This window comes from Leopardus geoffroyi, chromosome A1 (assembly GCF_018350155.1).
Source record: "Leopardus geoffroyi isolate Oge1 chromosome A1, O.geoffroyi_Oge1_pat1.0, whole genome shotgun sequence".
Classification (NCBI taxonomy): domain Eukaryota; kingdom Metazoa; phylum Chordata; class Mammalia; order Carnivora; family Felidae; genus Leopardus; species Leopardus geoffroyi.
In genome coordinates this window covers 13,752,871-13,824,959 of record NC_059326.1, presented here as the reverse complement: position 1 = coordinate 13,824,959, position 72,089 = coordinate 13,752,871, and the positions used below count along the sequence as shown (strand labels likewise).

Below are 72,089 nucleotides of genomic sequence, written 5' to 3'. Positions count from 1 at the left end.
AGCTAACCCCCTTCAAAGTAGGTGGGACTCTTCCTGCGTGACTGCCTTGAGTTAGGACACTGGGCTTTTCCTGCTAAGGGACTCAAACTTAAATGTTGGTTCTTCTTGGGTCTTGAGTCTGCTGGCTTTCAGATTGGAACTTACCATCTGCTCTCCTGGTTCCCCAACTTGCTGAGTACAGGTCTTAGGAATTCTTGGCTTCCATAATCATGTGTGCCAATTTTTAATAATAAACATATAACAAATTTGATATATACATTTTTAATTTTTTAATGTTTATTTATTTTTGAGAGAGAGAGAGAGAGAGAAAGAGAGAGAGAGAGAGAAACAGATCATGAGCAGGGGAGGGGCAGAGAGAAGGAGACAGAGAATCTGAAGCAGGCTCCAGGCTCTGAGCTGTCAGTACAGAGCCCGATGCAGGACTCAAACCCATGAACTGTGAGATCATGACCTGAGCCAAAGTCGGATGCTTAACCAACTGAGCCACCCAGGTGCCCCAATATATATATATTTACATACACACACACACACACACACATGCACGCACACACACACAAACACATATATATATATATATATATATATATATATATATATATATATATATATTATATGTACACACTCTCATTGGTTCTTGTTATTTCTCTGAAGAACGCTAATACAGATTTTGGTACTGGGAGATGTGGTACAGCTGTAATAAATAGCTGAAAATGTGCAAGTGTAGCCTTGGAAGTGGGTAGTGGGTAGAGGCTGGAAGAGTGTTGAGGTGCATGCTAAAAAACGCTGACATTCCCATGAACAGACAGTTGGTAGAAACATGAACATTGTCATTCTGAACACCGTGATGACTGTATACTTTTTATCAGTTTTATTGAGATATAAAGATCTCAATTAGTGTTAGGTGTACTAGAGCTATTGTTTAGTGCATCTATTAGTTTAGTACCATTTTTAAGTGTACAACATAATGATTCGATATTGTACAACAGAATGATTCACATATTGTGAAATGGTTGCCACAACAAGCTCAGTCAACATTCATGTCACAGAGTTGCAAAATTTTTTTCTTAAGAAAGCTTTAAGGTCTTCTCTCTTAAATAAGTTTCAAATAGACAGTACAGTATTGTTAAGTATAATCACCATGCTGTACATTACATTCTTAGGACTAATTTACCTTAGGGAAGATAAATTAATGGGAGGTTTGTATCCCCCTTCACCCATTTTGTTCCCCTTCACCCATTTTGCCCACCTCTGCAAGCCCCAAATCTGACAACCACCAATTCTCTATATCTATGAGTTGAATTTTTTCTATATCTATGTTCTCTATATCTATGAGTTCAATTTTTTCAGATTCCCACATTCTGTCTGACTTATTTTACTTAGCATTATGTATTCATGGTCCATCCATGTTGTCACAAATGGCAAGATTTCCTTCAAATTTATGGTGGAATAATTTTCCATTGTATACATATACCACATTGTGTTAATTCATCTGTCCGCTGATGGACATTTAGGTTATTTCCATGTCTTGGCTATTGTAAATAATGCTGTAATGAGCATTGGAGTGCAAATATCTTCTTGGGATAGTGATTTCATTTCCTTCAGGTATATTCCCAGAAGTGGCATTGCTGGGTCATCTGATAATTCTGTTTTTTGGGGTTTTTTGTTTGTTTTTGTTTTTGTTTTTGAGGAGCCTCTATACTCTTTTCCATAGCAGCTGCCCCAATTTACATTCCCACCAAGAGGGAGCAAGGGTTCCTTTTCTCCATATCCTTGCCCATATTGGTTATCTTTTAACTTTTTGATGACTACCATCCTAACAGGTTTGAGGTGATAATGACTACATACTTATATAGATACCATGAGACATTATATTTTGAGATTGCAGTATAATTACTGCTAACTTATATGGTACATTTAATCTTTTCAAGTGTGTTGCTTAAGATAGCTGGTTTTCAAAATATCCCCTCAAGCACAAAAAGGTTGAAAGCCATAGCTTTACATGGTGGACATTCGATAAGCATTTACTCAATGATCTCTCAACTTTGCATTATCTAAGTGGTTGGAGATTACCAGTAAAGCGTCAGTATATTTTTTCTGTTATCTAAAGAATGTTTCCATTTATGCCTTGGTACAATTGACATTATAGTGAACAGTAGTAATAAGTTATGTCACTGTGAAAAATAAAAAGAAATCGAAAATGTTATTAATTACAGCATATCATGGCATCAGAGTGAATAGTTAAAATGTCTGTCTTGAAAGTGGAACTAATGGTCAAAAGGGAGATTTGAATTTAACTTAAAATAGTGCAGTTTTTATTTTTATTGAATGAGCTAAATTGGGCATTATAAACTAATAGAAATTATTTAAAGAAAATTGAAGTTTAAAGCCGAAATAAAAACACCAACTAACTGACAATTATAGTTTTTAGAGTCTATGAATGAATGGTTACAATACAGCAGAAGGTTTCTGGGAAACTGGAGGAAAGGAAATGTAAAAATGCTTTATATAAGCTATTAAAATAGCTGGCTACATAATCCTTCATATTTAGAAAATGTGATTTTATTTGTGGACCCTCTAATAGCAACAATAAATAACTCACAGGTTTTTTTTTTCCGTTGGTAATAATTTTTGGTGCATCACTTTTTTTCTTATACATTTTTATTGGAGTATAATTCACATGCCATAAAATTGACCCATCCAAAGTGGTACAATTCAGTGGCTTTTAGTATATTCACAAGGTTGTGCCCCCATCACCACTACATTTTTATCAGCCCCAAAAGAAACTTGTACTCATTAGAAGTCACTTCCTATTCTTCTAGCTCCTGGCAACCATTAATCTACTTTCTGTATTTGTGGATTCGCCTATTCTGGACATTTCATATAAATAGAATTATATATGACCTTTTGTATCTGGCCTCTTTCACTTAGCATGTTACAGCATATATCAAGATGTTATTTCTTTATACGGTCGTGTTGCTTTTTTATTACTCATATTGCTCAAATATGTCAGCTACTAGCTTAATTATAAAGTTTATTGATGCTTTCCTAGTTTAATTCCTCATAGTGTAGCCCTCAGTCTTCCTTACTTATAGATGCTGGACACCCACTTAATGTTACTTGAAGAGTGCTAAGAAAGTCCCATGTAAATTTGTCTTCCCCACCTTATCATGCTCCACCCCCTCCTACTGCTATACTTCTTTCAGTGTCATCAGTGAAAATTCATTCCATTGTCTTACTGTGTGCTTTGTTTGAAAATACAAATATCCTTTACATATGTATATTGAACTGTAAATATCAGTTGACTAGCTCAGTTTCAGCATTGGCAGTAAGCTAATAGCACTGCTTAGAAATTGGGATTTTTAATAGAGGAAGGAATGAGATAAGAATCATTTCAAAGGTGCTTTTGGGAAGCAAAGTTGGCTTGGCATCTCTGATGAAAAGAAAGTATTAGTAAATCAGTAAATTTCATTTACTGAACCCCTAGTTCAATGGTGTGAAATCTTATTCTTGGAACTGCAGACAGAGAGTTGTATCGTATCATTAAGTATCACATGGTCTTGCATAGGAGGCAGACATATGATCAAGTCTAATGCAAGGTATTAAGTGCTGAGATAAACATATCTATAAAGGGCTATGAAAGCCCAGGCAAGCTGGAGGAGACTGAAGTGGAAACGTCAAGGAAGGCTTCCTGGAAGAAGTGACATGAGAAGGGTTTTTAAACTCAGTGTGTGTTAGCTAGATAAAGAATGGGGGAAAGGCATTACAAGCAGAGGAAGCAACCGTGATAAGAAAGCTAAAAGAATCAAATCACAAGCTGCTTTCACAAATGTCAAGTAGAGCAGTATGTCTAAAGAGAAGGGATGAAAAAGATTAGAAAGAATATAATAATAACACCTACTATAAAAAATGGGCTATTTATTATGTGCTTGGCACTGCCATAGGTATTTCACATGCCTCATCTCACTTAGTCCTCACAACAATCTGATTACATAGGTGCTATTTCTATCTCTATTCTCAGATAGAAGAAACTGAGGTATAGGAAGGTTAAGTAACTTGTCTACATTCTCGCCTCTAGTGAGCAAAGCATGATGCCGAAGTATTAACCTCTCTGCTGTTGGATCACGATGGCCCTTGTTTGTTAGGCTGAGGCATTTGACCTTCATCCTAAAAGTCATTGGAACCTGAAAGGTTCTAAGCAAGAAAGTGACCTGACATGAACAGATTGACAATTTTAGAAAATCGCTGTGGAGCTTGGGTAGGATAAAGGGTTTGTGCAATCTAGAGGTTGAGAGAGCAATAATCAGGCAAAAAAAAAAAAAAAAAAAAAAAAAAAAAAGATGAGGGTCTCAGATCAGCAGAGCAAAAAAGAGAGCCCAACATATATGTAGGAAGTAAAAGCAGACTCTTAGGAGATGGGGACTGAAGGGGGAAAGTCTAGAATGACTGAAACATTAAGTCATTGGGTAAATGCTTATGCCTTCAAATAGAAGCATACAGAGGGAAGAAAGGATCTTAATTCATATTAATTAATTCATGAGTATGAAGTGATTAGGCAACTTTCAGGTAGAAATGTCAAATACAGAGCAGACTTTGTGGGTCCAGAGCCCAGCAGTGATGTCTGAGCTGAAAATAAGAAGTTAGAGGAACTGGGTCATAAATGGTCATTGAAGGAAAACAGACTTAAACATGGCCACCCAGTGAGGACATATATGGCTGGAAGAGCACAGAACAAAGAATCAGGCTCTGAGCAGTGATGGCAGCATCATTGAGGCATCATTGGGAGATCCTGCATGCGAGAGATGGAAAAATGGTCAGAGAAGGAGGTGGACAGGTCGGCAAGGGTGGTGTCACTAACGCTAAGGTGAGTTTTAAGGAGGGAGTGTTACAGCAGTGACAAATGCCACAGGGAGGCCAAATAAGAGCAGGACATAAACTGTCATTGAATTTGACAGTTTGAAGATAAATGTGACTTTACGGAGAGGAGTTTCAGGGCCTGGAATCAGATTGCAACAAGGGGTGAATGTAAGGAAAGGAAGTAAAGAAGGTGAGCACACAACCACAGTTGGCACCATAGTCACTATGAAGCTTTGAGGGGAAGGAAAGCTAAAAGAGGGAATGAAAAGGAGAGATAAAGGAGGCATTTGATTTATTCTGACCACATGTCTACACATGGGGAACATATTCTAAATCATCACTTCCGGTTTTGTAGATAAAGGCAAATAAGTCAGAAACTGACATAAGGTTTCTAGAGTTTTCTGAGCAACAGAATCTGCAGAGCCCTCTGTTGCCTTTGGAGCAAGAAGGGTCCCAATAAGACAACAACGTGAATCAAGAGAAAGCAGAGATCACTTTCAGCTTTCTCTGGAGCCAAGCTCAGCTTAGGGAGATTCAGAGGTTCCCTGTAGGCTTGGAGTCAACTAGGGAAGGCAGCTGAGGTCTCTGCTGGCTGGCCAGCTACCCTGCAACAAGAGGCTTCCCAGGAGAGGGGAGGATAAGGCCCCATGGATTAAGCCTGCCTATGGTTAACACACTGGGTATTGCCCAAGCAGGAAGCCGCCCAAGGCCTTTCTTTCTAAGCTTCTGTAGACCATCTAAAGGACCATTCCAAAGAATTGGGAGTGATAAAACACCAGTGTCAGTGAGCAAAGTGAGGACTCCAGCAGCCAGATCTAACTGAAGAGACCTCCCCATACTCAATGCAGTCAGTCACGGAACTGAATCTCCATTCCTTCCCTGCTGCTGCCGGGTGTTTTAATCACCTCATATGGACCCTGTTGGTGACAGGATTTCTGCTTTAAAGTTATCAGGATGGCCAAACATAGGACACCCAACACTGGACACATGAAATGCTGGTAGTTAATTAGTTACATGTACTCACCACCCAGGGGAGGAGGATACAGTCTGCTATGTAAGGCCACACGGGCTGTATGAGGACTTGAGCAAACAGTCAAGGGTGCTGGGAGGCAGCCTTTATAGCATCAAGAGGTTGAGGTGACTGGTTCCTGTGGGAGGATGTGATTGGCTTATTTGAATTCTTCTGGGGTGGGCAAGGAACAGAAATCCACTGCTCGGGGATAAGCAGTACCTGTGCCTGGTCCCCTCGATGAGGAGGGTTTTTCAACCAGGGGACCTTCTACATGGGGTAGAGTAGGGAGAATTTGGGCATTAGGTTATTTGAGGCCCTACAGATTTTATCAGATGTCAAAGCAGCACATAATATTGGATCTTAATTTTAGGTCTTACACCACATGGGTGATGGGCCAGGAGCCTTCACGGGCTTCCTGAGAGTTAGGTGGATAAAGACTGCCTCCGACCATTTGGCTATTATAACACGTACCACAGACTGGGTGGCTTACGAACAACACACGTTAATTTTTGGCAGTATGGAAGCTGGAGGCCTAAAGTCAGGGTGCCTGCATGGTCAGGTCTGTGTCTGGGGAGGGCCCGCTTCCTGGGTCATAAATGCCCATCTTTTCACTGTGTCCTTATAGGGTGAAAGGGGCTAGGGAGCTTTGGCGAGGAGAGGGGTGTGGAGGGGTCTCTTTTATACGCGCACTAATCCCATTCATGAGATTGCCGCCTAATCACTTCCAAAGACCCCACCTTCTAATACCATCACATCGGGGATTAGAATTTTAACATATGAATTTTGGGGACACACCGACATGCAGTCCATAGCAGAGGAGGATTATTATAGGCAGAGAGAAAACACTGAACTGGACAGTGATAGTTGATAATAATAGTTGCATCTGACTGGATACTCGCTTAAGAGATCTCATTTTAAATCAAAAGCAACTGGAAAATTTACTGGTTTAGGTTAAGCTTTCTGACTGGATCAAATTTAGTTTTTCTGCTATTGGGCAATAACGGGGCTGGTCAAAGAAAAGTATGTGTAGTCATAAAAATAAAATGGGTTTATGTTTCCACAGAGCTGATTGGTGACATCCAATTCATACTTGCCATGCCCATTGTTAAAAACTGCAAAGGGGCTAAAGAGTAGGTTAGGGTCCTTCCATGAGAATGCTAAAAGACTGTCAAAAGCCATTACCTTTCATGAATTTAGCAAGGCCCTTAGTCTGGCCCTCAGCCCTGTCAGTTTCTCTGAGCTGAAAAGCCTAGGAAAGATGATTCATGGGGCAATCTACTCACAAGAGACCTAAGTAATCTGGTGTTGAGATATTCAATTCTAGTTGCTGGAATGCATACATTCTCCATCTGGGGTGTTCCTTTGCTGGAATTTGGGTACTCAGAAAGATAAACTGATAATCAGAATATTGATTAGTGAACACAAGAAAAGATTTCATTAGTCTATGACAAGGCCTGATCAATCATCTCTACTCCACTTACAGAGATGCCTTTCCAGTGACCGGAAAGTTCATTTCAGCCACGTTTGGTACTTCTCTCTGTGTGGTGCTGAATAAACACTGCTCAGGTCTCCTTTAATGCTTTCCTTCTTTATGCTCTGCACTGACCCAGGCCAGGATACATATATCTCTTATAGGCTCCCTTAGCATATATTGATCATGTACAGATAAGGAGCGTATTTTAATTATCTGTTTATTGGTGTGTCTCCTTCATGACTGAAATACCTTTAGGACAGGAGTACTGTCATCTTGCCAATCTTGCTTCCATTGCTAATTCCAGACTGTTCCACTCTCATGCGCTAGCCCCTTTTTCATTTCCTGCATCAACCTTCAAGTTTCTCCCGCATTCATGAGAGCATTCTGGCTTTTGGCTCTAGGGTCATCCTCTCCATCTCTAGTCCTCCTTTATTCTGGGGAATTTTGATTGCTCTGTGGCTTATCTATGGATGGTCTTCACCTCCAGTTTCACTCCTACATTATTTCAACCTGCTTCCTTCACCACGCCATGGAATTCCCCATCATCTGGAATTGCTCTTCCCACTAGAAGGCACGACTGAACCTAGTGAGAGGCTGTTTTGGTAACAGGGCTAATGTTGAAGGGATCAAAGATTAAGCTGAACTGGAAGGTAGGTTTACCAAAGGAAGCATTAGGCATGACAACTTGGGATGCTGGCCTGGTCACCCTGTAACATGGGAGAAACTCTTTGAGGACTTGGAGCATGAGCTTTGACCGGATAACTTTGCCTGGGGTGGTGGATACAATAGAGGTGAATTTGTTCTTGGATAGCCTTGAAGAGAGATCTTCAATAGTGAGACACATACTAGACCCCTTGGTCCAATAGATGAATGTGTTGGTGCTCGAGGGCTGCCGTAACAATATACCACAGGCTGGATGACTTAAACAATAGTATTTTCCACAGTACTGGCTGGAGATGATCAAGGTGCTGTCATGGTTGGTTTCCAGTAAAGGCCATAAGTAAAGGATCAGTTGGCTTTTAGATAACCACTGTCATCTAAATGTTGTGTCTCTGTGTATGCAAAGTACCCCTAATGTTTCTTCTTATGGTGATGATGCCAGTCATATTGGATTAGGGTCCCACCCTAATGGCTTCATTTAACTGAATCATTTCTTTTTATTTTTTATTTATTTATTTAAAAATTTTTTTAATGTTTATTTATTTTTGAGACAGAGGGAGACAGAACATGAGTTGGGGAGGGGCATAGAGAGGAGACACAGAATCTGAAACAGGCTCTGGGCTTTGAGCTGTCAGCACAGAGCCAGACGCGGGGCTCGAACCCACAAACCATGAGATTATGACCTGAGCCGAAGTCAGACGCTCAACCGACTGAGCCACCCAGGCACCCCGAATCATTTCTTTTTAAAGGCCTCAACTCCAAATATGATTACATTCTGAAGTATCGGGGATTGGAATTTAAACATATTAATTGTGGCGGAGGGTAAACAACTAGCCTATAACAATGAATAAGACTGGAACAGAGCAACTCTCAATAATCATTTGAGTGATTTTCCCCCCACAAATTGTTTATAATCTTTGTCACTTTGTCTAAACCATGAAGTGAAATAAGATTTTAAATATAAAAAAGAGTGGAAATCTGCTCAGATAAACTCTTTGGAAACAAATTTATTGATGGAAGTTTTTTTTTCCCCCCCAATGGAAGTATTGAGTATTGATAGTATAATTAAATCACACACACTCACATGCACACACCACACACACACACACACACACACACACACACACACACACAAATACACACAACATTAATCAGGCTTGAAAGCTTATTTTTTTTGGGGGGGGGTAATTTTCAAAAATAGGGAAAATCATGACTTTTTACAAATATAAAGCAAACATGGGTTGAAGATCTTACTTAACTCATTGATCAGTGAAAAACCAGATGTTACAAGCAATTCAAAGAAGAATCCAAAAGAACAGATACATTTCTAGATGAGGACTATTGAAATGAATATACCAATGGAAAAGACTGTCTTTTTCCATAGGTGGGAGGGTGGGTCCCTCCATCAGTCAGCATTACTTGCGTGTCTACAGACAAGAATTATTTTTGCGGTGCTGTCAGCTGCCGACAGCTTACAAAATTGGAAATAAATCTCCCCTAGAGTCAGAACCAAAAAAGTGGAAGAGTATGCTATAGACAAAGCACAATTTTCCATGGAAACCCAAATTTTTCCTTATAGTCTCAAAAACACTGAAATTTTGAAATTTTGATATTCCAGATTAAATAATATTGTAATTCTCACATCTACAAAATAATAATAATAATAATAATAATAATAATAATAATAATAATAAATATTGTAATAAGGAATTGTTAAAATATATTCAGAAAGATTCTGATCAATGAATTTCAGGCCTTGACAGCATGTTGATGGGAAAGAGATTTGGGGGTTGGGAAGGGGATTTGTTACACCCAACTCCTTCATCATATAGGCCATTACCACCTACTCAATTTACTCAAGGAGTTTATTTTGGTACTGAGTACACAATTATTGGAAATGGAATTTGTGGACGTTCTCTTATTTTGAATAGAATTTTGGTAGAGGATGTATTAGAAGGAAAGCTGAGCAAATTAACAGATAAGAACCTATCTGAGAGATTTGCTACTGTTTTTCTATAAAGAAATTCCTTCTGGAGTTGAAAATAAATGGATGTATGTTTAAAAATATATTTCTAGACACTCAAATGCCCTTACCTCCTGGAGGATAACGTTTTTCAATTACTTTGTTGGTTTCAGTCTCCCAGTCAAGGATTAAAGCACTAAAAATAATTGTCTTTATGTTGCTTTCCAGTGTTGGGTTTTATTGTTTCTCTTTAAAATAAAAGTATCTGGACTTTGTATTAAAGACCATTCTAATTCTAAAGAGTAACTCATTTTGGTAAATTAAAATTAGCTAGAAGATCAGCAGGGATTAAAACATTCAATAATTTGACACCTGATTGGTCTAGAGTAGTGAAACTCTGTTCTGATAGTTTTCCATCACAAGGACTCTGAATAAATGATATCTTAGGTGTTCTACTGATAGATCAAATTGATTGCCCTCCTTCTTTAGTGCTGTGTTAGCTTGATTTGTGCATTGTGAATTATGAACAAAGACACCTGATCCTTGGCAGGACTCTCATGTTTGTGTCGGCACTCTGTTTTCCCAGGCTCTGGAGAACTTGAGAGAAAATGCCTAAATTGAAGAGTTAAGGAAGTAGGGCAGCTGAAAACATTTATTCTATCACCATTAACACTGACCGTCATGGGGATAGTCTTCCTCAAGAATGGCAGATATATGTGTTATGCACCATCGTTCAACACTGATAATGTAACACAGTACTTTTCCTGCTGACCCAGAAATGGCCACAACTAATAAATCAGAATTGGCATGCAATTTGGAAATTATTTACTCTCCTTGTTCCACCTCTTGTTTTTGAATTTCAGTCTACCATGAACACCATGAAACAGACAAAAATGGCTGATGGGATCCGAGATTGTCCCGCATTTTATTTTATTTATTTATTTATTTATTTTTATTACCAGTTGCCAACATTAAAGCATGAGAACATTTCATACAAGTCCTGGGATTTCTGTCTTTTCTTTAAAAATCCGAGTTGGCAGCTCTGCGGTTTTTTGCCACAGGGCACCAACCGGCTAGACCTGAGAACTGGCTTTTTCCTAAAGTATGCAAGCTCACAAGTTTGCTGTGGACCCCACTCATCCAATTTGGCCCATGTACACGCTAGACTTTGAGTGTTCACCTCCACCTCGTTCTACTGTGACTCTAAGTCCCCTGGCCTTTCATGCTGATTTGATTTCACAGAATTTCCAGGCTCAGAAGTATGGGGGCAGGCCCCTTCGTGGTGCTAAGCCAACCTCAGAGGTGAGGAAGGAGAGAAAGAGAAACTCCTCTAGGTTAGCTTCTTCCCCTGTGGTTCAGACCATCAAAGTAGGGCACGCATTTCTCAGCCAGAACTGAAGAGTCCAGACGGCCACAGTCCCCTCAGGTGCTGAATGATTTCATTTTGGTGAGATTGGCATGGGGTCTGCAGGCTTGCAGCTGTCAGTGAGATGTCACCTCTAAGCAATTAAGATCACAGCAGGGGAGCAGGGAGAGGGGGGATAAGAAAACCCAAATATATCCAAAAAGTGTTTTATTATAGTCTACACATTTAGAAGAAACAGATCCAAAGTGGATGCTTTTAGAAAAACTGGCCTAAGCTGCAGAAAAAGTTGAAGAAATCTTTTAAGGCCCTCTGTGTGCTAAGGAGTTAAGAGAGCTCAGTGATCTCAGATACAATCAAGAGTCAGGAAAACTTTTTTTAAATTAATTAATTAATTAGGTTTGAGAGAGAGAGAGAGAGAGAAACCATGAGTGGGAGAGGGGCAGAGAGAGAGAGGCCGGAGTGAGGATCCCCAGCAGCGAGGGCAGAGCCCAAGGTGGGGCTCAAACCCAGGAACACGTGAGATCATGACCTGAGCTGAAGTTGGATGCTTAGCCGAGTGAGCCACCCAGGTGCTCCAAGACTCAGGAAAAACGTAAGAACATGTGAAATCTTTTACTGTACTTTAGTCTTACATTTTTCTTGATTTGAAGAAAATATTAGTCACGGGAGATCTAAAGTAGTGTAAATGCTGGGTTCTTTTCTCTGGCCCCCTTGCCAGGCATGCTCTGCCTCAAGGCCTGACCTTGCTGTTCCTTTCACCTGCTGTTCCCTTCTTTCTTCTTTTAAGGCTTTGTGGGATGTCTCAGAACCATCGCCACCTGACCTCCCCATCTCCCTTTCCTCTTTAATATTTCCCCTTAGAGCTTGTACCTATCTATAATATGTATTTAACTTAATCATTTTATTTGGGGTGGGTATTCCTTCCATCACTGGATGAGGGGAGGAGCTTTTGTCTTGGTTGTTCATTGATGGATCCCAGAGACAGCCACATACAGAGAAATCACTCAGCAGACATTTGTTGAATGGGGATGAAAAATACATGGGTGCAGTAGGGCATAGTACCATGTTCCGGGGACTATGAGAAGTTGCATCAGTTTTCCCAGTTCCCATGAATTTTGAAAAAAGCTAAGGGCAAGACAGCAGAGTATAATATCCCTAATCTCTCAAACTTCATTATTTAAAAACCGCAAGAAGATTTTACTAGGTGGAAGATGGAAACTCCAGTACAGCTTCCAAGCAAACTGTTTTTTATGGAGATAGAGACTTTTCAGTTATGGAAATATAAAGACCTCTTGAACTAGAGATATGGGAGTTTACATTACTTTGGGAAGCAGGTGTGGAAGGGCACAATGGTCTGGGGTCTTGGGAAGACTTGTCACTGTATCTGCTTGGAGGGGAAAGAGGCAGAAGTCTTTTTGTGAAAGACAAAATAAACCATTTAAAAACAAATCAAACCATGGGAGTGGCCCATTTTATCCTCCAGAACAGGGTCTATATTTTATAGTTACCCCAATTGTTTGCTATAGTTTGAATGAAGAGGAAACCCAGTCAGTGAGAAAAGACATTTCAGCCACCCTGCTTACATGGCCAGGTGGCTGGGGGTTGAAGATGCACCACTGGCAAAGTTAAAGGTTGAGCTCTGACTGGTTCAGGAATATCACTCACCCTCTGTAACTACAACTCCCAGCATCAAGGCAAGGGAAGGTAGATGTACTGAGCTCCAGCTAAGAAAAATTGCTAGGTTGAAAAAGAATTGCCTCTAATTTACTTGGAAATCCTACCTGAAGAGATCGATAAACATGAATTATCTTATGTTATAGGCCATTATCATTTCATGTCCAAACCTTAAGCACCAGGAAATCCTGTTGGAGGACTAAAAAATACTTTAAAAATAAGGTGTCCATCTATTTTAATATACTGTTCAATGATCATCCTAAGAGGTTAACAAGAAAAAAATCCAGCATGACTATAAAAAGACATTACTGTATTTGGTAATACAAGCCTATGACATTCTAGAAAGATGGTGCTGTGGAGGAAATAACATCATAGCACCAGAAGAAAAAAAAAGTGTCAGATAAAAAGAGAAAATGGCAGAATTCAAGAATCAAAGTTCCAAAAACAATGAGGCATGTTCAAAACTCCATGCCCTGTGAACAAGTAAGCATTACACCATCAAAGGGGAAAAGAGAGGGGCGCCTGGGTGGCGCAGTCGGTTAAGCGTCCGACTTCAGCCAGGTCACGATCTCGCGGTCCGGGAGTTCGAGCCCCGCGTCAGGCTCTGGGCTGATGGTTCGGAGCCTGGAGGCTGTTTCCAATTCTGTGTCTCCCTCTCTCTCTGCACCTCCCCCGTTCATGCTCTGTCTCTCTCTGTCCCAAAAATAAATAAACGTTGAAAAAAAAAATTAAAAAAAAAAAAGGGGGGGGAAAAGAGAGTCAACCTAGAGATGGAACCCATGGTACCTGAAATAATTACTGAAGACTTTACTTGTGCATGTAAATGAGCTAATACTCACTATTCTTGAGAAATAATGAAAGTGAAAACAAGGATTGCAGAAAAGTAATTAGCTATAACAATGTTAGACAAGCTCTAAATTAGTTAATACTACAGATGAACTAAACATACTTCTGGAGGCTGTGAAGAGCAGTAATCAAACAACGAAGAAAAGTGATCCAGACAGAGCAGTGTGTCCCATCATGGATAATAACGTTTAATTACAAGAGCATGGGAGAATATGACAGGCCTAGAAAATAGTGTAAGAAAATTTAGTCTACAAATATTATAGGTAGCCAACGAAATTTAAAAATTCTATCAGGTAGGAAGTCTCATTTGAGGAAAAATTGAAATTTTTCTTGAACTGGGAGGAGGCCTGGAGTACATGAAAATATCACCAAAGACAATGATGATGTATTTGGATATATTACTGAAATAGAGTAAAATAAATATTAAAAGAAGACTAATAAAAGCTTAAGATGTGGTTCATATAACTGATACAAGATTTTACTCAAAAAAATTTTTTTGTCATTTTTGTATGTGAGATTATGAATATTCAGAATCCATGTGAGAAATTGTCAAGAGGAGAAAGAGATTTTAGAATCTTAATTTCCCAAAGAGTAATGGTATGCTCCCTTTCTGTGTGTGGGAAGACACAGAAACCCAGAGTGGAAGGAGAGGAAAAATTTAGGGCAGAAGATTTTTCAAAATATTCCTGGTGTACAGGGAGAGAGCATTTTAAAGGAAATGGGTGGTGTTTGTGCATGGTGTGAGCCAGAAAAAAAAAAAAAAGAAAAGAAAGAAAAAAAGAGAAAGAATATCTGGTTTTCTGGTTTTCAGTCAAGAATAAAACAGGCATGAAAAGTACACCCTTTGAGGGCTGCAGCCGCAGGTCACTTTCTTGCTGTGGCGACCCTGGACAGGTGACTTACTTTATCTCATCTGTAAATTTCATCGTAGCACATAGCAAACATTCCAAAGATGTAAGCCACTGATGTTATCATGCTGGTCAACATCTCTCCCAGTCTGGGGAAGAATAAATAATCGTAATAGTGACTGGCGGTTGAGTGTGTGCAAAGTGCTAGGCTGTGCTGCCACACAGTATGTGAGATATGATCTTGTGTTTGTAAAATTACATACATTCTGGATGTGGAGAAAAGGAAGCCGATTGTTAGCTATTAATATGCAAGTTAACACTTTTAATGTATAAATTGGCAAAATAAATTGAAGTTCATTGTTTCAAAAGCTCATATATATATATATATATATATATATATATATATATATATAGACCAATGATATTCAGAAAATACAGTAACATGAAAGTGTAGTTTAGAGGCACCTGGGCAGCTCAGTCGGTTAAGCATCCAACTTTGGCTCAGGTCATGATCTCGCGGTTTGTGAGTTCGAGCCCTGCATTGGGCTCTGTGCTGACAGCTTGCAGCCTGGAGCTTGCTTCTGATTCTCTGCCTCCCTCTCTCTGCCCCTGCCCTGCTCGTGTTCTGTCTCTCTCAAAAATAAAATAAAAACATTAAAAAATAAAGAAAAGAAAAGAAAAGAAAAGAAAAGAAAAGAAAAGAAAAGAAAAGAAAATAAGAAAGTGTAGTTTAATTACATATAGGTTTTTAGTTCATACGTGTGTATATGTATTCATATGTGCGTCTGTATGTACATATATAGAGAGAAAAAGATGTTTTCTGAGTAGAAAAATAAGTAAGCAACAAGCTTTTGACCACCTTTTTGGTCCTACTCTTTTAATATTTATTTTTCCTTGTCACTTTCCTATTTCATTCTTTATGTATGAAGTATAATCCTGAAAGTGATACTACAGGAAAGGAGGACAAAGCATAGGGATGAAAATATCACAGAGCACTAAAATAACTCCAGGACTATTTGGGTTGTGGCTACTCTGGCTGGACGTCAGAACATGTTTCCCTGAGGCAAGTGTCCCTGAAATGCTCCAGGAAGAATTCTGAAGATGCCTTAAAATCATGCCCTTGATATTTACCCTAATGATGAGTTTGATCTTTTCTAAGGCTTGTGAAGGGATTTAATAGGTGATAGCAGATGTAGAAACCTTTTGATGATAAAGGAATATTCCAAATTTTAGTGTTAGTGAATTCCAAATGGTGACTAATCTAGAGAGTGAGGGATTGAAATGAAAAATTGAACCTAATAGTTTTATATGTTATAATAAAAGTTCATAGAATGGTGCCTGCGGGGCTCAGTCGGTTAAGGGTCCCACTCTTGGTTGCAGCTCAGGTCATGATCTGACAGTTCATGGGTTTGAGTCCCACATCAGGCTCCATGCTGATGGTGTGGAGCCTGCCTGGGATTCTCTCTCTCTCCCTGTCTCTCTCTGCCCCTCCGCTTCTCTCTCTCTGTCTCTCTCAAAAATAAATAAACTTAAAAAAATTGTTAGTGTAGTTCATAGAGAGAACCTACTAAGTGGAAGAGATAAGAACCATTCTGAGGAATTCCTACTCACTGCTCTGTGTTTTCTCAAAGTTTGCAGATTTGAGTTCATCTAAGACTATGTGAATTTAATTATTGCACAATGTCTCCCATAGTTTTAGAGTTTGTCTGATAAAATTAACTACTTGCTTTGACTAACACGTCATTGCAAAAAATATTTATCATTCTTTGTGAATTTGCTTCTGTGTCAGTTATATGGGATACAGCAAAAAGTCCCATTTGTAAAACATAAAGAAAAACAATAGGTCTTGGGCCATAGGAAAAATAGAAAATATGATAATGATGACTTTGTGTTATTAAAAAACGTGAGTGCACAGAATTTCTTTTTTTTAATTTTTATTTTTTAATGTTTATTTATTTTTGAGAGACAGAGAGAGACAGAGTGTGAGTGGGGGAGGGGCAGAGAGAGAGAGAAGACACAGGATCTGAAGAGGCTCCAGGCTCTGAGCTGTCAGCACAGAGCCCGACACGGGGCTCGAACTCACCAGCCGTGAGATCATGACCTGAGCTGAAGTCGGACGCTTAACCAGCTGAGCCACCCAGGTGCCCCTAGAGTGCGCAGAATTTCTAAGCAAACCAAGAATCCATAATGATCCTGAAAATGTACCTGCTATACTTTAATACAACTTTGGTTCTGTTTTGTTTCTTTCCTTGAACTTGAAGATGTTCCTAGGAAGCAGAGATACTTATGGAATGAAAATAAGGACAGGGGCGCCTGGGTGGCGCAGTCGGTTAAGCGTCCGACTTCAGCCAGGTCACGATCTCGCAGTCTGTGAGTTCGAGCCCCGCGTCAGGCTCTGGGCTGTTGGCTCAGAGCCTGGAGCCTGTTTCCGATTCTGTGTCTCCCCCTCTCTCTGCCCCTCCCCCGTTCATGCTCTGTCTCTCTCTGTCCCAAAAATAAATAAACGTTAAAAAAAAATTTAAAAAAAAGAAAATAAGGACAAATAAGACTTTCTCCAAATATCCTGGGATGAAGGACACTGAAGGGAAATTGTAAGTTACCAAGAAACTACAAAGTATGACTATCCTGCTGAAGAAAAGACTTATACTTACAGATTGTATTTTTGAATTTGAAAGAGCTAACCAAACCTTAGTGAAAATAGAGGCATATTGGTCCAGGGAGATTTAGAAAGGAAGTCTTGAGTCATAAAAGACAGAGGAGATTCATAAAGAAAGACATGTAGTAACAAGTAATAAGATGAAATTTGTCTACATTGTCAACACATATGCTCAGTAAAGTCACTTGGGAATTTTATGGAATATGCAAATTATACTGGAATCTGAAAGCTAGACGAGTTAAAATAGGAATAATTTGTAAGACAATAAGGCAAATGTGACCTGTTGTACCCTATGAGGAAGAGTAGAGCTGTAAGTCTTTGTTTCTGAGCCAGAAATAGCTTCAAATTTATCTGTAGAGCTTGCATTGGTAACATTTTGGGCAGAATATAGACTGATGTTGTTCTCACAGAGCAGGGAGTTTGTGCTGGAATCCAAAGGAAAGGCCTCAGCTTTTTGCCATTAGCTGAACTGCCTGATTCTGGCCTGTGCTGAACGGCCTGATTCTGGCCTTTGTGAATTTTAGTTTTAAACCTGTAGAATGAGGGAGTAGGGCTAGATGATTTCTAAGGTTCTTCTTGGGTGTGATTCTATGCGTCTGACACAAACATGTTGGACTTTGTTCATGAAACCACCAAAAAGACCTTCAAAGAAAAGTCCCGTTGTGTTGCCTCCTGGAGTCTATAACGGTTCAAGAAGATTCTTTTTTAGAATCAAATTCTAGGGTTGATATTATAATCACAGAGATAAAATATGGGTACTCTGCATGGCACAGTACTTGACATAACTGCCTAGATTGTTCAGTTGCAAACTTTTTCACCCCCAGCTGGTTAAACCTCTCTAAATCCTTAAGCACACTTAGTCTTTTCCAGGGGGACTCCAAGGTTCAATCCACTGGTATTTAAAAATCAAAACTGTGCACTTTGCAGCCACCTGATTATGAACTGAATTCTTTGCATAGATCCTGAAACCATAACACTGTGCTTGTTTTTATTGCTTGGATCTTTTAAGCTGGGTCAAGTTTCATAAGAAGCTTCTTTCATTTAGCTTGACTCTTAAAGCTCCATCAAACTCTCCTATTCTTGTTGGCTTATTGGAGCTCCTAAATGCATGTTGATTTACTTTTGCCTGTCTTAAGGCTATTTCCACTGATGTCCTCTCCCACACACACATAAAGGAAGTCTGTTAACTTCCATGTCTTCTCCTAACAACCTCAAACTCTTCCTGTTCTGGTGGTGTTATCCTTCTCTGTTCCCAACAGCACGATTTGGTCATTCATGCAAGGATGATGAAAGCAGTTCAAATGCAAATAAATATTAAAGGTTAGGACATTGTAAAAATTGGACTAGAAATTTGACTCTGATCGTAAGGATAGCCATAATGATGTGCTTATCAGTGTACAGAAGGGAGAAACAGATTAGATCTTTAGAGAAACCAATCTTTCTGGTACTAGGTTCTGAGGGAAGTTTCTGGAGTATGACATCACATTTGAAAAATGTCCCCAGGTACAATACAGTTTCGAGTCTATTATCCCCATGATATGAGTTAAGGACATACAGCTCAAGTGGAACTCAGTGAAAGAATTTCTGAGGAATGAGACAAGTACCAGATTATGAAGTTTTGTATGTTCTGACAGAAAGGTTGGACATCTATTCCTCAAGCAGTCTTCTGTATCATTTCTACGGTTTTTATTTAACTTGGGCAGCAAACTGTTTGAGCTTTCTCAGGTTTATACCTGTGATCTGCAAGTATTATGAAGAAGATTCAACACTCCTTTAAAAAAAAAACCTCTATCACCCATCCACTTTCTTCCCTTCTGCAGCACCTGTTAGACCTATCTTTCCAAAAGTCTTCCTGAAAAACTTACTCCCCAGCCTTAGTCTATGTACCTCTTCTCTTTCTATCTTTTCCCTCTTTTCTGATTCTGCACATCAAATTCCAAATAATGAACCTGGCAAAGGCAGAATCCTCCTTGGAAGACAAGGAAGGGAAAGAAAATGTGATAGAAAGACAAGACCCTCTTTAGCAAGGTTAGTGGCAAAGAGCCATCCTCTGTTATTTTTATTCAGTCACATGTACCTTATTTTTGTTAAGCTTGACAATAATTCAGTGTGATTATTTACTGTTTTTCTGCTTACAAACAGGAGACTAAGGATCAGAGGTTATGGGATTTTCTTCGAGTCTTATTGCTAGTAAATGCTTCAGCCATCATTCTGGTTTTGCAAGAGCTTGGAGGACAAGTTCTCTGTGTGACTGGTTAAGGACAGATCACACCCTGTAAAGATAGGATGAGCCAGTAGTAATGTTGATATCCTTTTATAAGAATTCGGGGCCTGGCCTGAGCTCTCACCGGTTTCAATGACCACTTACGTGCGGCTTGGGAACTTTTCACCTACATGTTACACACAAACAAATGTAATGTACAGCACAGCACTGTCAAATTATCGCACATATATATTCTGCAGAGAAGTTACTAATTACAGCCTTCCATTTTCCAATGAGATATATTTGCTTAAAGAGTTATGTCTTCAGGGGTCCCCAAGACCACTCTCATGTTCAATGATTTGTAGAAGGACTCACAAAGCCTGGAAAAGCTGTATACTCATAGTTATGGTTCACTATAGGCAAAGGATACAGATTAAAGTGAACAAAGGCAAACGGCTCATAGAGTGGAGTCGAGGAGAGTCCTGGAATAAACTTCCAGCTGACCTTTGCCAGTAGAGTCATGTAAATAGCGCTTAATTCTCCTTGTAATCATGTATGGCTGTACACACAGGGTATTGGCAAGCAGGGGAGTTCACTAAATTTTCGTGTCCAGGGTTGATCACATAGACATGGAACCCCCATGTGACTGGCCCTGTTCAGTCTCCAGCCCCTCCAGAGGTCATACTGATTCAACAGGGTGCAAGACCCCCACCATAAATCACACCGTTAACATCAATTGTGTAGCAAATGCCAAGGCTGTAGCCATACAGACACTTTTGTCGGACAGGATATTTCAAGGACTTAGACATCATCTCTCAGGAACTGGTCAGGGACCAGTTATTTCTTTGGGAGGTGCGGTGTTTAAATATCCCAAGCCTGCTAGGTTAACTCTTTCTGCACAGTTAAATCAAACAGGTATATGTAGAAACTAGATGAAAAAAAAATTAACTAAAGATAATGTGGTTTCTTAGAAAAAAATTAATCACTTATAGAGTAACTGTTTTTAGGGGCATGAAATTTGATTTTCTGATAGGAAAAGTTTACTGAACACAATTATTGACAGAAAATTTACTCTTCTAGAATATTTTATGTTTCTGAGAAAACTCGTACAAATTCAGAGTTTACATAGGCCAGTGATTTTACAGACTATGATTCAGGCTTTCTGAGGTGCCACTGGAGATGTGAGTTTCAAAAGGGGAACTGGTGGTGAATGGACAGGTTTAGGGGCTGCCTACTGTTTCTTCAACAAGACAGTTCTGTTTTGCTGTTGTTGTTGTTAAATGTTTATTTATTTTTGAGAGAGACAGAGACAGAATGCGAATGGGTTGGGGGCAGAGAGAGAGGGAGACACAGAATCCGAAGCAGGCTCCAGGCTCCCAGCTGTCAGCACAGAGCCTGACGCGGGGCTCGAACTTGAGAGCTGTAAGATCATGACCTGAGCCGAAGTCGGACGCTCAACCGACTGAGCCACCCAGGTGCCCCAGCCATTCTGTTTTAAACTATTTTCTGGTTGATTCTTTTGTATAAAAGGTCAGATGAGGTTCTGCTGCAGTAGTGGACCCTTCATCCTACATGACTGGTGTCCTTCCAAGAAGGGGAGAGAGATCCATGGGAGAAGGCAGCTCCGTGAAGACAGAGGCAGAGATTGAAGCAGCTGTAAGCCAAAAGACCCCAAGAGTGAATCTCTAAGAGTTTCAGAAGGAGCACGGCTCTGCCGACACCTTGATTTTGCACTTCCAAACTTCTGAACTGTGAGACAATCCGTTTTTGTTGTGTTAGGCCACCCAAGTTGTGGTACCACGCTACCCTAGAAAACTTACACACCGACTAGTCTAATTTCATCCTATTCAGCAAAAACTAAGACCAAAAGTGTTAGACAACATTCTGAAGACTGAAAGTACTAGAAAGGTTAAGAATCAACTGTCTATCTGTTCAAAGAATATTTAATAAATCCGTGTGTTTTAAATGGATTGCATTACTCAGTTAACAATAACAAAATACCTCTTTATAGACATTTCTTAAACAGCCCTTATCAAAATCAGCATGCTGGACCCCTTAACTGTATACAGTTTTTGTTTTTCAATTATATATCCATAAAGCTGGCGAAAAAAAGAAAAAGAAACAACCTGGTTGATAACGTGAGATTGGTGAAGAAGTGTAAACTGAAAAGCAAAAAAAAATTAATATATATTTTTTAAGAGAGACAGAGACAGAGCATGAGCACGGGAGGGGCAGAGAGAGAAGGAGACACAGAATCCAAAGCAGGCTCTAGGCTCTGAGCTGTCAGCACAGAGCCCAATGTGGGGCTCAAACTCAAGGACCAAGAGATCATGACCGGAGCCAAAGTCAGATGCTTAATCAACTGAGCCACCCAGGCGCCCCAGGAGGTGTAAACTTTGTAGCTGCCAATATTAAGACTGGGTCTACAGGGCAATTTTGCTCCCTTGAGTTCAAAGAAATCAGGCAAGTAGATTCTTAACCCATTCAAGTGCTCTTTCATTGCTATTTTCCCCGGAGGAGAAAAGGAATGGGTGTGGGGGTGAAGGGGGTGAGCAACGTTTTGAGTTGTTGACTTAAATTTTCCATGGAATCAGCAAAACACAGGTAGGAAAGAAAAGTCATAGTCTTGTATTGGATATTAACAGTCTTATTTGGGAGAATTTATCTAATGTTTAATTTAAACTTTGAATCAATTAACTATGACTCAGTGGCTTAACAAAGATAACTTATCATTGCCTGTATCTGCAGGTCAGCTGGAGGTTGGGCTTGGCTGGAGTGGCTCTGCTTCAAGTGTCTTTCATGCTCCTTATACCAGCAGGACAGCTTCGGAGCATATTTTTCACATATCAGTGGAAGAGCCATGAGAAGGCAAGTGGAAAGATGTGAAGTTTTTTAAAGTCTAAACTGGGGACTGGCTCACACCTACTTGCAGCCATGCGTCCCTGGTCAGAGCAAGTAACATGGTATATTAGTTTGCTAGGGCTTCTGTAACAAAGTATCAGAGACTAGGCATCTTAAAACAATGGCAATTTATTTTCTTGCAGTTCTGGAGGCCAAAAGTGCCAAATCAAGGTGTTGGCTTGGGTTGATTCCTTCTGAAGGCCGTGAGGGAAAAGTTTGTTCCAGGCCTCTGTCCTTGGCTTGCAGAAAACCATCCTTATACTCACAAAGTGTTCTCCTTGTTCACATGTCTGTCTTCAAATTTCCCCTTTTTATAAGGATACTAATCATATTAGATTAGGGCTCACCCAATCATTTTAACTTGATTACCTCTTTAAAGACCCTATCTCCAAATAAAGTCACATTCTGATATATTGGGAGTTAGAACTTCATCACATGAATTTTTTTGTTGGGGCAGGAGAGAGGCCACAGTTTAACCCACAATATACATTCAACCTCAAAGTAAAGGGCTTATAAACCCTCCTACAATGAAGACATGACAAGAGTATGAATGTAGGAAGGGGTGAAGAATGGGAGTGAGTCTTAATAGTCTAAACTTCATTTTTTTAAGTTTATTTATTTATTTTGGAGAGAGAGAGAACATAAGCAGGAAAGGGGCAGAGAGAGAGAGAGAGAGAGGAGAGAGAGAGAGAGAGAGAGAGAGAGAGAGAGAGAGAGAGATTTCCAAGCAGGCTGTGTGCTGTTGGTGCAGAGCAAGATGTGGGGCTTGGACTCACAAACTGTGAGAACATGACCTGAGCTGAAATCAAGAGTGGGATGCTTAACTGACTTAGCTACCCAGGCATCCCAGTAATTTAAACTTTAAATCAGGCACAGGGGTTGACAAACTATGGCCCATGGGCCAAACCTGGCCTGCTGCCTGTTTTGTTTTGTTTTTTTTTTTTTTATAAAGTTTTATTAGGTAACAGGAATGTTCATCTTTTAATGTATTAATTGTACCTACTTTTGGGGCGCCTGGGTGGCGCAGTCGGTTAAGCGTCCGACTTCAGCCAGGTCACGATCTCGCGGTCCGTGAGCTCGAGCCCCGCGTCGGGCTCTGGGCTGATGGCTCAGAGCCTGGAGCGTGTTTCCGATTCTGTGTCTCCCTCTCTCTCTGCCCCTCCCCGTTCATGCTGTGTCTCTCTCTGTCCCAAAAATAAATAAATGTTGAAAAAAAAATTAAAAAAAAAAATTGTACCTACTTTTGTGTCATAACAACAGAATTGGCTAGTTGTGACAAAAGGCTTTATGAAAAGCCTAAAATAATTATTACCTGGCCTTTACAGAAAAAAAAAAAAAAGTGCTGATCCCTGATCTGGCCAGGGCAGCAAGGCTTAAAGATTAACACTAGTATACTTTTCCTGAATCCAAGTTAACTGGGAAAATGTTTTGAAAGTGGCAAGCTTTGTCTTATGGCATCAGTTCAGCCATTAGCTGACTCTGTGACCTTGTGTGAAACCCTTAGCTTCCCTGTTTCTATTTTCTCATATAGAAAATCAGGGAATTGGTCATGTGGCCTACCTCACTTTGCTTCTTCTTAATTATAACCAGATAGTAAACCTTCAGTGAGCAAAAAATACTGCAGTGTATTGTTCCCCCCAAAAGCCCCAAAAAACAAATAGCATAGTTGTAGAAAAATATAATTTTCCCCCATGGGCCTATTTCTTATTTTATTTATTTATTTATTTATTTATTTATTTATTTATTTATTTATTTATTTTTAACGTTTATTTATTTTTGAGACAGAGAGAGACAGAGCATGAACGGGGGAGGGTCAGAGAGAGGGAGACACAGAATCTGAAACAGGCTCCAGGCTCTGAGCTGTCAGCACAGAGCCCGACACGGGGCTCAAACTCACGGACCGCGAGATCATGACCTGAGCCGAAGTCAGCCGCTTAACCGACTGAGCCACCCAGGCGCCCCTCTATCTCTTATTTTAATAGAATAAAAGTTACATTTTTTTTTTCTGAATTGAAATCTTGCTTACTCTGGAATTAAATGAGATCTAAAATCCTTTCTTTTCTTTTAATATTAGGGTTCTACAAAATCAAGTGTGAAGTGGGGGTAATTATATGAGATGCACTCTTAGACAGAAGTCAGCTTCTGTGACAGAATTTTAGTAAGCCAACTTCTTATCCATTTTGGCCACTGTGGGAGTCAGAATCTTTAGATGGTGTCAGAGAGGCCATCTGGGTCTGCTATCCATAATAATTCGAAGAGCTTAACTCAGGGTTTGATGAAGGAACAGACGAATGTATTAAATAAAGCTACAACTCCACCGGGAGTGGCAGATGGAAAAGATATCCTCGATGTTTTGTAGAGCTGCTTCTCAAGAAGTAGAGTCTCTTTTCCTAATCCTTGAATCTTGGTTTGATCAGTAGAATGTGGGTAAAGTGGTTTGCAAAGTCTGGATCTTAGGCCTCAAAAGCCTTGCAGCTTTGGGTTTTGCTGTCTTAGAATATTTCCAAAGACCACCGTGCAAGGAAACTGGTCCAGTATACTGGAGGATGAGAGGCCACATGGAGGAGAACCAAGGTTGCCCAGGGTCCTAGCGCCATGAAAGTCTGGCTGAGGACAAAGTTGTGATCCAATGTGGATCACTTTTTGTTTGCTCCACATTTCTCTAGTCCCCTTCCAGTTGCCCAAAAATCTCTGCTTCAGGCTTTATTTTATATAAATGATAGAAAGGTTTTTACTATTTCCTTTTGCATGAGCCCAAATTATAGTCTTTAATTACAGAATTTGTATCAATTGATTTCTATGGGAATCTTTGCTCTCATCCCATGGCTGTGTGAAATGCCAGCTATATGCTTTGGTTCAGATGTGGCTTGCTGCAGTTCTCTGCATCTCTAACATGACCACGTGGTCCTCTGTCCCCTTTGCAAGATCAGCACACCCTTCACTGTTGTGATGGGAAGGGTGTTCATACCCTTGGAGGGGAGAATAATTTCCTGCTTATTGTCTACGCTGGAAAAAACATCTCCTATTGGGCTAAGAATGTCACATAGATTTCATTTTGTCTACTAACAGTATCAGGAAACATTACCAGCCCACATCTAGTCTTACTATAACTGATAGGCAATGTCCTTCCTGGAAAGGAAAAGGACCCCGTATGTACCACGTATTTCCTACCATTAACCATGATGCTACTTTCTATAGAAACAATTACACAGTTCTTTTCTTCTAGTAGTAGCACTAGGGAATTCCTATTGAATCACTTTGTACCTAGTAGGCATCGTTTACAAAGTTATATTAGCCAGCCTAGATAGAATGTAATGAAATTCACTAATAACTGACATCATAGAGATGGTAGTCTGATAAAAAGTGCAGAGGTTATTATTTTGGTCATTCTTATTTATGCAATTTCTTTAATAATCGTGTATAATAGTTTCTTAGTTATCTAGTCCATGGCAATATTTTTATAATCACAAATAATTTAAATCTATAAAATAAGGCTACAACAGTAAAATTGCAAAAGGCTGCAAGAGTTGAATCGTGAAGTGATATACTGCAGGGTTTGGCAAACTATGGCCAGTAGCCAGCGAGCCAAATCCATCCTGCCACGTGTTTCTGTAAATAAAGTTTTACTGGGATGCAGCCAGGTCCATATGTCTCCTCTGATCTATGGCTGGTTATGCACTAGAGTGCCAGGATCCAGTCGTGGAGGTGGAGACCAGCAGAGTTAAGTAGTCGTGGTAGAGACCTTACAGCCTGCAAAACCTGAGACATTTACTATCTGACCTATTACATAAAAAGTTTTCCAACCCCTGGTGAGTTGAAACAGTTGAGAATCTAACAGTTATTGACCACTTTCATATGCAGGGAACAGTGGTGGACAAAGCCCTTTGAAGGGCTCTTTTCTATCCTAAAAAAAAAAAAAAAAAAAAAGACTGTAGCAGAAGCAGTGTTTTTTAATTCTGTCTGAACATTAAACTCAGCTGGGTAGAGTTGTTAAAATTACTAATACCAGGACATAACCTGTGTGGGACATGGGTATTGTATGTTTTTGAAAGCTACTTAGCTGAATCTATTGTGCAGCAATGTCACAAAGCATTGATCAAGGTTCTTACTTTACACTTCAGCTCCTGTTCTTCTAGGGGTTAGATAGTGTAGCTATCCAGTTTGGTTTTTAGTGACTCAAACGTGGTAGAAAGTAAATCTGAAATAGCTTAACAAAATAAAAAATAAAAATTTCAAGGAATGTTGGGTGTTAATTCAGACTGGGTGAACCTCTAAAAGTTCTAAGCCAAAAGAATTTTTACTGGCCTAAGATCCTGGTTTGTAAGGTATCATCCTGCCACAAATATCCATATTTAAAATATTTTGGCAGACTTCCAAAAAAGTCACTGAAGTCTTTTTTTTTTTTTTTTTTTTTTTTTTTTTGTGCCTTACTTTCTTACCACTCTTGAACCATCTACTTCAGAAAATAGAACTTCGGGTAGCTATATTCTGTTCTGCTGTAAGATTTTTTTTATAAAGATTTTAGTTAAGTTGATTTATTTATTTTGAGAGAGAGAGAGTGAGGGAGGGGCAGAGGGAGAGGGAGAGAGAGAATCCCAAGCAGGTTTCTCACTGTCAGCACAGAGTCCGGCACAGGGCTTGACTTTACAAACCGTGAGATCATGACCTGAGCCAAAATCAAGAGTCAGATGCTTAATCGACTGAGCCACCCAGGTGCCCTTTGTTCTAAGAATGTTTTTTTTTAACATTGGAATACTTAGAAAGTTTGGGGGAAATTGGGTAAAATACAAGAAGAGTAATTCTGGCTAGCTTAGAAGACTTTTTCTAGTTCAACTGGTGGCACATTATAGTGGCTATTCCAGAAATAGTGACTCAGGAAGCTCTGTCACAGCTCTGGGTTTTTTTTTTATTTTTTATTTATTTTTTTATTTTTTTAATTTTTTTTTTTCAACGTTTATTTATTTTTGGGACAGAGAGAGACAGAGCATGAACGGGGGAGGGGCAGAGAGAGAGGGAGACACAGAATCGGAAACAGGCTCCAGGCTCTGAGCCATCAGCCCAGAGCCTGACGCGTGGCTCGAACTCCCAGACCGCGAGATCGTGACCTGGCTGAAGTCGGACGCTTAACCGACTGCGCCACCCAGGCGCCCCTACAGCTCTGGTTTTAAGTATGATGAGGGTGTATAGTCTTATTGTCCTGTCTAGTGCATCACTGATTTTTTATGGGTTTAAATAATAATGTAAGTCACATACCAAGAGTTTCCACAGATATCTGAAAGTAAGACTTGTGTGAATATTTGGAATATATAGGCAGTAGCTATTTATAGATGAAGAAACTCACACGTTAGGATGTTTGTCCAAAATATATCTCTCGAGAACTTCCTAGACAGGTTAGTGCACCAGTAGTAAAAATTATACATTTATAATTTAGTATCTTACCAACCCAACAGCTCGTTTGAGCATATGCAAAGATGACAATTTCCATCCATTTTGCCAAAAATCACACTTTCATCAGTCTGCAAAATATGTCTTGGCCCCACCCACCCTTTTTGGTGCCAATTCTTCTTTGTTACTATCTTCTCAAAGCCTGAAATTTCTTCTCCCAGAAAACTAGGACAAACATGGAAATCTCTCCAGGAGAGATACTCTTACAGATCCTTAAAAAATTGCAATTCAGAGAGAATGTAAGGATGAGAAGACTCCACTGTATTTTTTAAAAATTATTCTTTTATTCTCTTTATACTCTTCTGCTCTCCTTTCCTATAGAATTGGCATTGCCACCACCATAAAAGCCATTCTGACCCTCACGGCCCACGAATTTCTGTTTTTACTGAGACTAGGTTTTCTTTAAATGACACATAATACTTTTTCCCTTTGCTGAATACTTCAAAGCCCTGGGTCTGCTTCCCTGAATTGTCCCTATCTTGGAGCAGGACCCCAGACTACCAGAAGCAATATTCCCCATGGTGAGATAGATATGTATTTTCTGACACACTCTAATTCCCACTTTTAAAGAGAAAGTACTAAGAAGCACAATGCAAATAAGTATGGTATTATACACAGGGAAGAAACGAATATTTATTTAGTATCTAATGTACACAAGACACGATAAGCACTTCACATGGGTTATTTCATAAGAAACCATCATGTAGGTATTATTCCCATTTTTACTGATGAGAGGATGAATTTCTAAAGGTTACGCAGCTAGCAAACAGTCTGCTTTTTATAGTCGTATATGGCTAACAAGTGATCAATTAACATGAAGTATAAATCAGTGGATTCTTAATTAATGAGCTTTTGCTCATTAAATTTGGAAGTCACTTTTTGTTTTCACATATGTGCCTCAGAACGTATCATTGGCTTTTACGGATGGGCAATTTCCACCTCAATATGAGGAATATAGGTGACTTTCCAAAAATACCTATGCACACCGAGCAGCTTCCGACTACTTCCGAAGAGTAAGTTAGGTCTCTTTATGCTGTCAATCCTCTGAACCTCAGCCCTTTTTCTTTAGTTGAAGGGTGCAACTTTGAAAATTACTGCAGTTTGATGTCTTACAACTTATTGCAGTTCTCTGCAAGTTCAGACATTTTCTGAGGTGAACCGAGAGTACAAATGTAGCTAAGTGTTAATTAAAAAGAACATCTTGAGTGTAAACATTAAAAATTGATCACCTTCTGTGAGCAATTTAATTTATGAGCATTAACATATTCTAAGCTGATGTCTTGAATTTTACTAGAACGTCTCTTGCCGCATAATGAGGGGGAAGAAGGAAGAACCCTTAACATGAATACATTGAAGTGTCTCTTTTCTCAGTCATCAGGGGTGTGCCAATTCTAAGGCCAGAGAGGCAGCTCCTCCAGCATGACTCCAACAGCAGCAGCTGCCAACAGCAGCCACAGCCCCGGGAGCCCTGGCCCCCCACAGGCGGGTTCATGCTGTCAGTCCTGCACCACAGTAATCATTTCTGGCAAAGCGGGAGATCTGCGGAGTGACTCTGGCAGCTTTCCTCTCCTTTTGGGTTATACTAAATCATTAATGAATGTATTTATTTCTTGAATTTTTAGCTTGTTCAGTAAGGTGCAGCAGAGTGTGCATATGAGAGAATGGAGAAAAGAATAAATTACATTGCATTGCCGTAGTCAGCCAGCTATCTCCATGAGCTTAATTAAGGGAATAATCTCACCCCCCACCCCCCTTAGTTCCAGGGTCTGTTTTCAATGTCTTCTTGAGCCTGATATACATTTTGAAAATGCCACTAAATAGAATTATATGGTCTAAAATGTGAAGCCGGTGAAATTTCTTGTGGGTTTCTCTTTAGGTCCTTCTAATACTCACTCCTTGGAGCCCATTCCTCCTCACAGAGGTCTAGTGTCACAGAACTTTCCTGAGGCTCTCTGGCTGCCCCAAAGCTCCTGAACTTTCTTCCTGTCTCTTCTACTTTTCTATCGAAACTCATTGATTCTCTGTTCCATTCCTTTAGTGTTCCATGCTAATAGGATATCTGATTTGTTAATCCGTGACCAGATTAGCAGTTGTTATCAGTTGACAGTGATAAGGCAAGGAGGTACAAAAGTGCCTGCTCTCAGCAAGATTAAGTGATTTCAATTTTGAGAGATGGGGAATCTTCAATATCATATTGCATAGACAGTTACTTTGCACACAGAATTGAGTCTACTGTCTCGGTATATTATTTCACGCTTAATCTTTGTGTGAGATAGAAGTTCAGAAAAATTCTTAAATAGATTTATCTTAAAAGAACCAAAAAAATAGGGTTTCTGAATGGCCTTGGAAAAAAAATTCTAGAATTGTTTCTTTCGCTTCCTATACTAATATTTTAATGAAGAAATTCTGGTTCATGAACACAAATGTTAAGACTTGATAAATGATACCAGTCCACCTTCCAGGCAACAAATGGTAATACTTATACTTTAATTTTTTTTAATGTTTATTTATTTTTGAGAGAGACAGAGACAGAACGTGAGTGGGTTGTGGCAGAGAGAGAGGAAGGCACAGAATCCGAAGCAGGCTCCAGGCTCCGAGCTGTCAGCACAGAGCCTGACGTGGGGGTCGAACTCACGAGCTGTGAGATCATGACCTGAGCCAAAGTCGGACGTTCAACCGACTGAGCCACCCAGGCGCCCTGGCAATACTTCTACTTTAAAATAAAGCTTTAGTTAATAGCTCATTGAAGTAAAAATGTATTGAGTGGTGATGGCCTCTGGCTTATTTTAGCAGGTGACTTAGTGGAGGGCTGGCAGGTACAAAACTGTTGGTATCATTCCTCAAAGATGGACACAAAAAAACAAGACTGCATCCCAAATGGAATTCTGAGTGACCAAAAATATAATGGAGTTTAAAAGAGATAGGTTAGTTTTATTAGGTTGTCAAGAAAATAAAGAAAATAAAGTGTGGTGAATGTTAACATAAATTTAATCATCAGTGAAATATTAAAATAAATAGTATTTTAAATGTTCCAATCCGAATTTATTATTTCTTTGGTATATTTTAGGGTATGGAGCACAAAATTATTTCTGTCCCCTGTATCCTATATTTTTTTTTATTTTATTTTTTTTTTCAGCGTTTATTTATTTTTGGGACAGAGAGAGACAGAGCATGAACGGGGGAGGGGCAGAGAGAGAGGGAGACACAGAATCGGAAACAGGCTCCAGGCTCTGAGCCATCAGCCCAGAGCCTGACGCGGGGCTCGAACCCACGGACCGCGAGATCGTGACCTGGCTGAAGTCGGACGCTTAACCGACTGCGCCACCCAGGCGCCCCAGTCCCCTGTATCCTATAGCTTTAAGGACCAATCTCATAGAAGTACAGGATATTTTTAATTTAAAAAATACATAGCTGCAGTTTTCTGTGTTTTATTTTTTGCTGAGGACTCTGGTATATTTAAGAGAAGAAAGAATCTGGATAGAAATGGTATTTCTATCATTTGATGGATACCTATGTGTGTTGTTGCTGTAACTATTTCCAGATATTTTTGCCAAATTTCAAAAAATATGCATTTATCCACTGCATCAAAAAAAAAATTGGCATGATTTAAGGTTCTTGAAAAATCTGATTATGGTATTAACTTATCAAAAATTTGCATGTTAAAATTAAACTCTAGCTGAGCAATAAAATTTATGCCGTGATTCTGATTCTTCAAGAAAGATAATTAAATTCTTAATGTTCCTGTGAGCATTTTCCATTTGGTAACTTGAGGGACTAGGGCTGGAGCTGGAGGCTGATGACGGTGGCACTGGCATGGGGGGACAGGATTCAGAGGGATCAGGAATCAGAGTAGAGGAATGTGGAGTGGTGCCAGAATGACATTGCAGATACTAAACCAGTCACTTTGTAGCTAATCAGCCTTGGAACACCACTACAAAATGGGGATAATAATACCCGCTTCACAGAAATAGCAGGAGGGCCAGAGGAAACCATGTGAGGAACTGTCACATAAAGTATTATACAAATGAGTTATTACAACCTGGGGAACAGCAGGGGAAGATAGGACAAGGACAAGTCAATTTTGTCCTCCCCATCCCCAAACCCACTAAACTATCTTGGTCACGGATGATGTGTGCATGGAACAGAAATTTATTCAGAATATCTGTATTAATGAGGATGCTTTTAGTTATGACGGAAAGCAACTCATTTAATTTTAGAAACAAACGAATTTATTGGCCCATGTAACTAGAAAGACTTAGAGACTCTTAAAAAGATGTCATCAGGAATCTTTGTCTCTTTCAGAGCCTCTTGGCTCTGCTATCCTCTGTGGTGTCTTCATGCTCAGGCGAGCCCTTTCCAAGTGTGGCAAGAATGGTCCCAGCAGCTCCCACCTTATCAGGATTTTTGTGCCTGAGATCCCAAGACAGAGACCCTCTCAATTCTATCAGTCCCCACAAAATGATTCTGTATCACCTGGAGAAGAAAGGACAGTTCCTAAAATGACAGCATTTGAAAGATTATGGGGGGAACAAAATGTATCAGATATTTAGTATGCTGGTTCAAATGAAAATAGATCTTATTCTTGAAGAGATAAAGAGGAATCTCACAGATATCAAAAGGCACGAAATAAGATACAACTGGGCCACAAAAGGACTGGATCTGGAAAGTCTGACCTAGGGCTAGATCAGGTTGGGTTCCCTAGTTTTTTGTTCCCATAGCATCCTGAACTTTGCCTATCATAACATTTGTGAAACTTCATCATAATCACTTTCTATCAGTCCTTTCTGTAGGACTTCAAGCCCCATGAAAGCATAGACTTTAATTGTCTCATTTGCTGTTGAATCCTCCACATCTATGGTAACAGAGATCCTAGTAGGTTCAGCAAATATTTGAATGGATAGATAGATAAATGAGGCTGCTCTCTCCATCTCTATGGTACTAAATAATCTGTCATCCCTGCATGCTTGCGCCATTTATCTGCTTCTTTGTGTTATGCATGGGCACTTCTGTTCTCTCAAGGTATGTTTGTCATTGGCTTCGTCCTGCTATAGCAATGGCTTGGCCATGATTTTGTATGTTCTTTGGCCCCACAGTCTCTCAGATTCCCAAGTTCAAATTTAAGAAAGAGAATAAAATTAGACAGATTTGGGTCCATTGTCCATGACTTATCTAAGCAACTTCAGATGGTGGTGGGGATGGGTTGTCACAGGCTATATAGGGTTGTGTAAACCTGTGTCTTCAGTAATAGCTCTAGTTCTAAGTATATTCATCCCTCAACATTCAAGTGATTTACAGAGGAAAAATGATATAATAAATGTGTCTCAAGTCAGACTTAAGTATGATGCATCCCAGTCCTTACGAGTCCTCCTATTGTTTTATACACCATAAGTGCCTACAACTTGAATATTATCTAAGTCTACTGTAGGTAGTATCTAGATCTTTCTTGTATCATAACTATGATACCTCCTGTCATCTATTCATATACTCACTCAATAAATAGTCCCTGCAATAGACTCTAGACTCCAATCTCGAGAAGTAGAGGAAGATACATATGAAGTAAATGATGTTGACTATATCCTTGAGATCATTCAGTCAGTATTGGTTGAGCTTCGAGCCCCTAGTACATGTTAGAAGCTATGCCAGAAGCTGGGAGTGAAAAAGGTAGACAGTCCCTATTTGTACAAGCATACATTAGTGGGAAAGATAAATAATTTAAATATTATAACATGTCAGGAGATCTGTGATTTAGGGAGAAGACGTAAGGAGGCAAAAAAGAGGGGGATATAACCTCAACTTGGGGACTAGGGAAGCCTTCCTGAGAAAGTAGCCTGACTGTGGGCATGGAAACGAGAGAATTGGAGGGAAGTGTATTCCAAGCAGGGAATATCATGTGCAGAGGCTAGAGGAACTGTAAGAAATACATAAACGTTCTCTCTCTCTCTCTCTCTTCTCTCTCTCTCTCTCTCTCTCTGTGTGTGTGTGTATATATACCAGAGTTTTCAGAGAGTCATTTTCATTTTAAGATATGATATCATTTCTTAATGATACATTTCTATTATATGTAGTTTCACCATGCTTTCCTCATTTGACTATATATATTGGGCATCCCTCCAATCAATTAGTGAAGATCTAAGTCATTCTTTCAATGGTTTGCACAGTATTCTGTATTGTAGATGCACTGCAAGTTGTTCAGCTATTCCTGAATGGTTGGATCTTTCTTTGTTCCCATCTTTGCCACTAAAACAGTGTTACATAAACATCAATTCTTATATATGCTGGAAATTTTTGTTTTCTAGGATTGCTGCTGCTGGACCTAACACATGTGTATTTTAAATTTTAATAGACATACCAGTTGTTTTCCCCAAATAGTATAACAATTTGTATTTTTACCAATTTGTTTGAAGGTAACTTTTTATGGGATCCCCAACAACAGCAGATACCATCATCATTTTAAATTATTGTTAATTATGTGATTGTTAGTTAAGTTATATTTCCCTGACTTCTATGGAGGTTAAACCTCCTTTCATGTGCATACTAATGATTTAATTTGCCTTTCTGAGAATTGTCTATTCTTATTGCTTCCCTTTTATGTTTTTACAAATTTCTGTGAGATCTTTGTTAAATGAAGTTATTAATCTGTTATATATGTGCAGGATTTCCCCAAGACACAGCACCAATAGGATGAAGAGATAGATAGATAGATAGATAGATAGATAGATAGATAGATAGATAGGGACAAGATCAGATTTCTTACAGGAATCGACTCACATGTTATGGAGGCTGAGAAGTCCCATGATCTACTGTCTGCAGGAAAGCCAGTGGTGTAATGGAGTTTGAGCCGAAAAGCTAGGAGGTCCAATGTCTAAAGGCAGTAAAAGATGAACATGCCAGGGCAAGAACAAAGGGTTCACCCTTCCTCTGACTTTTTGTTTTATTCTCACCCTCAAGTATTGGCTCATGTCCACCCACATTGGTGAGGGCAGATCTTCGGTTAGTCTACTGGATTCAAATGCTAATCTCTTCTGGAAACATCCTCACAGACACATCCAGAAATAATGGTTTACTAGCTATCTGGGCATTGGTCAAGTTGACACAAAGAAGTCACCATCACACTTAGTTAAATATATCTGTCTTTACTTTCAGAGCTTTGGAGCTTTGGGCTTTCTACTTGGTTTAAAGTCTTCCCAACCCTGAATTTTCCTTTTTATAAAAGAGTTATTATTTTTACATGTAAGTTTTTTATCCAATTTAGAATTCTGCTTCAGGATTGTATGAGATAGGGGTCCTTCTTTATTTCTTTCAGATGGATAATAAATGTGACATTATTCATTGTTTAAGCTATACCTTTTTCACAGAATCGAAACACTATCTTTATAATAGATTAAAATCTCCAACATATTAGTATGTATTTTAGGATTTTTTCTTCTATTCCACTGATATATTTATCCATTTCTGTGTCAATACTATACTATTTAATTACAGTGGCTTTATTATATATTTTTATATCCAGTTAAGCAAATCCTCGTCTTGATTTTCCTTATAAATGACTTTCCTCATTATTCTTGGACATTAATTCATCTTTGCTGTCTTTATTTATTTATTTATTTATTTATTTAATTCAAGTTAGTCAACACACAATGTACTATTGGTTTCAGGAGTAGAATTCAGTAATTCATCACTTCCGTACAACACCTAGTGCTCATCCCAACAAGAGTCCTCCTCAATGCCCGTCACCCATATAACCCATCCCCCCACCCACCTCCCCTCCAGTAACCAGCTTGTTCTCTATATTTGAGTCTCATATGGTTTGCCTCCCTCTCTGTTTTTATTTTATTTTTTCTTCCCTTCTGTTTACATCTGTTTTGTTTCTTAAATTCTACAAATGTGTGAAATCATATATTTGTCTTTCTCTGACTGACTTATTTTGCTTAGCATAATACACTCTGGTTCCATCCATGTTGTTGCAAATGACAAGATTTTATTTTTGATCACCGAGTAATATTCCATTGTGTGTATATATGTCACATCTGCTTTATCCATTCATCAATCCATGGACATTTGGGCTCTTTTCCTAATTTGGCTATTGTTGATAGCACTGCTATAAACATTGGGGTGCAGGTGCCCCTTCGAATCAGCATTTTTGTATCCTTTGGATAAATATCTAGTAGTGTAATTGCTGGGTTTTAGGGTAGTTCTTTTTTTAATTTTTTGAGGAACCTCCATATTGTTTTCCAGAGTGGCTGTACCAGTTTGCATTCCTACCGGCAGCGCAAAAGTGTTCACCCTTCTCTGCATCGTCTCCAATATTTGTCGTATACTGAGTTAATTTTAGCCATTGTGACAGGTGTGGGGTCGTATCTCATCGTGGTTTTGACTTGTATTTCCCTGATGATGAGTGATGTTGGGCATCTTTTCATGTGTTTGTTAGCCGTCTGGAGGTCTTCTCTGGAAAATTGTCTATTCTTTTCCCCATTTCACTGGATTACTTGTTTTTTGGGTGTTGAGTTTGATAAGTTCTTTATAGATTCTAGATACTAACCCTTTATCTGATAGGTCATTTGCAAATATCTTCTCCCATTCCACCTGTTGCCTTTTAGTTTTGCTGATTGTTCCCTTCACTGTGCAGAAGGTTTTTATCTTGATGAGGTACCAATTGTTTAATTTTGCTTTTGTTTCCCTTGCCTCTGGAGACATGTCAAGTAAGAAGTTGCTGCAGCTGAGGTCAAAGTGGTTGTTGCCTGTTTTCTCCTCTAGGGTTTTGATGGTTTCCTGTCTCACATTTAGCTTTTTCATCCATTTTGAGTTTATTTTTGTGTATGGTGTAAGAAAGTGGTCCGGATTAATTCTTCTGCATATTGCTGTGCAGTTTGCTCAACACCATTTGCTGAAGAGATTTTTTTTCCACTGGATATTCTTTCCTGCTTTGTTGAAGATTAGTTGGCCATACGTCGGTGGGTCCATTTGTGGGTTCTCTATCCTGTTCCATTGATCTCTGTGTCTGTTTTTGTGCCAGTACCATACTGTCTTGATGATTACAGTTTTGTAATACAGCTTGAAATCCAGAATTGTGATGCCTCCAGCTTTGCCTTTCTTTTTCAACATTACTTTGGCTGTTCGGAGTCTTTTCTGTATTCCTTGATTTCTCTTTCTGCTGCTTCATTATTGATGTATAAGAAATACAACAGATTTCTGTACATTGATTTTATATCCTGTGACTTTGCTGAATTCGTGTATTCTAGCAATTTTTTGGTGGAGTCTTTTGGGTTTTTCATGTGGACTATCACATAGTCTGCGAAGAGTGAAAGTTTGACTTCTTCCTTGCAATTTGTATGCCTTTTATTTTGTTGTTGTTGTTGTTGTTGTTCTTGTTGTTGTTCTTGTTGTTGTTGTCTGATTGCTGAAGCTAGGACTTCCAGTACTATGTTGAACAACAGTATTTGAGAGTGGACATCCCTGTCATGTTTCTAACCTTAGGGAGAAAGCTCTCAGTTTTTCCCCATTGAAGATGAAATTAGCTTTAGGTCTTTCATATATGGCCTTTATGGTGTTGAGGTATGTTCCTTCTATCCCTGCTTTCTTGAGGGTTTTTATCAAGAAAGAATGTTGCATTTTGTCAAATGTACTTTTTCTGCATGTACTGAGAGGATCATGTGATGCTTATCCTTTCTTTTATTAATGTGGTGTATCACATTGATTGAGTCATGGATATTGAACCACCCCTACAGCCCAGGAATAAATCCCACTTGATAATGGTGAATAATGTATTCTTTTAATGTATTGTTGAATTCAATTTGGTAGTATCTCGTTGACAATTTTTGCATCCATGTATTTCTTGGATGCCTGCATTTCTCCTTTTTAGTGGGGTCTTTGTCTTTGGAATCAAGGTAATGCTGGCTTTATAGAATGAGTTTGGACACATTCCTTCCATTTCTATTTTTTGGAACAGTTTGACTGTTCTTTAAATTAACTCTTCTATTATGTCTGGTAGGATTCCCCTGGGAAGCCCAGGACTCTTGTTTGTTGGCAGATTTTTTATTATTGATTCAATTTCTTTGCTGGTTATGGGTCTGTTCAAATTTCCCATTTCTTCCTGTTTCAGTTTTGGTAGTTTATATGTTTCTAGGAATTTATCCATTTCTTCTACATTGCACTATTTTTTGGCATATAATTGATGATAATATTCTCTTATATTTGTATTTCTGCAGTGTTGGTTGTGATCTGTCCTCTTTCATTCATGATTTTATGTATTTGGATCATTTTCTTTTTCTTTTTGATAGGTCTGGCTAGGGGTTTATCAATTCTGTTAATTCTTTCAAAGAACCAGCTCCTAATTTTGTTGATCTGTTCTATTTTTTTTTTAATTTCAATATCATTCATTTCTGCTGTAATCTATTATTTACTTCTTCTGCTGGTTTTGGGGTTATTTGATGTTCTTTTTCCAGATCCTTTAGATGTAAGGATGGGTTGTGTATTTGAGACATTTCTTCCTTCCTCAGGAAGGCCTGGATTGCTATATATTTCCCTCCTTTGACCGCCTTTGTTGCATCCCAAAGGTTTTGGACTACTATGTTTTCATTTTCATTGGTCTCCATGTAATTTTTTATTTCTTCTTTAATCTCTTGGTTAACCAATTCGTTCTTTTTTTACTGTCTATTTTTGAGAGAGAGGGGAGGGAAGGGGCAGAGAGAGGTAGATAAAGTATCTGAAGCAGGCTCTGTGCTGTCAGCACAGAGTCTGACACAAGGCTCAAACATGATTTTGAACAATTCTTGATATCGTAGAGTAAATACTACTTGATCATAGGGAATTGTTTTCTTTTGGTACAATGCTGAAGTCTATTTGTTAATATTTTAATAAGAATTTTTGCCTCTCAATTCATGGTTTATATTTTTCTACAGATTTTTTATATCATATCGTTATCATACTTTATTCTTTTATCTTACTGTGGTAACTGTTAATTTATTCTAAGATTTCTTTATTCCTTTTCCTTATTTTTTGGTGACTTGGTGATGTTACTATTAATTGCCTTCTCACCCCTGTCCCTTGCATTAATTTAGAAGTTCTCCTGAAGTTTTCCATTCAGCTAGTAGTTACACATCTCTCAACGCTCACAAATGCCTATTTGTATATTATTGTATGAGAATAAGAAATTATTTCCCCCAATTACCCCAAGACTTTTGCCCCAATCCAACAGGCATTTTAGAATGTTTTTACTTTTCTCATGCTAGTCTCCCCCATATAAATGGAACAGGCAGAAGACTTTTACCTTACCCCTTTCATCACTACCACCCCACCTCCATGGTTTTGTTGAGATAAATTTTACTTTCCAAACTGTTTGGTTTTCACTTGCAGCATAACTGGGTTTTTTTTTAAGAATCCTTATTTAGGGTATATTTAACACTCTGCATTATTATCCATTTAAATTTAAGTATGCATGTTGCAACGTTAAAATCACTGCTGTTCCCTTTTATCTTCATCTTTCCTTTTCTTGAGGTCTTTCCTCTTATTAATTTGTGGTTTGGTTGTAGGTATATTTCCAGTATGCTTTTCAGTGGGAGTTATCTGAATTCCTGCTTTTTGGAAAATATCTTTCCTTTAATCTCCTGGTAAGTTGTATCTTGAGGGACTTTAGGATTCTTGGGTTAGTTTCCTTTTCTCTCTAGATTAGGTAATAGTAATCTATTATTTCCTGGGTTCCTCTGTTATGTGGAGATGAGAATTCAAGGCTCTCTAATACTTTGTTTTTAGCTTCTCTTAAGTTCAGAAATTTTACTTGAGTATGTTAAATGTGCATCCTACTTGGAACTCAGCAAGCCCTTCCGATCTGTTATCTTCCATCAACTCAGGGACATCAGTTTTCTTTTCTGTGCATAATTACCATCTCTCATTAGTCTGTAACTTTTTTCCTGGAATCCCTGTCATTTTTGCATCATGTATCCTAGGTCTGTCCAGCCAGTCTCATGCTTTCTCTCATAATTTCTAGCCCTTTGAATGGAAGTTTTTCAGTAATGGCTTCCACTTGATCTGCCAGGTTATTCATTTGGGTCTCATTTTTTAAAACACACAAAAAAAACACAAACCAAGGATTCGTGTCCCTTTGTGTCTTTTTCAGGGGATGGAGAGTACGGTGAAATTAACTTGCCCCGTGTTCTTCCATTAACTGTTGTTGGTAGTCCTATTACTGCTGCCTCTGCCTAGATATAAATTTCCGTACTAGGTATCTATATGTATCTAGTAGACACATATCTAGTAATAGCAGTAGTAGTAATACTAGGAGTACTTCAGCTTGGGTTGATAGCTGTCTCCATCTGCAGTTTCGTTTCGCTAGAAATCCTTTCTTCTGGATGTTTTAAACCAAAGCTTCCTCTCCCTGGTTGCTGTGTCATCCTTGGATAAGTATATTGTTTTCTGCACACCATCACTGGGGCTCGGGTCCTGCTGCTGGGATACTAAATTTCTCTACTTCCAGGTCTCGTCAGCTTTAAAGGAAAGCACTTGGTTAGTCTCACAGGCAAGGAGGATTCGATACCAGAGAATTAGTTGTTGTAGGGGGTATGAAATGCAACTGAATGAAACTTAAACTAAAGTATTCATTTCTAAAAATTCAAGAGTAAGTACCAAATAATTTCCACTTAACATTGTTCTAGATGTGCTACTGAGACTGCATAGCTTTTATCTGCATATTACGGGCTCCTAAACAAAGCACTGAACTCCAGCAACCAGTTCAAACCCAGCCTCCACTGCTAACAACTGAGGATGGGCTGTTCCCTAACCTCAGCATGCCCCAGTTTCTGCATCTTTAACAAGGGATAAGAATACTTGTCCTACTTCCCTCATAGACTTATTTGGTGACTAAAATGAGATGACAGAACAAATTTTAATGTGGTGTGAAATACAAGGTATTGACATTATCGTAGGACATCAGCCTTAGTTTATTTTAAATATGAAAATACATTCTTTCTTATGTGAGGTTTTGATATTTTACATACCTATATCCTACTGTTAAAGTCTTCTTGCTCCTTTATGTTAGTCTGCAAATAAGAAAAAAATGACAAAACTAATTTGTGCTAAATTTTTACTCTGTGGCAAGTACACTTTTGTGTGAATCATTTCAAAAAGGTAAAGATTATCCCCATTTTTCACATAAGGAAAATTAACAAGTGCCGGCTCAAGAATTTGAACCCAACTGTCCACAGGGTGCGTGGGCGGCTGGATCGCTTAAGCATCTGACTCTTGATTTCAGCTCAGGTCATGATCTCAGGGTTCCTGAGTTCCAGCCCTGTGTCAGGCTCTGTGCTGACAGTGTGGAGCCTGCCTGGGATTCTGTCTCCTTCTCTGTCTGCCCCTCCCTGCTTGCTCTCTGTATCTTTCTCAAAAATAAACTTAAAAAAAAATAAGAATTTGAACACAACTCTCTTGATTTCCATGTCTTGTTGGTACTTGCTCTGCAGTCACCCGAGCTCATTAGTAGCTCCCTTCCTCTGATGTCCCGTGTGCCCCATTATTAGGGTCTGTTCCACATTTGTTCATGTTTGTTTGCATGGCTTCCTTAGAATAGCTCTCCAATTATTATTATTATTATTATTATTATTATTATTATTATTATTATGCCTCATCGCCTCAGTTATACCCTGTCTTCATTACATGTCCCTCTCCACCTGTGCTTTCTCTCTCCTCCCCTTGACAGGCAAACTTAGTGAATCCATTTCTATACTTGGTCTCTCCTCTTCTTCCCACTCTTTCTCCTCTCTCATCTGTATTCTATTCTTACTGCTTCATTGAAACTGCTCTCTCCAAGGTCACCAGTAGCCTCCATGTCCCTAAAATGAGTGAACACTTTTCACTTATTATCTTATTTTATTTTTCAGCAGTATTTTACAGTGTTAACTGCTCCTTATATTTTTCTATACGTTTTACCCTCCTGATTGGTCTTGTCCCTTCCAGTAGAATTTCTTTTTCTTCTCCAAAGACTCTTTCCTTCTCTAATGTTTTAAATATGGGTTTTCCTCTGAGTTCTGGTTATTTGTACTCAATTCATTCTCCCAGGGGAATGGTAGCATTGCGATCTATATGCTGGTGATACCAGAATCATTTACCCCAGATTTTTCTGCTGACCTCCAAACATGAACGTCCAGACCAGCAGCCATCTCCATTTAGAGGCCTCAAGGGTGCCTCAACTTCACAAGGTCTACAATTGAATATTCTATGCCCTGTTTCTCTAGTTCAGTAAATGAAAGCACCACCTACCCAACTGTTCAGATCAAAAGCCTGGAAGTTTTCCTTGACGAATCATCCTTCTCCTTCATTGCCCACCTTCAATTGGCCCCTAAAATTTTGATAAGCATCTCTCAAATCTATCTTCTTTGCTTCATTGCTATAGCCACCATCTAGTGCAGGCAACCCTTGCCTGCTTGGTGCTCTTGTTTCCCTCGAATTCGTCATTCGGTGTCCAGAATGAGCTTCCTGAAGTACAGATCCTGAGGGGACCAGCAAGCAGCTGGGGGCCTAGTTGGGTCTTTCAGGTCCAGATGGGGAGAGTTAACACAGTAGTTCTTTCCATCTGGACTTATAAGGTTGGAGCCAAGAGAGGGAAGTTCAGAACACAATGACTTGGGATTCCTGAGGTCAAGAGATTGGTAGATTGTGATTTTCTAAAAGGATCTGATGCTCATTCTGGTCCCTGGAGGAATTATAGGAAAGCTGAACAGGTGGTTTATATCCTTCTTGCCTCTGAGACTGGCCAAGCATGAGCCTTTGCAGCTAAAGAGATACAGGAACAGAGAGATTTAGTCCTGCTACTAAACAGCAGGACCTGAGCCCCAGTGATAAAAGATTAACCTATATAAAATGAGTTTTTCTTTTTTCTTTCTATTTCTTTTTCTGCAACATCAGAATTTATTGCTACATTTATTTCCAGTCAAGTCATGGTAATAGGTTTTAGTTCCAGGTAAAGGGCATCATTGCCAATTAGATGCCATGCGATGCATGCCTTAGCATATAGATGCCACCCTCACCCCTTCTCCTGTCTCCTTATGAAGAAGCCTCTCTATTTCTCTTTTAATCTGAGCCTTATATAGTCCTCAGCATTAGTCCGACAGATTTTGAAATTTAAAGGTCTAATGCTTTTCTTTTTGAAACTACCCTTTTGTAGTCTAAAATCATGTCAGGCCTCCAACATCTCCCATAGGAGCTTTAACAATTGCTTGTTTAACTAGCCTCCCAGCGTACATCCCACTCAATCTACCCCCCTCTTTGCCTCCAGAATCCTCATTTTGATCCACAGATTGGATCCTTGCTTAATACTTCAACAGCTATCCTTTGCTTATAGAAAGAAGTGCAGAGGCTTAGATTGGCAAACAAAGTCCCTCACCACCTCTTCTACCTGCGTTGCACTATCGTCTATGTTGAGCTACTTGGAGTCCCAGCGGACATTATCATTGCTCCATTCATCTACACTTTTGAATACCTTTTTGTCTTCTTAGAGTTCTCTTACACCCTCACCTTCAGGGAAAACTCTGTGTAACTTAAAGATTCGGTCAAAGATCACACTGAAGAGCCTTCGTATACCTCCAGGTTAGATCTAATTCCTCCTACCCTGGAGTGTTTGTTTGTAACTTGGTATTATACAATGTTGCTCTCATCACTGGCTGTGGAAATACCTTTTTATTAACATGTCTGTGTCTTCTACTAAATCAATGGCCTTTGAACCTTAGATGGAGCCTGGTACCTCATAGATGCTCAATAAATGCTTGTTTTGAAAGCTATAGATACATATAGATGCAGACATAGGTATACAGATATAAAAATGAGAGAGCAATGTGTGACTTGTCTCTGTACTGTCTTAAAAGTTAAGGATATTAAGGCTATTTCCTAAAACATTGACTATACTCTCCAAATTTGTCAAACTAAAATTTAGCCTGGTTTAAAATGATGTTTAAGTTTGCCTTTATATTCACCCAGAAAGGTCGGGCCTGATCAGAGTAGGGAATGGGACCCAGAGAGTAAAATAAGGAGGGGAGAATTCCTGCAATCTGCCTTTCTGGAGCCGAACTCTGCTACAAAAGAGGCCTGTTAATATAGTGTGGCCATTTGGCCAGGTAGGAAAAGAAAGCCTATCTGTATAGCTTTATGCACTATCCCAAGGGTTGCACACTATCCCTGGCAGCCGAGAAGCTGCCAGTCCAAAGTGGGACAAAAGTTTCCACCAGATAAAGCCATTAACATATAGAACCCATGCACCAAAGCGCAGGTTCAGCCTCACACCTGTTTGTACCTTCTTACCCAACTTCTGTTTGTTTCATTGATGTCTGTGACGCTGGTTTGTACCCTTGCACCTTCTGGAGACTCAGAAGCCTGCTGCCAACTATGCTCATCTTCCTATGGTTCCGTAGAGCTTAACTGTTGTCTGTTTGGCAGTGGTTTCAGGACAACAGGGACCTAGGTGTTTAACCCCTTGCTTGGTTGGCCATATGCAAGATCACCTACCTCACTGTGTAGATTCATATCACAGCGATGATAACAGTGTGACCAAGGTAATTCAAACAATTTTTGAATCACTTGTGACTTGATCTGAGGAAGGTGATTTAAGATTTTTTTTTCCCCAGTAAATCATAGTAATGCCTAGAAGTTAACAGAAAAAATTAAAGAAGGAGGGAATTTTAGGTTCACTCTTCCTTTTATGGAGAACGATGTCCACTGGTGAGAAGACTGTAACTGAAAACACATCACTTCTGTCAAGCAAACTAGAAATATTACTAAATCAATCGTAGTGGAAATAAGTATTTTGTTTTTAAAGACACATACACAGGTGATATTTAAACATTTTTAAAACATTCTTTATTTTGGATAAGTGTGTCTTTCTAATGCTCTTCAGTGACATTTTTAACTTTGGTCATGAAAAAATGGCTACCCTTGGGACAGAGAATCAAGTTTCAACAATATCTTTAATTTTACACAAAATTCCATATCATACTTACGTACAGATATATACTTTGGGTGGATATTGTGTTAAAAAATTTTAATCTCTCCAAAGAAAATTTTTTTGGGGGAGGTGGAGAAAACCTTTTTTTTTTTATTATTTGAAAGATATTATATGACCATTATTTAAGTTTTTACAAAAATGTGAAAAAGTTTTAAAAACACAAAATTCACCCATAAGCACCAACCCCAGAAATAATCTTATTAATATTTTTGTGTATTTTCTTCCAGTCTTCTGTTTTTAAGTGTTTATTGACTATTAGCCAGTTTGGGATTATTCTGTGTATATAGTTTTATAACCTTATAGTATCTAATATGATTTTGTCTGCATGTTCACTTATTTAAAGTCTATATAATTATCATTTGAATGGCTACATTATATTGTGTAATATGCATAATAATGCAGAAGGTACCATCATATGCAGTTTTCTCTATTTTATGGACATTTAGTTGCTACCTTTATTATTATAAATAATACATATGAATATTTTTATAGATAAGAATAGTTGTCTATGTTCATGATCATTTAATTTGTATAAACTCCAGAAAGTACACTGGGTCAAATGGCATGGGAACATTTAAAGCTCCAATGTATTTGGCTAAATTGCTTTCTAGAATGGAAAAGCAATTTATACCCCCACCGGCCATGTTAAGTATTATTTTTATATAGCTTAAACTTTTTCTTCTCACCGAAATATAATTGACAAACAATATCCTATTAGTTTCAGATGTGCGTCAGAGTGATTAAATATCTTTATACATTATGAAATGATCCCTGTGAGTCTAGTTTCCATCTATCATCATACAAAGTTATTATAATATTGTTGACAATATTCCCTATGCTGTTCATTATATCCCCATGACTTATTTTATTTTGTAACTGGAAGTGTGCAACCCTTAGTCCCCTTCACCTAGTCTGCCCTCTGGTAATCAACAATTGGTTACCTGTACTTGTGAGTCTGTTTCTGTTTTGGTTTGTTTGCTTGTTTCTTTTTTAGAATCCACATATAAGTGAAATTGTATTGATGAAGTGTAGAATCAGAAAAATGTTCACCTTTAGGCCAGCAACCTGACCTATGGCCTGTATAGTTTTGATAAGGATCAAATAAATGCTGGTTGCTATATTCTTCTTAAAAAAATTTTTTTTCAACGTTTATTTATTTTTTTGGGACAGAGCATGAACGGGGGAGGGGCAGAGAGAGAGGGAGACACAGAATCGGAAACAGGCTCCAGGCTCTGAGCCATCAGCCCAGAGCCCGACGTGGGGCTCGAACTCCCGGACCGCGAGATCGTGACCTGGCTGAAGTGCTGGTTGCTATATTCTTAAAGGGTCTTGTGATAGCCTGTAAATCTCATTGATAGTTAATAACAAACTCAATGATAAATACCAGAGAAATCTTGCAAAAGCAGTTTTATGAGTAGAATTTTTGAAGAAGACATTTATGATCTAGTACTCCTTGTATGTCCCCTCCCCCTTGACCACTAAGCACATAACCACCAGCTTCATAGAGCATAAGTGCAGCTCTTTCTGCCCACAGGTCCTATCCCTGTGCTACTTGAATAATCCTACTATGTTGCACAATAAAATGTCTCAAGGATTCTTTCCTTTTTTTTTTTTTTAAAGTTCATTTATTTTGAGAGAGAGAAAGAGAGAGAGAGCACACAAGCCGGGGAGGAACATGGAGAGAGGGAGAGAGAGAATCCCAAGCAGGCTCCTCACTGTCAGCACAGGGTCCCACAAGGGGCTCAATTCCATGAACCATGAGACCATGACCTGACCCCAAATCAAGAGTCCAACGCTTAACCAACTGAGCCACCCAGGTGGCCCTCAAGGATTCTTTCTTGACAACAGTGTTCAATGATCCCAAAGCAATATAGCTTTTGTCTTTCTCTGTCTGATATATTTCACTTAGCACAATACCCCCTAGGTTCATTCATGTTGCTATAAGTGGAAAGACTTCATTCTTTTTTATGAATGAATAGGATTCTATCATACACATATACCACATCTTCTTTATGCATTCATCTATTGGTGGACATTTGGGTTGCTTCCCTACCTTGGCTATTGTAAATACAGGCTTACTTTGGAGAAATTGAGGGTTCAGTTCCAAACCACTGCAATAAAGCACGTGCTACAATAAAGCGAGTCAAATAAAGTTTTTGGTGTCCCAATGCATACAAAAGTTATGTTTATACTGCAATGTACCCTGGTAAGTGTGCTATAGCATTATGTCTTAAAAAAACAATGTGTATATCTTCATTTAAAAATGTCATGGGGTGCTCAGTGACTCAGTCAGTTAACCGTTGGACTTCAGTTCAGGTCATGATCTCATGATCCATGAGTTTGAGCCCTGCATCGGGTTCTGTGCTGACAGCTCAGAGCTTGGAGCCTGCTTCAGATTCTGTGTCTTCCCTCTCTCTCTCTCTGACTCTCCTCCACTTGTGCTCTCTTTCTCCCTCAAAAATAAATAAATAAATAAATAAATAAATAAATAAATAAATAAATATTTATAAAAATATATCACATCACTAATAAATGCTTTCAGCAATTTGTAATCTTTTTACTGGTGGAGGGATTTGCCTCAATGTTGATGGCTGCTGACTGATCAGGGTGGTGGTCGGGGTGGCTGTGGCAATTTCTTAAAATAAGACAGCAGTGATGTTTGCCAAATTGAACTGCTCTGATGATGCAGAAAGATGAATGCTGTAGGGTTAGAGTAAGTGGATTTCTTTCACTTATGGTCTAGTTGTTATTTAAACTGCTAGGTTTGGGTTTTTTTTTTTTTGTTTTTTTGGCGGGTTTTTTGCTGTGCTCCAGGGCAGATGAGGCTACCCTTAGTGATATCCTTCACTAAGTGCAAATCAAGACTTTCGTGCTTCAGTATTTGAGCCTAGATAATTTTTTGAAAGTCCACAATTTGGAAATATCACTATTTCTAAAAGTGATGTAATACAGTCCATAAAAACTCTTTCCATGCTGTACTCATATCCATCCCTGGATAAGCAGGTGTAGCACAGTACCTCCACAGAGGGAGCATTTGTTAAACCTGCAGCAGAGATAGACATGGTAAGGAAGCAAAGATAAAGGGGTCTATGCAATGATACAATGAGAGTCCTCACTTTGGGGAGTATTCTTGGTGTATTTAGGTTTTCCCCAGTTAGATACCAGTTCTGGTTCTCACCGTCTGCTTCTACTCTCAGTACTGGTGGTTAGCAGCACCTTAACGCTTACCTCGATGTTTCTAGGAGCATCAAAAATAATGAAGGAGCAGAGGAATGCAAACATTAGCTGTGAGCAAGGTGACAAATTCACTCAGCTATAGTCGAATATGGCTTAATAAAAGGCAATATATGATTGTCTTAATGGATTTTAGGTTGAAGAGTATTTGGTGACGATTTGGGAAAACTATAGCCACACATCCTCCCACAAAGCTCCCTGGGATCAGCACTGGCCACCTTGCTGGCACTGTCCACTTTGGAAATTCGGGACAATCCCACTTAATTTTCTTAAAAAACAAAACAAAAAAAAACCCCTCAAATATCACTGACTCCTTGGCTGCTAGTTAACATTCTAATTATCAGTTAACACCTTAGGAGGGATTTGTACACTGTCATGTGGGAGAGAGACCCAGTAGGAAGGATGGCCTCCCATCGGCTTATACATCTTGCATCTTTTACCCAATTTATCCTCACATATCCTGCCCTGGAGGACAGTAACAGTATATTTTCATATTACCAATGTGGAAATTCTGAAAGGGAATAGAGAAAATGACTTGTCTCATGTCACAGAGCTAATTAAAGGGAGAGCTGCATCTGGGCCCTTTGTCTCTGACTCCCTGAAGCTTATGGCTTCCAATTTTGAGACAGCCTCATAAGGTGGAAGAAATTCAGCCAAGAAACCATACCAGCTTGCTTCTTCACCTGGTAATTATTGTCTGCAAAGAAATCAGAGCTTTGAAAACATCAAAATCAGCTTCAAGAGTGGGGATGACTGAGCAGTATACAAATTAGTAAAGTTTAAAAAAAAAGGTGATTAATTGTTTAAAAAATTTACAACCTCATTATAAGACTGGCCTTTTCAAAGGTGGTCTTATTAGTTTCAGGACCTTTGGCTATTTATACTGACAAAAATTGATTCTTTTTTCAGCTCATTCACAAAAATCTTCCTTCAAGTGCTTGGATTTCCATAGGAGACAAAAGGTCACATTCTTATTCATAACCAAATTCGAAGAGATTTTGAGCTAACCTGCACTGGGAAAGATATTTCTAACTCTAATAGCACATTTACCTTCTAGAAAAAGAAACAAACGTGCCTAAGAAAATCTCTCTAGAATTTATTTGCCTGTATTTTTATCCCTTTTACTCCTGCCACCTTCCCCAGAGTGAATGTAACAACTTGTTAAAAAAAAAAAAATCACCTGGACAATTCGAAAATCTAAAAAAAAACAACAATAGAAAACTAATATGTGCTCAATATAGAAAATTTGAAAAATACCAAAATATTTTTAATAAAACCAAATCACCCTAATATCACAAGCTAGAGATAATCACAGTTACAGTGGAGTGATTTTATACGTATCTACGTGCACGTGCGTGTGCACACAAAGGGTACACGTGTATGCTGATGAATGATTGGGACCATATTGCATATACCACTAGGGAAGGCAGATATAGAGCATGTGTACCACTACTTCCTGCCTTTTTTGCCCATGGCAGATATTACTGATCACAGCTTTCTTTCCTGCTGAGCCCAGATGCTATGTCAGAATATGCTTCAATGCAGCACTCCAGAAAGCCAATACCAAAATATTTCAAAAGCTGTCTCTGATGACTCCTGTTCTGTATCTTGATTTTTTCCATTAATATTCTGGTGTGAATTTTCTGAGATCACTAACATTATTTGAAATTTTTATATGACTGCATAATATTCATAAGAAGTATACAGCTATTTACTCCATAATGTTGAGTATATGTTATTCCATAAATTTTGCTGTTATAAAGAAAGCCATGGTAAATATCTTTGTACTTCAAATTTTGACTGAAACTCTTGACTGTTAAACAGGGACATTTTCCAAGTTTCCTTAGAAGTGGGTTCATAGGATCAAGGATTGAAACATTTTTTATTACTTCTCATTTATTTAGCCAAATTGCTTTCCAGAAAAATTGGACCACTTTCATGAGAAGGTTATTAGAATCTTGGTCTTAACATTCTTCACCGGCATAAAATATTAACATATTTCAAAATCTTTGCTAATTTGTTAAGGGGAAAAATGTATATAGTTTAAGTTTGCAATTCTTTTTCCATTAATAATGTAAAGTATCTGTGTCTAGTTTTAGATCCTATTTCTATTGAGATGCTAGAGTTTTGTTATTGATTTGTATATTATAGACATAAATGCTTTGTGGGTGATGTTATTTCTCAGTTTTTTATTTAGCTTATGGTATTTCCTAACATCTGGAAGGTTTCAATTCTTTTTGTAGACAAATCTGTTTATCTTTTCCTCTGTGACCTCTTGTATTTCTTTATGCTTATAAAATTCTTCCCTGCCCAAAGAGAAGGAAAATATTTACCTAACTCTCTTTTCAGCATTCTTCTGGTTACACAAAGAACAGAATACATCACGACTGAAAAACAATATATTTCTTTAAATTTTCTAATGTTTATTTATTTTTGAGAGACAGAAAGACAGAATGCAAGTAAGGGAGGGACAGAGAGGGAGGGAGACACAGAATCTGAAGCCGGCTCCAGGCTCTGAGCTGTCAGCACAGAGCACAATGCAGGGATCGAACCCACAGATTGAGAGATCATGACCTGAGCTGAAGTCGGACGCTTAACCAACTGAGCCACCCAGGCACCCAGAGAAACAATTTTTAAAGAAAGCCATGTCTCTGTCTTGTAAAACCTGTAATCATCAGGTCAGCCTTAGAAGAAAGCAGCCTGCTGTGTGCTGTAGTCTAACTGACCTGAGAAAATCTTGCATCAAAATGGCAACCTCCTCATCCATTTTTACGTTACTATAGATTTATTCTGTGGGGCCCCAAAGGTTCTTTGTTTCTTAAAGTTCTTCGTCCCTGAAGAGCATCATCTCAGAGTTATTAGCTAACATATTCATTACTCATTAATATTCCTTTGGATTTTCTGCCTGCCTAATAATCCATTAGTACAAGGTTTAGCAAAAATGATACCTCAAACTAATACTTTGGGTACCAAGGGAAGAGAGAGGCATAGATTCTAGAGGTTGAGAAATTTCTTGATTCACATCTCCTGGGATCTGACATTAATAGGCCGGTAGCCAGAATATATGATGATTTAGTGCAGTCCTTACTCTAGCTTTAGAGTGTATATGAACAGACTTTCAGGAATCCCTTTGATTCTATCATGGAGCTTTTATTTATTTATTATTATTATTATTTTTAATGTTTATTAACTTTTGAGAGAGAGAGCGAGACAGAGCATGAGAGGGGGAGGGCCAGAGAGAGAGAGACACAAAATCCGAAGCAGGTCCAGGCTCTGAACTGTCAGCACAGAGTCCGACGCGGGGCTTGAAAGACGGACCGTGAGAACATGACCTGAGCCAAAGTCGGACGCCCAACTGACTGAGCCACCCAGGTGCCCCTATCATGGAGCTTTTAATAACACATACTCCTGTACTGTTGGATCAGTGCCAGACTAAGACACTGTGTGCTGCTGTCACCCCACATGCAAGCTCTATTTTATTGGAATAGAACTTGCTCATTTGTACTTTCTGTCCCTGGAAGTATCCTGTTTCATAACAGTATAATCATCATCATCATCTGCCATTTATTGGGTACGTATTATTTATTAGTTAATCCTAACGATCACCTTATGCAGTTGATATTGACTGTTATCATGGCTTTGTAAAGGAAGCTCTAATTCTCAGAGTGGTGAAAAGCCTATTTAAGCACGCATACCGTTTCATAACTATTTATAGGGTGACTTCTCAGTCCCAGGCACTGTTTCAAGAGCATTATCTTATTTAATGACCACAACAATCTTCTCAGGCCATTCTAGGAATGAAGACACAGAGGCTTACACAGATTAAATACAGTAACTTAAGTACAGTAACTTGCTCTGTGAATGTTCCTCAACATGAGCAAACATTTCTAATACATTTTAACTTGATAAACGAGCGATCTCTTGCGATACAAGTAGTATGTGATGCTGAATGTCACGTGATCACAGCAAAGCCAATGATTCTTGAAATTCACTTTGATATACAAGTGCTTTGGATTACAAGCATGTTTTTGGAGCAAATTATGCTCAGAAACCAATGTATTTTTGTTACTGTATTTTGATTCAGATCACATGTAACTGGAAGGTGATATAACCAGGATTTAAAGCCAGGCAGACAAATCCCTTGGGTTTCTCCCCTTCCCCATCCATTGCTGTGTTAGCATTTAAGTAGCAGAGGTGAGGTTCAAAACAAGCGCTACTGATTGCAAAGCTCCTGCTCTTAAACAGGGGAGTCTTCTAGATGTGGTGAGTAAGCAGCAATGTTTTGCAATCACTTGTGAACTGTGTTGTATCACATTAATAAGTAAAGCTAATCATTAAAGCATGAAAGTTTGTGAATGTTGTACTTTGAAATCAATTAGAATGAATTAAAAGTTTCCTATAATGTCATTTTACTAATTTTCATTCTTAAATACCTTCTTGAATGGGAAAAGGTGGGCCAAGGAATCCAGACAGGGCAGAACAGGTATGGCTTATCCCTGCTCCATGATGTTGGGGTTTCACCAGTGGTTGGTGACTTGAATCATCTACAGCAGTGCTTCTCAAATCACTGGGAAACTTAGATGCAAATTGTAGAGTCCCACCCCAGATGTACTGAACTAGAAACTTTAACAGCGGGACTCAATAATCTATGTTTTTAACAAGCCCTCACGTGACTCTAATGCATGCTAATATTTGAGAACACTGATCTAGAGGATTCTTCTCTCACATGTATGCATTTCAGAGAGGATGACTCAAAATGAGAAGTCAACTGGGGGGATGTCAGTAAGAGCACTTATGCACTGCTGTTCCATGGATTTGGGCTTCTCACTCTGTGGCTCTTGGGCTCTTAGATTTCCTGAAAGGACACATTCAAAGAGCAAGAATTCAAAAGAGAACCAGGTGGAAATTGTGTGGCCTCTTCTGATCTAGCTCAAAAGTCAGGGTCACCTTCACTCTATTCATCTCAATTGGAGCAATCACAAGCCTACTCAGATTCGTGGGTTGGGGGTAAAGACCACACTTCTTGTCATGAAACATGTCGAGAGCTTTGGAGCCAAATTTTAAAACTTCTACAGGCTGCCCTCTGCCTTCTAGCCTGACGGCCATATGCAAGATATACTCATCCGCTTGCAGGCTCCCCAAACATCTCACCGCATTTGGCATCAGGCTCAGACCTGAGGTCTATAGGAACATGATGTGACTAGTTGATGGTGAATATTTAGTGGTTAAAAATGCATTGAGAAACACTTATCTTCACCATTCAGTTATACTTTCCTTAGGAGGATACGACTTTTTGAGTGCAGAGCTCTTATAAATGTGACTTTTAAAAAATCAATACATAACACAGCATAAAATATATAACAGGACCTAGAATGTGTGCTCAGTCAGTTATTATTGAGTTGAGTTTTTATTGAACTGAGTTTTAAAATTTAATATTTGAACTGCTCCTGTATTCTATCGCACATATACATGTAGGTTAGTGTAATGTTCACTTTTCCTTTTTCTATATTTAACACACTGCAACAAAGCAAAAATCTCTAAGAATCGTGAGAGACATGACATAGAGAAGCTATTATCCTGGGTATCTCCTAGCACTATATTTCTTACAAATAATTTTCACTTAGAGCTGAAGGAAGCAGTGGTTACCATAGTCTGAGACAATAGAGGCTGGTGACCTCTTGACTGGATCGCTTAAGTTTAGGTGAAAATAACTGCTGAAGTGCCTTATACTCACATTTTCTAAATTCTAAGTGACAATTTAAATTTGTCTTCTCTAAGGCTCATATGAACATGAATTTTCAGGTGTTCAGTTTTTGTGCCAATTCTCAGTTTGATTTTACAACACAATCTAAATGAGGACTTTCAAGAATGTTTAGCAAGAGCTCATTCCACATACAGGAGTTAACTTGGAGCCTGGTTTGATAATGAAATAAAACTCTAGTATTAATTTGTTTTTATTATCTGGTCGGTGGTTTTATTAACCTATTTTTGATTTCTGGTGGCTGTGCCTTTGAGTTAAAACAAAGCATTAGTGTATCATTCCTCGGGCTTTCTTGCTATGCTCTGAAAACGATGCATTTCTATTTCTTAAGTTAACTGGATATATCCTTTTAATTCTTAACATACATATATACTTTAGTATACTTTAGTTTGCATTGTTAGGTTTTCTAGAAAGCATATAACGCAGATTTAGTTGTGTATGGTAAAGAATCTTATATCTTGTATCCCAGGTTATATGTTAACATGAATTTGGAAGGGAACAAGGAGAAGACACTGGGGAAGACAGTGGGAAGTAAAACGGTTTAAGCAGTCGGTTGAAGGAACAGGAAATTATATAGGGATTAGATTTTATGTTTTTTTTAAAGGTTTTATTTATTTAAGTTTGTTTATTTTAATGGTTTTATTTGTTTATTTAAGTTATTTTGAGAGAGAGAGAGAGAGAGAGAGAGAGAGCCTGTGCACATGCAGAGGAAGGGCAGAGAGAAAGAGAGACAGAATGTCAAGCAGGCTTTGCTCCATCAACACAGAGCCTGATGCAGGGGCTCAAGCTCACAAACGATGAGATCACGACCTGAGCCGAGATAGACAGTTGGACGCTTAACTGGCCGCACCATCCAGCCACTCCTATGGATTAGATTTTAATGCCAAGTATTCTACATTGTCACCATCGGGGCAAAGGACTTTTGAGAGGCTGAAACACAAATTACTCTTGTCTAGCAGACCAGCAATTTCTACAGTAACTGCGAATGCATAGTGATTATTGTTTAAAACGTAGTTCAAGCAATTTAGTGCGGTTGCAAAGAAAGTGTGAAAACTTGTGGCCACCTATAATGTTACGTTGTGTGTTCATGCATGTGTACACACATTTGTGGACAAGTTACCAATGCAAGAAAGGAAGGCTCAGTCAGGAGACTATGTGTGGTATCAAGTCTAAACTCGATCGTTCCTGATTTTCGGTAGTTTCCACGGAATTTTCAATGTTGTTTCTTTTGTTCTTGTCCTTCAGCATCCTGTAAATGAAGCTGTTTCTTTAAAATCGATCCATTTACTGTAGAGTGTTATGCTCAGTGAAATAAGCCATACCGAGAAAGACAAATACCATATGTTTTCACTCTTATGTGGATCCTGAGAAACTTAACAGAAACCCATGGGGGAGGGGAAGGAAAAAAAAATAAAAAGAGGTTAGAGTGGGAGAGAGCCAAAGCATAAGAGATTCTTAAAAGCTGAGAACAAACTGAGGGTTGATGCGGGGTGGGAGGGAGGGGGGGGGCTATGGGTATTGAGGAGGGCACCTTTTGGGATGAGCACTGGGTGTTGTATGGAAACCAATTTGACAGTAAATTTCATATATTGAAAAAACATTAAAAAATAAAATAAAATCAATCCATTTGTTCATTCATTTGCTTACTTACTCACGTAGGCATTTATTGCACCAATAGCATCAAGTGGGAGGCTGAAGGTACAAAGATGACTACAGCATGGTTTGTTTTCCAGGAGCTCACATGTATAGAGATAAGTAAATATATATATATTAAGGTGCAGTGAAAGCTTTGATAGTGGTAGAGGCAAGGGCCAGGACTGGGATTCTATATGTGTGTTACATTGTGCCTAGGAGTGAGGGATAAGGAAAAGCTTCACAGATAAGATAGCTCACATGGATAAAAACTGAAAAGAATCTTGAGGTAGGAGAGAAGTAGTGGGCATTCATATCATTCTTTGACTTAAAAACATGTTCAGTTCTGATTCTGTCATCCAGCACATTATTGCTCTCTGTGAAATCACCTATATGTTTTATGTCTTCTGTGTAGTTATCCATTGTTGATTGCAAACAAAGTTCAGCAGAAGAAGCTAAAGGCAAAAAGAACTGTGAAACATATTACCAAACGCTTCCCTCCATTGTTTAACCATCTATTAACCTGCCCAATTAAATTATTTTTCAACCCATATTTCTCTATTGAATGTACAGGGATATTACAAGAGACTTTTCAAATGCTTTGCTATGATAAATGTACATTCTGTAGTATTTGGAATACTTCTGGCTACAAAAAACATCAACCCCATTGGCTTAAACACTAATAATAATACGTATTAGCTTACACAATAAGAAGTCCAGAGGCAAAAGAGTTCCAGGATTGGTTAACTCAGCCACTCAATGATGTAAAGGATCTGGATTTTATCTGTTGGTATGCTTTGCCATGCTGAGTATCCTGGATCATCTCTAGTGGTCACAAAATAGCTGCAGTAGTGCCAGGCATTGCACCTAGACAAAACACTGTCTAGTAGAAGAGGGTCTCTTTCTCTGTGTTTCTTTAAAAACAAAACAAAACAAAACAAAACAAAACAAAACAAAACATAAAGAAGCCTCCACAGTGGACTTCTATCTTGTTTCATTGATCAAAATTGCACCACATGCTAGTCACGGGCAAGGGGTTCCCATGATTGGCATGGACTCAGCCTTTACTCATCAGCTAGAAATTAGAATATCCTTCCTAAGCACTTGACCACAGGAAGTAGGCCAGAGCAGTGAAACAAAAGAAAACAAAACTGGGATCTTTCAGGAAGGAGGATTGAGGGGGGGAATGGATTTTTGGTAGATAACCAAGACAGATCGCTATGCCTATGGCATAGGATGTTCCAAAACATGAACATATGGTGCGCCTCCTATATAACATGATGTGTCTTGAAAAACAACATACGTTATGTCATTACTTTCCAAGAACAGTAATTTTTCTAGAATAAAATACAGTATTTCTGTCTGTCTCTACATGTCAAAAGCAATACATATAACATTTATAGGAGATCATATTTCTGAATTTTTTTCACAATTATTTTTTTTACTGACCATTTTGTTGTTTGCTAGTGATTGGTTCTAAATGACTAGCTATGGTTACCAAAGACTTTTTTTTTTACAGTATAGTATAAAAATTCTATGTATATGTTTAATGTTTTAATGATTTTTGCATTACATTCCTTTCATATTCTCAAGCAATACAGACCCATTGCATTTCAGTAATCGTACCTACCAAGTTGAGTTATTTACACAAATCATCTCTTATGTACCAGTTTCTACTTCTTTTTCCTAGTATAATTCTTATACATGTCCAGCATTTAATTGGGTTGAAGGGTTTATACTTCAGACACGAGTGTGCATATTGGAACATTTGCATTTTTGAAATTTGGGGGACCAGAAAGTCTTACACGAAAGGCAAGAACAAAAAACAAAACAAAACAACCAAAGAAGCCCAGACAAACAAAAACACTTTAAGTATGGTATTACACACATCAGTGAGTAGAGATGAGGTTGGTCTCAGCTCTTCAAAATTTATGTCATGCAGGAAGCCTTCTCTTTCAATTACTGGGTAAGGAGAACCTTGTTGAGGATAATTGTACATCAGCCAAGAAGGGCCCAGATTGTCCAGAGAACATTGGGGTACCACTTCAATGTCTTCTCCAAATTTTGAAAAAATAATTCTACACTTAGAAAGTCAATTTCTTTTTTTCCATTTTTATGATATTGGAAATGAAAAAGTAATCATCCAAATGATTTCAACCTCTCATTTGGAAGCTGAATTGTTGCTGATTGCTGTAAGCTGAATTCTGTTTTATTTACCTAGTATTACTGCTGTTACTAGGAAACCATGCTTCATAGTTTAGTATTTTACTGTGAAATATAAAATGTCCAATTATTGCAAAGGTATCTTGATGTGTGATTTAGCCTTTTATGTTTAAAGCTTCTGCATATTTTTCTGAAAGTTATTTTATGATGAATTAAGGGACACATAGTTAATTTCTTTTCAAATTTATTTATATCAACCTCCCCAAAGCCGATTTATTGTTATTTCAAAAATATTTGTAAAACTGTTCCAGAGTTGAGGAACCTCTCTAGTGAGTCCCTGGATGGTTTTATTAGGGTGGTTGATATATTCCTTTGTACTTAACACTATGGAGCTGTTTGGTTAAGCCCTAAGTGAACTTCTTGAGGAAAACTGCATGAAGTCTGAAGCATTCACTGTGTTAAGGGAAAAATTTATCTGTTGTATCTGATTTGTAGTGATTTATTATTTTTATAACATACTATACCCTTGGAAAACTACTTTCCAAAAATGTATTAATTTCCATTTCTCTTTTGAAATTTCCTATAATATTGCAGATGAATTTATATGTCATTTTCTAAACCTACTCTTCAGAGTGTCCAGAGAGTGAAAATATATACTAGTACAATAACAGCAATTATGGTAATATCCTAGATTTATATTGTTCTTTCTGATGATTTATCTTACTTAATTTTGTGCTTGTGATAACTCACACAATATGTGATGAGATAATTATTCCCATTCTTACAAGTAAGAAAATGGATATTTCGATGAATGAAATGAAGTTTCCAACCTCAGACAACTGATAAATGCTAAATCTGGAGCTTGAATTTAGTTTTTTCAGACTTGAAATCCAGTGTTGCATTCTGTCTACTTGTATAATAGTGTTACCATGTATTTAATGTATATGCTTGCTTATCTGGATTCTCTGAATTATGGTGAAAAATGTTTCTTATTGCAGAGATTTTATCTGAAATATTTATTTTTTAATCACTGGCAATGGAAATAGATTTAATTCAAATACTTATAGGGTGCTTACAAAATGCCAGGTTCTGTATTAGGCTCTTGTATATTCATTTCACCTTTATTGTTTCATTTAGTACTCTTTAGGGATCTTCCAATTCCCTTCTAATCCTAGGATTATTTAATTGTTAAGTGTCTGCCATATAGAAGACGCATGTTTGTAGAAGCTCTAACTTCTCCAGATGATGAAGTTAGTTGGGTTTTAATGTTTATTCTTCATAGAAGTTAGGTCAGCGGTTCTAAATTTTATAATTTAAATGACCTCTTTGAAGAATTCTACCAAGATTTATAGATAGGGATACCTGGGTGACTTAGCCAGTTAAGCATCTGACTTCAGTTCAGGTCATGATCTTACGGTTTATGAGTTCGAGGCTTGCATCAGGCTCTCTGCTGTCATCTCAGAGCCCACTTCAGATCCCCTGTCCTCCCCCTCTCTTGACCCCTCCCCTACTCATGCTCACGCTCTCTCTTTCAAAAACAAACATTAAAAAAAAAAGATTTACAGATAGAGTTTTTTCTTTAAACTTGTATTATCAATCCCTTAATTTCTAGTTCTTAGTTTCTATGTTTAAAGTTTTATTGTTTTAAAATAATCCGCAATGGAAGTTACAGTGATACTGGACACTTATGTGTTAGTCTATGAATAAAGATCTGAAATCAGGGCTTGGATTTGGTTATCTGGCTTACAATTGCTTATTTATATTGAAAGACACATTGATTTTCAAAAATACCAATAGTGGTAGTGTCTTTCCCAAAAGGTTGAGATGATTGTTTGTGATTAATACTACTTTTTAAGTCTATCAGCATACCTTCAGCCATAGAAGCACACTAAAACCTGGGCCATATATTTAAAATTGGAATTTGGTTCCTTGCTGCTATGCTACTGAGGCATGAAGAACAGAGTCAGAGATTCAGAACCTTTAGTATTAAGGAAGGTAGCCAGCAGGAATGAAAACATTGAAGAATATTTTTTAGCAGTAATAATTAAGAGTTACCTGCCACCACTATAAGTGGTCCTCTTAGCTCTTAGCTATCTCAAAAAGGGCGCTATTATATCTTCCGCCAGTTCATGGGTGTGTGTATGTGTTTGCATGTGTGTGTGTGTGTGGTCATACACTCTGACTCCCTATAATTTGATTTCATAGGAAATAGCTCTCTGCCCATTTGCAATATTGTGGTTGCGGATATATTAACCTTGACCAAGAATGCACACAGCAGAGAGAAAGAAGTGATAAGTCAAGACTATGCTAATCACGGTTGCAGTGTTTTTCTAGAAATGCCATTGAGAAGGCATCAGTAAATAGTTATTGAACTCCTATAATTTCTTTAAATCATTTAACAAATATTTCTAAGGACCTATTGGCTACCAGTCACTTTATTTGACCTGGGGAAAACAATAATGAATAACAAAACGTCTTCTGACTTCAAAGACCTTTTAGTTTGGTGTGGCAAAGACAGACACATAAAATAAAAATAAATACAATAAAGTATTAAAAACAAGTCATCATTATCAAAGCAGGTTATTGCAGGAATGCAAGGAGGATTCAGTAGTTGAAAATATCCTAAGTCAGGGGATTTATACATCAAAAGGGGAAAATATATGATCATCTTCTTTGATGCTGAAAAGGCATTTGATAAAAATTCAACACTTATTTTTGGTAAAATGTGTTTTTTATATGTTTATTGATTTACCCTGAGAGAGAGAGAGAGAGAGAGAGAGAGAGCACATGCATGCGCACACACAGCAGAAGGGCAGAGAGAGAGGGAGAGAGAGAATCCCAAGCAGGCTCCGTGCTGTCAGTGTGGAGCCCAATGTGGGGCTCCATCCCACAAACCATGAGATCATGACCTGAGCCAAAATTGAGTTGGGTGCTCAACTGACTGAGCTGCCTAGGCCCCTCTTTTGGTGAAATGTTTTGGTAAAATAGAAATAGATGGATACTTTTAACATCATAAAACATAGGTATGTCAAGGCTAACTCCATCATTATACTGACTTGAAAACCATTAGAAGCATTCCCTTTCAACTCAGGAGTAAACTAAGAAATCTTTACACAATCATTATTATTACATATCATTGTTCTCGGTGGTTCTATTGATGCAATAATTCAAGACAAAGCTAGAAAATGGTAGAAAGGATGCTATGACAGTTTCCAGGCACAAGCCTTAAGACACTTACAACTTTCTCTTTCTGTCTCTTGGAAGCTCACTTTTGGTACCTAGCCGCCATACCATGAGGAAGCCTAGGTCGACTGCAGGACGACCCACACTGACAGGTCCACAGCCCTGATGAGCCCTTGGGTGGTGGCAAGCACCAATTTGCCGTCTTGAAATCGGGTCCTGCGGATCCTAGTCAAGCAGCCCCAAATGATGCTGTGAGGTAAAAATGAGCTACCTCTTCTAAGCTCTGCCCCAAATGAACATCTGTGAGCAAAATTAATATTTGCTATTGTTTTAAGCCACTAAGTTTTGGAGTAGCTTACTGATGCCGCGATGGATGATCTGAATGGGTTTTAGTACCTAGAAGGGGGTGCTGTCACAACAAAACCCTGAGACATGTGGCACCGGCTTTGGGACTGTGGTACAGTCAGAAGCTGAAAAGGCCTTGAGGAAAATGTCAGTGAAGTCCTCATACTTGTCGAGGAAAATGTCAGCAGAATTCTGAAGGCCTGGTGGGATGGTGGTGAGAAGGAATACATCAGAGTAGGAACATTCTTTCCTAAATTGTTTATACCCAAGAAAAGAAAATTACATAGTTTGAGGCTTCTCTTCAGTGGCTAAGAGCAGAAACAATGTTTGGGTTCTCAGCAAAAATATCGTACCTTCACTTCATTCCTGATTTTGTAGAACAACTTTTAGTTTCAAAGTAGTTTCACATATATGATCTTATTTTATGTTTTATTTTGTTATTTTATTTATTTATTTATTTATTTATTTATTTATTTATTTATTTTACTGGAGAGCAAGACAGAGAGAGAGAGACAGAGGGAGAGAGAGACAGAGAGAGAGAGAATCCAAAGCAGACTCCATGCTCAGGGTGGAGTCCGACACGGGGCTCAATCCCGTGACCCTGGGATCATGACCTGAACCAAAATCAAGAGTCAGATGCTCAACTGACTGAGCCACACAGGCTCCCCAATCATATTTTCTACTTTAAACAACTAATTGAAGTAAGCAAATCAGGTATTAATGTATGATCCCACTTTAAGATTGGCAGATCAAGAAGCTAAGCCACACGAGTATCTAAAGACAGGAGCAGTACTAGATCTGGCTTCTGTTGGTCCTGATTCTAGACTGTGGCTTCCCACGGTGGGTGGTAATGGAACCCTCGCTACGATTTGCACAGGGGGCAGGGGTAGTCATAGGAACTGGAGAATAGCAGACATGGCTTTCAGTGTTTGCGGCTCAGTATTTGTCTTTCAGAACACACATTCTGGGAGAAACGAACACTGTGCTTGTATTGACTTGTTTTTCTTTCCTGTCCCAGCTCTTTATATTCTGAGTGTAGTTCTAAATAAATGTTTCAGCGTCTGGAGGGTTGGTTTTGGCTCCAGGAAGTTCAATATTTGATGAGTTTGGAAACTGAGAAGCTGATAAGAAACACATCTAACACAGGTTGCTATTAGATTGCTTTTATACTGTCTCCTAAAACTTATAGTTAAAGGTGAATCCTGGATACAATTCATTGGTCCAATTACATATAATGTTTTTCTTGTTTTGTTTTGTTTTTTAATAGGAAGAACCCACAGAGAAGTATAGCAATAATTTGTGGATGGGGCTTTAAAGCAGTCACCTTTTGCAGGACACCTGCTTCTTTAAGATAGTTGTAAGAAGACTACAGGCTACATTTTCACCTCTGAAGTCATGAAAATATGGTAGTAATTATCCAAGATTTTTAACCATAGTGCAAGATATCAAGAAGTTTTAAATAAAGAAGAGAACGAGGTAACTTTTTGATCTTTGGGTAATCAGGAAACGACAAGAGTTTCTGAACCAAACTATATTAATCTCTTAAGTTTTCTGCTTTATTTGAAAATTAGGCCACTGCTTCTTTGGCTCCCTGATTTCCCAGAGCACCCTCATCCTGAGTGTTTTCCTCCAGTAAACACTGGGCTCACCTATTGGTTTATTTTTATCATTTAAAAAATCAAACTGCAATCACGAGTCACGTGTTTGGCAGCCTTCTGTCTTAAAGAAGCAGCACCAGCATACCTGAAGCCCAGGTGAGCAGAGCTCTGGCCTCAAGACGACAGGGTTGCAGCAGAAGTAGGAACATAATGGGCCTTGGAAGGGAAGCCTATGCAGTGTACGTGGCCAGCACACATCGCCACATGAAATGATGGCATCTAGAGGCAGGGGCAGCACTAGATGTGGTTCCCGTTAGTCCTGCGGAGCACTTTCTGAACTAGAAGATGATCTACAAATATGAGTTGTTGAATAAACTGGTCTCAGTGAGATGTTGCAGTAGTTCAGGCAGTGCTTACGTACCCTGGAGCCAACTCTCATGTATGCTAAGATTGCAATGAAGATCAAACAGGACGACAGTCACCATCAGTGATGTCCGCTATATTAAAGTGAATAAAATGGTGGCCTTTGCCAAAAAGCACAGAAGGGCAATATGTCATCCTAAGTCGATCTAAGTAAAAAGTCAGCAAAATACCTCAATCCCTCCCCCTACACATATGTGAAGCGGTTTGCTGGTCCAGGTCTTGCAGATGAGGAAATGAGATGAAAAAAGTTTACTAGAGACTGTGTCTTCCTGCTGCCTCCTTGCTGCCTGGCCGCTTGGATACACCCACTTCCTGTGTGACCACACTCTCCCTGGCCACAGGTATTGGGCCAAGGTAAATGCTTGCTAGGGACCCCAGGACTCCAGGAGATTGGTCTGGTAGGAAAGCATGAGCTATTGCAATCTGATCTTTCCTCTCTGGACATGGAATCAAAAAAAAAAAAAAAAAAATCAAGCCTCTGACTTCGGCTCAGGTCATGATCTCACTGCTCCTGAGTTGGAGCCCTGCGTGGGGCTCTAGGTGGAGCCTGGAGCCTGCTTCAGGAGACTGTGTCTCCCTCTCTCTCTGCCCCTCCCCCCATTCGCTCTCTCTCTCTCTCTCAAAAATAAATGAACATTAAAATTTTTTTTTAAAAAGTCCAGCAGTAGGTTGCTAACTTAAGGATCTGTAGGCCTAATGAGGAGGCTGCCATTTATGGTCATGCTTAAGATGGGTAAGCAGAGGAATCTCAACAACACTAAGGAAAATGACAGAAGCATTCCAAGAAGCACAGATATGGTGAGAGAAATGGAAGTTTGAAAGGGATTACTCCCAAAGTTACTTTGAATTCTATCCATCCTTTGGCTGGCATGTTTTTTGTTTGTTTGTTTTCGTTTTTGTTTTGTGGTTCCTGTGATACTTCACTGAATTAAAAATAAATTCTCTTTCTTACTTAAGAGGGTTTGAGTGATTTTTGGTTTATAAGAGCCTGAAATGAAAGAGTTTATTGGTGGAGATTGTATAGCTAATAATTGGAGGTAAAAACCCATGATCATTAGATTCTCTCCCAGTTGTAAGCTCCATCTTTTTGCCCAATAACCTTTTCAGCACGTTTTAAGATCCTCCTAAAAGGCTCAGAGAACGGGTCAGACTTTGTAGGTTCTAAGAATCATGGCATTCCGTTAAAGGAGAGAGCTCGGGGCAACCTTCAAATTAAGCCATGTATGCAGTCACCTACTTTGTTAATGAACGTTGCTGTTTCATTGGTTTTAAGGTAAGTATAATTTAGATCAATGCCTTGAAGAAACATTATAAATTGTTACTTGGAGAGTTGTACATTCTCTTCAAAGAGCAGCCCCTGTCTTCATTGTAACAACCTTTGCTTTTTGTAGAGACTATGCCTGCAGTAACTATTTATGTATAACATGGTAGGGTCCTGTACAACTTCTGCTGTAATGTAATCCGGTTCATGTTTATTCTATTTTACAATTAACTTGGGGAAACAAGAAACAGTTTAACCACTAGAATGCATTAAATCCATAAGAAAATTTTCATCTTCGAGGAATTTATTCTGAAGTGTATTTCTTTAAATCCATGACATATTTGAATCAAAGATTTGAGGAGACCAAAGTCGTTGTCAGTTGTCACCAGGGAATGCATTTAGAAATATTTTTCAATTTGGTGATAACAAAAGAAATTTGACATACATTTAAAAACTGTCAATTTATCACTTTGTGGTTATTACCAAGGATAAAATACATTGTATTTTTAAATGGCAGAGTGTGTTATAAAATCAATTTTGCCCTTGTCTTTTGGGCATTGCAAATACAAAGACCATATTAGAGTAAGGGATTTATATAATCTCTCTAAAGAATTCTGGGATAAAGCAGATAGGTGAATTTGTGTGACATATACATCAGGTGTCTGTCTGTGGGTTTGTGGATGAATGGTAGAAACATTCTGCTGTCTTTAATCACCTCTCATGCCTTTCCATCCATCACTTTGAAGACGGTGTGGATGATGACTGTGACCTGGTGTGTGAGAATGGCTACATTCTCCAGTGTTCACACAGCAAGCTTCCTCTTGGATGCTTAAAAACATTGAATTAAAATTCAACATATGAAGTGTAATTTTACTTGAATTTAAAAAAAGAAAACGAAACTGAAGTGAAAGTTAAGAGTTTTCTCTACTTCAGATAAATGGCTTTCTCCTTTTGCTAACAAGTGCTATTGTGTCATCAGAGATTCTTCTGGCTCTTTTTCAAGATAGAGGACTAAACATTTCTTTATGCATGTTTCTCACTACATTCCGCAAAGATGCTAGTTAAAACAAAAGGAAATAGAGTCATCATAGGCAGAGAAGAAAGTGATGTAGGTTGGGGAAACAGGCCAGTCAATTCCGTAGAGAATTTCTAGAAGATTGAAAATAGATGGGTTTTGCTGAGGAATACATTAGAATGGGGGGCACTTCATGTCAAATACGTGACGGAGTCTGAAGTAGAGAATTCTCCCTTGTGAGAAAGAATGGTTCCTCACTCAGACAGTTGGAGACAGCACATAGACAAAAAAAAAAAAAAAGGGGGGGGTGGTAAAGGAGGGGCCCATTGAAATGGCTCCTTGAAGGGATATCTTCTGAACAGATGTGTTGGTCTGACCTCCTCTACCTTTCCTTCCTGTTTGTTCTCTCCATCGTCAACATACACACAGAGTTCCTAGCCTCATCTATTTACCCTGAGGCTAAACTCAGAGAATGGCACTTTAGAGAAGGTAATTGCTCTGTGGAGGTGTGGGATTGGTGTAAGCAAACAGGATATAGCCCTTATCAGTTCAGCCTGGGGGGAAGGGGGGGATGGCTGTGCAGGTAGGTGGAGGGCTTGGTGAAAGCTTGTTTGCAGCTAGCCTTCCCATTGAAGGAAATAGACTTGAAAAGAAAAGAAAAAAGAGAGGAAAGGAAAGGGAAGGGAAGGAAGAGAAGAGAAAAAAGAAAAAAAAAGAAAAAGAAAAAAGAGGCCTTTGTACATACAGAGATGTGGTATCCTAGCTTTCTTCATTCATAAATATAAATAGACATTTCAGGACTGCCAGATATTTGAAGAAGTAAACAGCACAAAGGAGAAGCAGTAAAATCGAAGTGGCCAAAAGAGAAACAGACAAATCTTAGATAAAGGATAATTTTAAAAATCATTTATTCTATCCATTCAACATGTTAGTTAAATATCCAATGCCTTCTAGGTGCTATTGTAGGCCCCGAGACACAGCAATGAATAAAACAAAAATCTCTGCCTCATGGAGCTTGTATTCGGGCAGGAGAGACAGACCATACATAAATAATAAACATAAGAAATATGTACTTTAGGTAAGATGATGAAGATAAAAATAGAACACAAAAGGCGATATAAAAAAGACAAAAGTACTGGGTGGGGCAACATAAATTATAGTTTTAAATAGAGTATTTAATGGGTGCCTGGATGGCTCTGACTCCTGGTTTTGGCTCAGGTCATGATCTCATTGTTCATGAGTTTGAGCCCAGTGTTGGGCTCTGTACAGGTGGCAGCACAGAGCCTGCTTAGGGTCCTCTCTCTCTCTCTCTCTCTCTCTCTCTCTCTCCCTCTCTCCGTCTCTCTGCCCCCTCCCTGGCTTGCACACCCGTGCACTCTCTGTCTCACAAAAATCAATCAATAAACGTTAAAAAAAAATTAAATAGTGTAGTAAGAGCAGGTTTATTGAGAAGATGACAACTGAGCAAACAATTGAAGTCAGGGAGTCAGCCAAGATGAAAGAACTTTCTGGGAAGATGAAACAGCCAGAGCACAGACCTTAACACAGGAGCACGTCTGGTATCTTTCGGATAAACAAGACGTATCACTTCTTCTGCTGGCTTAGGGCTGAGGCAGAGAAAGACTAGAGCAGGAGTAACCCAGGTCACATCTTGTAAGGCTTTGCAGGCCGTTGTAAGAGATTCGGCTTTTATGCTGAGTGAGCTGGGAAGAAGCCCTTGAAGGTGAAGGAACAGAGGAGTAACATGACATAACTTTGAATTTAAAAGGATCCTTCTGGCTGCTGTGGGGAGGGGCGGGATAAATGTAGAAGCTGGAGACCAGACCATGCAGAGGCTATTGGTGAAATCCAGGCAAGACATGATGAGGAATTGGACTAGGGTGTTAGCAGTGGGGATGGTGAGAAGTGATCGTAACTTAGAGTATATTTTGGAAGTGGAGAAGGCAGAGGAAAATTATGCCCTTCTTAACAGGCAACAGTGGCCTGATGGAGGAAGTCCAAGCTCAGTAACCAGGTGATAGAGCTAATAGAACAGTGAAAACACTTTACCAGGGCACCTGGGTGGTTCAGTCGACTAAGTGTCCAACTTTAGCTCAGATCGTGTTCTTGGTGAGTTCAAGCCTCGCCTGGGCTTCTGTGCTGACAGCTCAGAGCCTGGAGCTCCCCTCAGATTCTGTGACTCCCCTCCCCCCCTCACTCTATCTCTCTCTCAAAAATAAATAAATATTAAAATTTTTAAAAATGTTAAAAAAAACTTTACCAAAATAATAATAATAATAATAATAATAATAATAATAATGAGAACCCTCAAAGAGATACAGTAAGATCATAGAAGACTTTCTGGGTATAACCCCAATCTCCTCATCATTTCCAAAATTATGAACTTCCTAGATCAACTGAAAAAGAGGCCACCCATTACCCAGAGTTCTGGAATACAAATGAAGGAAATATCTCACTATGTAGACAAAAACAAAAACAAAAACACAAAGAGGTAGAATCTTTAGATTTGGAAGGTAGGCTCATTTAGTTTCAGGCTTAGAATGAGGAAAGGCATAAAATGAGGTACAACTTCCTTCTGTTCTCCACGATTTCCCTCACACTGGGGTCCTGTACTTCTAATCACAATGCCTAGAGAACTCACTCTGGCTTATGAGTCCTTCAATATCAAAAATGCTGTAGCTTTCTGAAACAGTGGGTCTCCAAACTTTTGTTTGTGTCGTACTTTTGATCACCGGACTTTTTTTCTTTTCTTCTGTCTTTTCTTTCTTCCTCCTTTTTTTTTTTTTTTTTTTTTAAACACAGTTAAGAGAGTTACATGCTTGAGATGGGTATTACCCTGGTTATTTATTGTTCACATGGGAATCGATCTTAGCATCAAAACTGGTGGGATGGCTGGGCATTATGTGCCTCCTGATGTGATGCAATATGAAATTCACAGCCTTGCCTACAAAATAATCTTGTCAAAAATGCTAAACTGAAATTTATCAAGCTTTTAGCTCTAATTTACAGCTTATAGAAAATACAGGGTAAAGGAAAAAGTTAAAAAATACCGTATGCTCACTTCCCATAGTCTATCACTGTAATACTGTCTTTCCCTGTACCCCCAAATCCCTCTACCTTATACTGTCTTCACTGTACTTGCCTGGCAAAAGCCTGCTTTGGTTAAATCCTTCCATGCTCTGGGCCAACTACTAGCCTACGTCTAAGCACCTGCTTATGGCTGGTAGAAAGCACACAACCAGACCAACTGCTTTTGTTTTGAATCTCTGACCACAAACCTCAAGTGAGCCCTTGGGACTCCTTGGCAATTCCACTCTCCTCAAACCTCCAAAACCACTTTCCTCTGCCTTACTGTCAGCTGATTTTTACTGAGAAGATAAAAGCAGTCATTAGAGAACTTCCTCATCTTCCCACCACAAAATCTATTCTCCCTACATCTTTGCCACAAGTTCAGCTTGCCTTTTTTCAAGGGTGAATAAACTTACCTTGTTCCTATCGAGGGACAGGTCCTTTCTTCTGTGTATGGGACCCATCCTCTCTCAGCATTTAAGTACTTTGCTCCCGTACTTTTCCCTCCTTCTCAAGTGTCAAATGTCCCCATAAATTGGATGAGCATCAAGAAGGCTATAATCTCTCTCATCCCTCAATCCTGCTGCTGTGTTCCACATTACAGCAAAATATCAGGAAAGCTTTGTTTAAATCCTATGTATCAACTTATTAACCTCTCATTTTTCCCACCGCTACCCCAAAACAAAGAGAATAACAAAGTGAACATCTATGTCCCCACTTCTCAGCTTCAGAAGTAAAATATTATAAATACATTTAGAGTTCTTTTATATCTCTCCTGGATCCCAACCTCTTCCCTTGTCCCCTAGCTCAGACATAGCTAATATGGCACCCTTGAAAACTAGACCACCTAGGTCCCCTGCTGCAAAAGCATTGTGATGACAGTCCAAGATGATCCTGTCTGAATTTTTCACTGTATTTGCTTCTCCCAGGCTGCTCCCAGCAATGACTAAGCACAGTGAAATACAGGTTCAGGCTCATTTGTGTGTGATGCAGGACTTCTCTGGTAGATGACTCTGACTTAAGGGCTCCCCATTGGCCTGGCTACAACTTTTTTTTTTTTTATCTTTTTTTTTCTTTTTGTTCTTTTTTAACTTGTTTTATTTTTTATTTTTATTTTTTTAATTTACATCCAAATTAGTTAGCATATAGTGCAACAATGATTTCAAGAGTAGATTCCTTAGTGTCCCTTACCCATTTAGCCCATCCCCCCTCCCCCAACCCCTCCCGTAACCCTCAGTTTGTTCTGCATATTTATGAGTCTCTTCTGTTTTGTCCCCCTCCCTATTTTTACATTATTTTTGTTTCCCTTCCCTTATGTTCATCTGTTTTGTCTCTTAAAGTCCTCATATGAGTGAAGTCATATGATTTTTGTCTTTCTCTGACTACTTTCACTTAGCATAATATGCTCCAGTTCCATCCACATAGTTGCAAATGGCAAGATTTCATTCTTTTTTATTGCCAAGTAATACTCCATTCTATATGTATACCACATCTTCTTTATCCATTCATCCATTGATGGACATTGGGGCTCTTTCCATACTTTGGCTATTGTTGATAGTGCTGCTATAAACATGGCGGTGCATGTGTCCCTTCTTAACAGTACACCTGTATCCCTTGGATAAATACCTAGTAGTGCAATTGCTGGGTCGTAGGATAGTTCTATTTTAGTTTTTTGAGGAACCTCCATACTGTTTTCCAGAGTGGCTGCACCAGCTTGCATTCCCACCAACAATGCAAAAGAGATCCTCTTTCTCTGCATCTTCATCAACATCTGTTGTTGTCTGAGTCGTTAATGTTAGCCATTCTGACAGGTGTAAGGTGGTGTCTCATCGTGGTTTTGATTTGTATATCCCTGATGCTGAGTGATGTTGAGCATTTTTTCATGTGTTGGTTGGCCACCTGGATGTCTTCTTTGGAGAAGTGTCTATTCATGTCTTTTGCCCATTTCTTTACTGGATTATTTGTTTTTTGGGTGTTGAGTTTGATAAGTTCTTTGTAGATTTTGGATACTAACCCTTTATCTGATATGTCATTTGCAAATATCTTCCCCCATTCTGTCGGTTGCCTTTTAGTTTTGCTGATTGTTTCCTTCGCTGTGCAGAATCTTTTTATTTAATGATGTCCCAGTAGTTCATTTTTGCTTTTGTTTCCCTTGCCTCCAGAGACATGGTGAGTAAGAATTTGCTGCGGTGAAGATCAAAGAGGTTTTTGCCTGCTTTCTCCTCGAGGATTTTGGTGGCTTCCTGTCTTACATATAGGTCTTTCATACATTTTGGGTTTATTTTTGTGTATGGTGTAAGAAAGTGGTCCAGGTTTATTCTTCTGCATGTCGTTGTCCAGTTTTCCCAGCACCACTTGCTGAAGAGACTGTCTTTATTCCATTGGATATTCTTTCCTGCTTTGTTGAAGATTAGTTGGCCATACGTTTGTGGGTCCATTTCTGAGTTCTCTATTCTGTTCCATTGATCTGAGTGTCAGTACCATACTGTCTTGATGATTACAACTTTGTAGTATAGCTTGAAGTCCAGGATTGTGATGCCTCCTGCTTTGGTTTTCTTTTTCAAGATTGCTTTGGCTATTTGGGGTCTTTTTCTGGTTCCATATAAATTTTAGGATTATTTGTTCTAGCTCTGTGAAGAATGCTGGTGTTATTTTAATAGGGATTGCATTGAATATGTAGATTGCTTTGGGTAATATTGACATTTTAATAATATTTGTTTTTCCTATCCAGGAGCATGGAATCTTTTTCCATTTTTTTGTGTCTTCTTCAATTTTTTTCACAAGCTTTCTACAGTTTTGAGGGTATACATTTTTCACCTCTTTGGTTAGATTTATTCCTGGTATTTTATGGGTTTTGGTGCAATGTTAATGAGATCGATTCCTTGATTTCTCTTTCTGTTGCTTCATTGTTGGTGTATAGGAATGCAACCGATTTCTGTGTGTTGATTTTATATCCTGCAACTTTGCTGAATTCATGAATCAATTCTAGCAGTTTTTTCGTGGAATCTTTTGGGTTTTCCATTTAGAGTATCATGTCATCTGCAAAGAGTGAAAGTTTGACCACCTCCTGGCCAATTTGGATGCCTTTTATTTCTTTGTGTTGTCTGATTGCTGAGGTTAAGACTTCCAATACTATGTTGAATAACAGTGGCGAGAGTGGACATCCCTGTCTTGTTCCTGACCTTAGGGGAAAAGCTCTCAGTTTTTCCCCATTGAGGATGATATTAGCATTGGGGCATTCATATATGGCTTTTATGATCTCGAGGTATGCTCCTTCTATCCCTACTTTCTTGAGGCTTTTTATCAAGAAAGGATGCTGTATTTTGTCAAATGCTTTCTCTGCATCTATTGAGAGGACATTACGATTCTTGTCCTTTCTTGTATTGATGTGATGAATCACGTTAATTGTTTTGCAGATATTGAACCAGACCTGCATCCCAGGTATAAATCCCGCTTGGTCGTGGTGAATAATTTTTTTTAATGTTTTGTTGGATCCGGTTGGCTAATATCTTGTTGAGGATT

General features: G+C 38.8%; 1 long non-coding RNA gene across 1 annotated transcript; it reads left to right on the top strand.

Annotated features, from left to right (window-relative positions):
• The first annotated feature begins 17,224 nt into the window (after positions 1-17,224).
• LOC123595936 lies at positions 17,225-63,672 on the top strand. Its single transcript, XR_006711447.1, has 3 exons — positions 17,225-17,288; positions 60,938-61,112; positions 62,469-63,672. It is a non-coding gene; the product is annotated as an uncharacterized LOC123595936 (long non-coding RNA).
• Positions 63,673-72,089: the final 8,417 nt, after the last annotated feature.